This window comes from Coptis chinensis, chromosome 1, assembly GCF_015680905.1.
Source record: "Coptis chinensis isolate HL-2020 chromosome 1, ASM1568090v1, whole genome shotgun sequence".
NCBI classification, from domain to species: domain Eukaryota; kingdom Viridiplantae; phylum Streptophyta; class Magnoliopsida; order Ranunculales; family Ranunculaceae; genus Coptis; species Coptis chinensis.
In genome coordinates this window covers 28,086,165-28,158,253 of record NC_141456.1, presented here as the reverse complement: position 1 = coordinate 28,158,253, position 72,089 = coordinate 28,086,165, and the positions used below count along the sequence as shown (strand labels likewise).

The 72,089-nt window shown below is 37.1% G+C and overlaps 3 protein-coding genes and 1 long non-coding RNA gene across 6 annotated transcripts; 1 reads left to right on the top strand and 3 right to left on the bottom strand.

Annotated features, from left to right (window-relative positions):
• Nucleotides 1-36,385: 36,385 nt before the first annotated feature.
• Nucleotides 36,386-39,119, bottom strand: LOC147523289 (uncharacterized). The gene is made up of 6 exons (XM_086561913.1): nucleotides 38,883-39,119; nucleotides 38,560-38,770; nucleotides 38,320-38,412; nucleotides 38,122-38,229; nucleotides 37,701-38,041; nucleotides 36,386-36,680 (listed from the first exon to the last, which is right to left on the bottom strand). Coding segments are annotated over exons 1-6 (792 nt in total). The 5' UTR covers nucleotides 38,921-39,119; the 3' UTR covers nucleotides 36,386-36,679.
• A 1,174-nt stretch (nucleotides 39,120-40,293) lies between these two features.
• Nucleotides 40,294-44,003, bottom strand: LOC147523288 (uncharacterized). The gene is made up of 3 exons (XM_086570300.1): nucleotides 43,211-44,003; nucleotides 41,880-42,794; nucleotides 40,294-40,550 (listed from the first exon to the last, which is right to left on the bottom strand). Exons 1-3 carry the CDS (start codon nucleotides 44,001-44,003, stop codon nucleotides 40,294-40,296), a joined length of 1,965 nt encoding a protein of 654 aa, XP_086426426.1.
• Nucleotides 44,004-54,340: 10,337 nt separating this feature from the next.
• Nucleotides 54,341-57,447, top strand: LOC147523287 (subtilisin-like protease SBT4.9). The gene is given in 11 exon segments (XM_086570289.1): nucleotides 54,341-54,430; nucleotides 54,562-54,653; nucleotides 54,772-54,863; nucleotides 54,962-54,997; nucleotides 55,000-55,182; nucleotides 55,185-55,203; nucleotides 55,339-55,843; nucleotides 55,995-56,251; nucleotides 56,393-56,504; nucleotides 56,622-56,832; nucleotides 56,915-57,447. Coding segments are annotated over 11 exon segments (2,130 nt in total).
• A 2,952-nt stretch (nucleotides 57,448-60,399) lies between these two features.
• LOC147523286 (uncharacterized) lies at nucleotides 60,400-64,975 on the bottom strand. Of its 3 annotated transcripts, none has more exons than XR_015196251.1 (3): nucleotides 64,946-64,975; nucleotides 61,855-61,926; nucleotides 60,400-60,597 (listed from the first exon to the last, which is right to left on the bottom strand). It is a non-coding gene; the product is annotated as an uncharacterized LOC147523286 (long non-coding RNA). The 3 variants fall into 3 exon arrangements; XR_015196252.1 differs by lacking the exon at nucleotides 64,946-64,975 and adding an exon at nucleotides 60,676-60,727 and having other exon boundaries at nucleotides 61,855-62,464; XR_015196250.1 differs by lacking the exon at nucleotides 64,946-64,975 and having other exon boundaries at nucleotides 61,855-62,464.
• Between the last annotated feature and the right edge of the window lie 7,114 nt (nucleotides 64,976-72,089).

Here is a 72,089-nt window from a genome sequence, read left to right as displayed (position 1 = left end):
GCCAAATCCAACAGTGTTTGTCTGCAACGGCTTCAAGTACCAAAGTTGGTTCCTTCGCACCCTACATCTTTGTCCGACCCATCGGTTGGACAATTCTTCCACACCCAGTGCATACAGTAGATTGATCCAAGCATTCCTGGAAAACCCTATAACACCTCGTTTATTTTCTTTATTTTCCCCTATTTATTAGGATTTAAAAAGTAATAATAATATTAAAAAGAAAAGAAAAGGATAAAAATGAAATAAGATAAAATAAAAACGTGGGAGAGTTAGAGGGGTTTGGTTACAACCGAACTCTCCATCTTTGTTAGTTTTTTTTTGGGTTTTTGAAATACAAGAGAAAAATGGAGAGACGTACAAAAGAGGGAAAAAGAAACAGAGAGAAATAGTTATTGCTTGAGAGTGCTTGAAAGAGAAAGGGGCAGAGGAAAACAACACCTGTTTTCGAGTTCGTCGGATTTTGAGTTTGTTACGTAAACAAACGTTTTCGCTTTTCGATTAATTCCGGTGAGTAGTCGAAACCTTTTCTTTAAATATGTATTTGATTGATAATCATATGATTTTATTAGTTATTTATTTATTTTATTTATTGGAACCTTGTGATGAAAATATTGATTTGGTCAAAAAGATTTAAATGGCATTCTGAGTTGCGAACTCAAGTTTCACTTTGGTTAGGCATAACTATTCGTGGGTATGGTTTCTGTGGTCAAGGATGACCGACATAATAGACCAACGTATTTGATTTTCTAGACCAAAGTATTGTTATAGCAACTGGCGTCAAGCTTCTTTTTATTTTCTGATTTCATGTGACCCTTATACTTGATCACTCCACAGTCTGAGAAACTCCAACGTAAAGTGTTCTCGGATTTGAGCTAGTAAAGCACTATAAGTTTGAGAATGCATAAACTTTTAATATTTATAAACGTAGAGATCACTGATGGTTCTTTTGCCGTTTGAGTTGCCAATACAATTTTCATTAGGAAACATGCATCTACTCCCAGAGGCCACCTTTTATTAACTTTGGTTTAAAAGGGTTACAAATATAATAGTTACTTTAGGCGAAGATGGTTCTCGTAGATATTGAACCCCTTTTTCATTATCATCCATGGGAATAGCCACTAAAAGCCTTGGTCTTAATCTTACAAAAGAGATAACAGATACAACGAACTAGATTAGAATCAATACCTGTTACTAAAAGGTGTCCCAGATACAATGAGAAGTAGACGGTGATATGCACTTTTCTTATTACCTTGAACTGTTATGCACTTAGATTAGATAATTGGGTTCTATTGTTTTTTAATGAGTTTAGCTACTGGCGCAAGTTATCTTTTTGATATATATGTGGATGGGTCGATCTAGATGGTACAGTCGGTATTAAACCCTTATACCAATTGACTTGCAGTACTTTAGATATTCTCTTTTAGATGTTAGAAAATATAAGCTTAGCGCTGGTCTGCTTTTCGAGCTCAATTTTGGTTTAGTTAAAGTTTGAACTAGTTTTGTTTGAAAACACGAAAAAGTAAGGTCTGGAAGTCTGCTTTTCAACCCAATCGACCTCGTCACATTCTGAAGTTTGTGGATATGGTTATAATGTTCAGAAGTTAGCACGTCAGAAATTTCTGACTGCAGAAATCAGGATCTGTGCCTGTTTTCTAACCACATTTTCACATAGTTAGGTTCCGATTCAAACTCTTGCCAAAATATGAAAGAGTGAGTTTTATGAGTCTTCTTTTCAACCCAATTGGACTCGACGCATTCCGAGGCCTGTAGAGACAGCTATGATGTCGAAAAGTTTGGTTGACAGAAAACGGTGCTTCAGAATTCCGTTTCTATGCACTGTGTTCGAGTCCAGTTTTCATATAGTTACAGTGAGAGTTAGTATTTTTGTAAAACATGAAAGAGTAATTTCTGAGAGTCTTCTTTTCAAAGCAAAAAGCCTTGTAGCGTTTGGATACCTGTGGAATAAGTTGTGTCATTTGGGAGATAGTCCGTCAGAAATCTAGTTTGCTGAAATTAGGATTTTTATCGTTTTCAACCTAAATTTTCTCCGAGATAGAATGACATTGGGACTTCGAGTTCTACATGAAAAAATAGGTCTACATATCCTAGTTTCTAAATAATTGAGTTACATGTCTTTTGGATGAATGTAGGAAAAACTATAGTATTAACAAGTTGGCTAGAAAACCTACCGGGTTATCTTTCATGTGCATGAACCTGTTTTGGGAAATATGTCTAGTAACGAACTAAGAGTCTATTAAACTCTTCTTGGGTGTTTTATATAGTATTTGTAGTCTACTTTTAGACTGTTGTTTTATTTGGAACCGACATGGTTCATAAGATCGTTTTTTTTAGAATCAAAAGTAGAAAAATATCCATTTGTGAGTTTTTGGATTTAAAGGTTCATAGTGTATCTCTAGGTATGAAACTTTATGCATATGATTATGGGAGTATTTGAAATTTATTGTATGTAATTCTATATAGTATAAATTGTGGTTTTACTTAAAGGTACATACAAAGATGTTGATATTAATTGGTTAAGGGCTACGTAAAACTTAATTCTAATCTTGAAAGATTGGATACGTATAGTAGGCAGCCTTATATATAGGTGCCTTTACTATATTATATATTAGTTATCAGTTATTGTGATAACTATATGTGAACAATGTTAGTACTTAATTGTGTACGTGATTGTGGTTGTTTAAAATGTATTCACGAGACATTTAACTAATGCGTTATTCCTGATTGAACCATTTGATATCTATGATTTATATAATTGATAATGAGGTGAGTTGATTAGTTATTGTGTTTGGAATATATAGTAATGAATTATTGTTTGAGACGATGTTTGTTTGGTAATGAAAATATTATAATAAATAAAAACTCTCGAGTGTTAAAATCTGGTGTAAAAGTGTTTGATGAAAATTTAATATGTCACCCACATCTTTAGATCTCTCCACGTCTCTTTGATAAAAAAAAAAATGAAATGTTTATGACTAATGATGTCATGTGAAAAGCCGACTTAGAGAGGAACTAAGGCATTTGCCTTGCGGGTTAGCTATATTCCTTGAATGTGGCGGAAATGACCCAAGGTATTCATTGAATGTGCCATGAATAACCTGTTAGTGTTATGATGGGTATTCCTTGAATGTGGTGGGAATGACTCAAGGTATTCATTGAATGTGTCATGAATGACGTGTTAGTGTTATGGTGGGTATTTTTTGAATGTGGCGGGAATGACCCAAGGTATTCATTGAATGTGTTATGAATGACTTGATATTTTGTTATGCCCAAAGGAGGCTTTGTGATTTTGTGTATGGGAAGCCCAGAGATGGCTGTGACTCACAAGTTACAAGTTTACAAGATGAAAATATGTTTCTTGGAGGTGATATTACTGCTTGGGACATATGTCTTGTAGTGGTACTCGGTGTGAGTGAGGCATACGGATATGTGTGATTTGGCAAATGTATGTAGTGCAAATCGTGGAGTAGGAACTAACGGTTGGGATGTGTCTTTTAATAAATGAGTCAACGAGATAATTAATAACCAAAGTAAAATATTGATTTTACGTGTGATGAAATTATTGCATATGATATATATGATATCTTATGATAAATGTTTGTGGTTTGTGTGAGTTGATACTCACGAGGGATGAATGTACTCCCTGGTTGTGACTTTTTCCTCCTTCTCATAAGTAGACGAGTGATATTAAAGTAAAACATTGATTTTACATGTGACTGAGTTATGGCATATGAATATTTATGTATTATGATGCACATGATTTCTTACAAGGAAATGTATACGTGGTTTGTGTGAGTTGATACTCACGAGGGATGAATGTACTCCCTAATTGTGATATATTCCCTCGTTCTCATAAGTAGACGAGTGGTTTTTAAGAAAAATATTGGTTTTCAGTATGAGTGAGTTGTTGGATAATAGTGGTGATATATTATGATAGGATGCATATAATTTCTTACGAAAGAATGTGAATATGGTTAGAGTGATATGATGGATATGGTGGTGTGATATGAATGTTAGTTCATATTGGCGATATATTATGTCAGATTATATATACACATGATGGTTGCAGTGAGAGTGAAATAGATGTATACTATAAATGATTACGTTTGGGAAATCTAACTTTGTTTTGCAGGAGGGTATGACTTATTAACTTTTTATGCAGAAACGTTTTCCTACCCTAAGACGACATGCTGGCTTAAAAGTGAAGTATATCAAACTCATATTTAAATAAATTATCATTTGTGTATGTAATAAGTGGAATGTAAGTGGAAATTATATTGTGAGTTATTTTGGAAAGTGAGAATGATGAATATTGTTATATGAGGGTTTTTTTGGAAATGTATATTGGGGGTTGAAATATTACTTTGGAAGAAATTACATGCCGTGTTGAAAAAACGGAACTAACTTGTCTTCCAAGTTGACATGATTGAATAGTATATTTCTTTATTCGAAAGATATAAATGTATTGTTATTTTATATTTAGTCTTACTCATACCAGCAAATTCAATTTGCTGACCCATGTTTGCTTTGTTTTGCAACGTGGGTGTGTTCTTGGAAATATAGATGGTGGAGTGCAGTGGATGAGAACACGTGATTTGGAATTGCTCTTGGAGTCTTCTGGTTTAAGTTTTTCTGAAGTGTACGGTTTTGTTTTGAAACATATGTAATAGAGTGGTTTAGTAAATTCTTGAATTTGTACATTAAGAGTTGTTCTTTTGGTTTTAATTTGATCTCATATTTTAACATTGTGGTTGATAATGGGTTATTAGGATTTTGTTTCATCCTGGATTTTCAGAAGATGGAATAGGGTGTGGATAATTCCCTATTTTTAATTTTCTAGAAATTTAGGGTGTGACAAACCCCTTGGCATTTTCAGCTAATATCCTAGCCGTGTCTGCCTCAGTTGGTCGTCTCAAGGACTCTTCCTCAAACACCGTGATTATTGCCTTGCACCAACGCTTCATAGATACAGCTGCTGTGGAATCTCCAATTTGAAAATACTGATCCGTTGAATCAGAAGAACAACCAGTTGCTAATTGTTCAACTGAAGTTAGTCCCTTCTGCAACCCAGAAGTTGCTTGCCGACCCAATCCATCCACCTTGTATTTGAAGTAATCGTCGAATGCTGCAACAGTTTTCAACATATACATAAAAAGCTCTCTTTTCATCATGTACCTTCGCCTAAACTTATGAGGAGGCCACCTACAAGGTGTTGTGAAGTAATCCTTCATTATATTTTGTTTACTGAAATCACCACCATCTCTAAACGTGTAATCTCTGCCCATCACAGATCCACCGTATTTGTCTGTATCCACATCTTCAATTTCAATGGCTGCTTGAGTCATTAATGCCCCAGCAGTGGATAATAACTGCAACCTCCTCCTCCTCCTTCGCTTCATCATATCATTATGCTCATCTCTTACTCTTTCCATGTAGTCATCTTCAGCGGAAGTACCAGAAGACGACCTGGTAAAACCAGGAGACGAACTATTACTACTAGATCCTCCCCATAACCTTTGGTTAAATGCAATTCTTTCTTCTCTAGACATTTTTTCTATTTTTAGCTTGGTTGTGGGGAAGAAGATGGATGTTTGTTTGTTTGATCTAAAAGAAAGAAGAGTAAAACAAAATATGAAAGGTAAGGTCACATGTGATAGTTAGATTTTGGTCCACTCTCCAATTGACAACACTAGATCCCCCCCCCCACTAGATGGGAAATTAGGGTCTCCCCCCTAAATACACACAAAAATTTAGGGGAGACCCTAATTTCCCATCTAGTGGGTGGGGAGGGGGGACCCTTTGTTTTATTGACATATTCATATCCAAAACCTACTAATATACTTTGGAAATAATAAATAAGACAAACATCCTGAAAACACCCAAGTCTAACACATAAACTCGGTAAAAAAAACTAACTTATAATTCCTGAAATATTTTTGCCATAACCTCATTTGTTTAATGACATATTCATATCCAAAACTCATCAAAGAAAAACCTGCTAATAAAAAGAAGTCGTTACAAACAACAATCCCAAGCGCCATATTACAAGTAATGGTGCACATTTATTATAAACTAGAAAAAAAATATCTACTGAGACCACCTCCCCCTACGAGAAGGCTCGGTCGAAGAGCTCTCCCCCCTACATCGTTGTCGCCGCTCTGGTTGAGATTGAGCTTGAGGTGTGGCACTTGCAGCATTCTCCAACTCTTGCACACGTCTCTGAAATTGCAAAGTTCGATTTCGCTCTTGTTGTAAGATTTCAAAATTTTGACAAGATGACTCCATGAACGACGCACGCATGGCATAACTAAGAGAGCTGTAGTTAAGGAGCTCCGACCTTACTTCATCATGTTTAACAAAACAAATGCATGTTACATGTTATAGTAAATAATAATAACAAATCATGAATAAATTTAAATCATACTAACCACGGCTAACTGCTCAAACTGTTCTGACAAATCTGTGACCAATGCGGCATTTGCTGGTGGAATAGGTATGCTCATCTCTTGCCCCTGAGAAGTAATCATACTCCAGTGCCAAATGTCTGTGGAGTTCTTTGCGGCATCTCAATATCATGAAACACCTTGAGCTGTGACTGTGGAAACTCCACTCCTTCTGGGAAATGAATGTCATGCCTCAATGCTTCAGAAGTAACCCCTTCAAAATTGGTGCCTCGGTATAACGCACCTAGCAAGAGACCTCAACCAACCCTCTTCCAATACAAGTCATAGTCTCCCGTAAAAATGAAAGTTGATGCGTTTGGCCAATCATTTGGGTTTGCTCTATAGTGTGAAAGAGTTGCAGGAAGAATATCAGAGGCTGTCATATCTATGGGTGGCGGGTAAGGTATAACAATCTCTCCAGATACTTGACGCCAACATCTGTCCCCAAGGTATCATGCAGTTACTGACCCTACAAGTATCATTCGCCGCTGAGAAAGAAACTTTGCTCTATGACACATATAGGATAGTCTACGGTACTCAGTGTTTTCTGGAACATCTGGAATATCCGCATAAGGGGTATGAAATATAAAGGACTCGGCCCAAGGTTGCCACTCAATTCAGGTAGCTCCTAAAAGCTCAATCTGTTGATGAGTGTTATGAATATTATGTGATAGATCCCCATACCCCCTATGCCTACAATGAAGCCCCCATGCTTGAATACATGGAATCAGGTCATGAGTCTCATTCTCTTCCAACCTCTTCAACACAGGATGCATCACACGAAAATGTTCGTACCACCAATACTAAATCAATAGATAAAACACAATATCAATATATATATAAACATGTCAACATTAATAATTAGATAAATAAATGAAATGAAACAATAACTTAATAAATAAGACTTACCGGTATAATCCAAACAAAGCCGCACAAATTGCCTTTAGCAGTTTTTGTCTCAACTTCGAGGTCTAGCCAGCGGTAAAGGCATGCCAAGATGGATTGACCCCAGTCATAATCCCACATCCTCTCTACGTCTAAAACAGCGGCCATCCACCCGATACGTAAAAAACTATCAGCGTATCCAAATAATACCGCACCAACAAAGTAGAAGAGGAAGGCACGTACATATTCTTGGATCGACTCCTCACCAATATGATAGTCTTTCGGCTTCTCCTTTAGCCTATTCAAGTATCTCGAAGTAAACCAACTCATATTTATAGCTCCTCCCTTAAACCGCTTTCACCAATAATCTCAAGAACCCCGTCTTCCTCATCATCTTCTACCAAATCAAAACCCTCAAAGAAACTCATTGCCGAAGTAAAAACCTCCAAATTTTCATCAAAAGGAACGGAATCTCCATAACCAATTGGGATACCCGTGAGCATTGTGAAATCAAGAGGGATAATCCCAAGCTCACCCTATGGGAAATGGAATGTGTGGGTAAATTTCCACCACCGCTCAACTATCCCAAACAACAATGCTTGATCATTTTGTCCCAAATTAGAATTCAAAAAGTTCCCAAATGGTGTGGCGGCTATAATGTTGGTAACCGTGACAAAATTAGGATACGTTTTTTATTTCAAACAATGCCACCACGACACAGCATTTGAAAGTGCACAACGCACTTTCCATAGGTGTACTTCCTACATTCATATTACACGTAATACAACAAACTATTCAATACGATATAATTTCAACTCAAATTTTTTTAACACAATGCAACAAATTCAAACTAATTACACAACAATAAACTTGATATAAACTAACATAAATAATAATAATTAACATAAAAAAAAAATCTGAAACTTACTTGAGACTCCACCACTCGATTTGCTACGTGTTGGACCGATGTTGACACTAATGGTGGGTGTTCCTCGATTTCACAATGCGGCGGAAAATTAAATCAAAGTTCAATTTCGTCCTCCTCACCCACATTTTGCGTTCTTGACGACGATCCTTTTGCCCCTTTTTTTTGGATATTTTAAAACTTCCAAACCATCTACTACGCTCTTCGTGTGGTGAGATTGGTGGAGAATCATCAGTGTAGAGAAATCATTAGGAATCGAAGAAATTGAAAAAAAGTTGGTATTGGTGGTAAGAAAATCGCAATGGAGGCTGGGAAGAAAGTGAAAATGGAGCATGTTTCGCATATGTGATATTGACTCACCAGACGGGATGTTACATTCCGTCTTGTTATCCCAGACGGGATGTTACATTCCGTTTCAATCAAAAAGACTCCAAACGGAATCCAACATCCCGTTCGAGATTTTTTTTTCACCTTTGCATTGCACAACTTCACCTTGCTTTTCACCAATTTGGTGAAAAGAGGGGAAATAAGTGCCTACGTGGAGGTGATAAGGGGGGGATTATTTTGAATTGCATTGGGAATGCTATTACAATGGCCACAGGGAAAGGGAAAGGTAACCCCAACACCATTTCTTTCCTTTTCACAAATTTAGTTATGAACTTTTGAAATTTGTTCTGTTTTATGGAATTAGAAATTAGAAATTATCTTGACTACATTCTCAATATTATCTTGACTGAGATCTTGTGTAAGGATTAACAAATAATACATGCTGCTTAGTGTTTTCTTATGCATGGGCATAGAATTACTTATAATTATATTGTTATTAGTCTTATTGAACTAGTGGAGTTTCTTATTTGTTTTAGATCTAGGTTATTTAGCATGGTTTCCAACTAGAATTAGGAATGTGGTTTGGTTGTTTTTATGAGTTCAAGTGGAGTGTTTGGCTGCTTTTATGAAGCGTGATACCAATAAGATACATCATTTTCAGTTTCAATTTTGCTATCTTTTTAGCTGCTTTTTTACCAATTTAGAATTGAGAAAGCGAAGATAAGTTTTGAACTGTTCACATTTAGAGACTTCCCTCATTTAACTTACATGTTATACTTAACCTATATAATAAGGAAGGGTGGTCTCTAACCATCTGGTGTGGAATCTAAAGGCTCCCATTAGTTTTCCTGCTTCTACCAAATTTAGAGCCATAGATTTAATGAGCTTTTGGGGGGTTATTATTGGATGTTTTCCTGCTTCTACCGAATTAGAGCCTTAAATTTAACGAGGTATTTTTTTTTGCCCGGGTGTGTGTGTGTTAGTATCAGAAGTTTTGGGCAATTGTCCATTTAGTTGAGGTAGTTTAGAGGGTAAATTGATAAAATGATTTACATTTCTGAACCGTCTCTATGAATTTGTGTCTCTTTGAACAAAACACTATTTACAATTTATTCATTTATAAATAACTTTGTGTGTATGTGATTTTGTTCTCATATTTTTTTCCAGCAATAGCATTAGAATATGCACTGAAGTTTCAATCCTGGTGACTGGAGTAGGGGTTGAGCCAATTACCTCGTATGCGGAGGACAGCAACAGTGAGATGTGACGTTACTTGTGTGGTGGATGTAGCGCTTGGTTGAATGGTTGTTCTATGTGGGAAGGAAATAGGGGGCCTTAAACTTTCTCCGCTCTGTCAGGGAAACGGAAGTTCTTGAGGATTTAGAAGTACAGTTTGGAGGGGCAATTCAAAGAGTAGGTTAGACAAGAAATGAATTGGGATAACATCCTCCAGTAGAAGAGGTGGAAAGTGTATAAGGAAGTCCTAAAGGACCTAGAACTGATGTCAACAATATACGAGTATATATGACACTGACATGACTTCCCAATGCCAAAGATGTTTCTGCTAAGAGTTCATTTTGAAAGAAAAGAAGTATAATGGTGAAGCATTACCTACATGACTACATCAATATCCTCTGCAATGGTCTTTTTTCTGGTTAAATTTTCAGAGCAATTTATTGAAGAATAAAATGGTTGCTAAGGAAGTTTTTGATTGCATTACCTCTTTGCGAGTTCAAATCCCTGCTTCAGAAATTTGAAATTGACATTCTTCCATCAACTACATATCGTATAAGGATACCATGTAAGCACACTGACGTTGTAGCCTGCATTCTGGCAAGTCACTTTGGATATCCACCTAAAACTGTTTTTCCTCCGAAGTCAACACAATGAAATGGATTTGTAAGTTTGACTGCAAGTTGGATCCTCTTATTTTCAAGTGTACCAACGAACTGATATTGTAGATAGACGCTACCCTGCTATGGTAATGTAACGAGGTTCATGCGGGTGATATTTACATTTTACGTTGAATGATTCTCGAATCTTTGCTCACTAGCATCAAAGAATGTGTGATCATCTTCAATTGAGTAGATAGAATATGTATCTAGAGAGTGGTCTACATGCAAGTCCAATTGAGTGTATGCTGCAAATAGTTGGGAATTGTCCAAAGAAAAAATCTTCGAAAGGATGCTGTGATAGAATGAGGAATGTGACAGAGAAGCGATGTTTAAGTGGGCATCATGAGGAATACTACTAAACACGTTAAAAGCAAGTGGTAGAACATTTATTTGAACATATGAGAGGGAACCGTTGAAGAAATCATTCGTGTAAGCTTTGTAAACTCTTCAGTTGGGTGAAATCCATATTCAGAATATAGTTTTTTTTCTGGACATTGAGTTGATTCTGGAAGACACAACCCAATGAGACTGAAGTACACAAGATGGAAGTATCCCCTGCATCGAGGGTACCTGTATAACCATACTTGTATATTTAGTTGATGCCTTAAAATTACCCGTTGCTGGGAATTAGTTGATGGTGAATTACCTGTTTTCTAGGAATCACTTTCCCTAAAAATAGAGGTTGATCGTGTTGTCGTGCTAGTAATTAACTAGTCTTACAGCCTGATGCTTAGCACTGATCAGAGCGGGCTCAGGGCGGGTGTAGGCTTGGATATTGTAGTGCCAGCCCAGCCCATTTGATCCCACTCCAGGCCCGATTAGAAATATGGATTTCTATTTCGGGAATTCGGTAAAACATGTTTAATTAGGATAAGGCTTCCCGGTTAGCTCACAACAATCCATAAGAATAAGGAATTACTGAAGGTACGTAAGTTTTACTACTGTGATAGCAATTGTGATTTTTTTATTTTTGGAACAAATATAACATAGGCGAACTTAGGTAGTTTACTAGAGATCGTAGACTCATAGTTGTCAATTCGTCTTACAGGGTAAGATGGACATGGGAAAATTTTATTGTCGCTATGGACAAATATTCGGAAGACTGACAAAACTAAAATTCTATAATGATAGATGGTTATAGAATAACAGAATGCATTGAAGAAATATATTTTGAAGTACTTTTGAACAACACGTAGGAAATATCTTGTTTAATGAGTATTAAAGTGCGAAAGATTCAAGTACTAAACATGGATTAAAGTAATTGAACGGTTGTGCTAACATCGGTAGTGATCCGCATATCCAGGTTTGTTGATGTAAATAGGACTGGACTGTCCAACGAACCAAAATTAGACTCCGTTTATATGAGTATAATAATTCAATGTGCCAACAAAGAGATGTTATGTCTGAATGACAACCTGGAATTATGAGCGAATATTGATTAAGATTTAGAGTATTAGTTTGTTGTGGGGTAGCTAGGAGTGGTTTCTGTTTTTATATATAGTCGTAATAAGTTTACTGGCAGTTGCTCTTATTGTTTGTTCCGATTGGGAAAATATTCTCAAACTTTCCATGAAAAGAATTGTTTTGGACCAATTAGTGTTGGACTAACGGTGTTTAATTTGTTGTTTTAAGTTTAAAGACGTAAATTGGTTGTGATTCTAGTTGTGTGAGGACTTGGAAACATGAATCTTTTTAAACGGACATGTTCTTCGAAAGTTTGTATAGTGTCTGTTAAACAAGTTAATAAGCTATAAATTAAAAAGTTTTGAACAACATTGTCTAATCTTCCAAGACACTATATAAGCTTCTCAAGAACATGTCTCTAAAAAGACTTGCACTTAATAGAAGGCATGGACTTGGAAAATATTTTCAAACTTTAACTTTAAACAAATTTTGTCCCAGAGTTTGTGCTTGAATAAATAGCAAAAGTAAAAAGTGAAATAGTTGTCTTCAATCCTTCATTCTTGCTGCTTCTAATTCCAGTTTTCCCGTTTAGGCGGATGTTCTATGGAGAGGCGACCGAACTCGGTTCCTCCTACTTATGCTCCTTCTCTAGTCATCTCTCATGGAAAATCATATCGCAGTCAGACCTTCTTAACTCTATCTTACGGATGCTATCATGTTAAGAGCATTCCGGAGATGCGTCATATGTGGTGTGTCGCATCATCTTTTGGCTGGTCATTGATGTTGCAACATTCTTATTCTCGCCAATGTTGACTTTTTGATCCCATCTCTTTAACAAAAATTCATCTACCACACTTAGAGGTTTCGTTTAACCAGGGTGTGTTGGGGATTATACCAATACCAATCGGTTCCCCCACTATACAGATAATTTGTATGAACACACTTCAACTCCAGATAAATCTCAAATATCACAAACTACCTATACTAACATGCCCAACTCGCTAAACAACTATTAACAACAGATAATAATGTAAAGCAGTAAAAGCAAAACCACACCACAAGGATTTACCGTGGTTCGCCAATGATGCCTACTTCCACAAGAGCCAGTTCTTAATAAAGTGGGAAGGAAGATTACAATCTCTCCTTTCAGTCTCTCACCTTACTAGATCACTCTTATCTCTTTACAGGGTTGTATCTCTGTAAAGGTTCTCTCTCTTTGTTTTAGTCTGGATTCCAATCCTTCTGACTTGTTTGGTTAGGTTTTCCAAAACCTTGATTTTGGTTTTTATCTCCAAAAACCAAATTTCGCGGGTACTGTAGCAAAGCCCACGAAAATTAGACTGGCCAGGCGCTTCATGTGAGTGAGTCGCTAAGACACTGGAAGATGGCGAATGGTCGCCCTATGAAATGCTGGTCGCCTCTATTCTACTTGGAACTCGGCGTGAGTCGCGGCCCCATCCGAGCGCTGGGCCGCCTCGGCATTTCCAACGCCGAATTCGCCCGTTTACGTCGACTTTTTTTCTCCTCATGTGAGGGATAACTCCAACAATCTCCCCCTCGAACGGTGGGGGCTTCCTCCATGCAATTTCCAAATCAACAGAGGGAGTGTCTTTGCGCCATTCCGAATAGACAACAAACATCAAACTTACCATTCGGTCGGACTTTGGTCATCATATCCGACCCGTTCTTGTCGGTATGGATCTTCTCGATACACAAATGCTTGTCTTCGAAGTACTTCTCTAATCCAATGATAACGCGACGCGTGTATGTGCTTGGATCTAGAATGAAAACTTCGGATTCTTGCTCAAGTGGATGGCGCCCTCGACCGTCACATTAACTACAAACTGTTTTACGCTTTTAGCCCTAGTTCGTCGAAGAACCTCTTCATCCATAGCAACTCTTTTGCAACACTCGTGTGGCGCAATGTACTTTCGCTTCTATAGTGGAGAGGGCAACACACTTTGCAGCTTAGATTGCCAAGAAACCGCTCCCCGCAAAAGTAACCGGATAACCGGAGGTGGACTTCATCGAGTCAACATCACCGCCATATGTCCGCGTCGATGTAGTAGCTTCAAGTAAGGGCTTACTTCCACCAAAGCACAAACATGATTTGGAAGTGCCTTTGAGATATCTCAATATCCACTTAACACCTTCCCAATGTTCTTTACCCGGATTTGGTAAATCTGCTTACAACCCCAACGGCGAAAAGCAATATCGGTCTAGTACACACCATGGCATACATCAAACCGCCTAATCGCGGATGCATAAGGAATCTTTTCCATCCGACCGCTTCATGCTCACCCTTAGGACACATCTCTTTGGTCATGCGGGCCACCCAAGCGGACAACGACCGGCTTCGCTTTGATCCATGTTGAATCTCTTCAACACCTTTCAATGTAGCTTTCTTGAGAAAGCCACAACTTCCCACTCTTTCTCACGTCACGAGTGATCCGTGATCCCAAGTATCGCTTTGTTTGACCCAAATCCTTCATCTCAAAGGACTTACTCAAGTCTTTTTCAGCTTGGATATCTTGTTGATGTTTGGGCCAACTATCAACATATCATCCACATACAGAATAAGACAATGAAATCCCCATCCGGAAATCTCGAACAAACACACAATGATCGGAAGCGGACTTCTTGTATCCTTGCTTCGCCATAAAGGAATCAAACTTTATGTACCATCGTCTCCTTGCTTTCAACCCATACAAGCTCTTTATCGGCTTGCATACTAGGTGCTCCTTGCCTTTGACCTCAAACCCGGGTGGTCCATGTAGACATCTTCTTCAAGGTCTCCATGAAGAAAAGTCGTCTTAACATCTAGCTACTCAACCTCTAGGTTCATACTTGCGGCCATACCCAATACCACCCGGATAGAAGTCATCTTCACTACAGAGAGAAAATCTCATCAAAGTCAATCCCTTTCCTTTGGCCGAATCCCTTCACAACAAAGGCGAAGCTTTGTGCCTTGGGTGAGGATTGTTCTCCTCATGCTTGACTTTGTATATCCACTTATTCTTGAGAACTTTTCTCCCGTGGGTTTCTCAACTAACTTCATAAGTGTGATTCTTATGCAAAGAATCCATCTCGTCATGCATGGCCTTCAACCACTTTTTCTTTGTCCGTACCTTCAAGTGCCTCTTGATAGTACATAAGTTCTCCACCATCCGATAGTAGCACGCACGTATGTGGTGGATACCGTTGAAGCTATTCTCCCTGTCTCGCCGACCTCCTTGCCCCATCTGGCCGGTGCCTCAGAGATTGCACTTCTGCTTGCTCGGTGGTGGTTCATGCATCTCATCTGCATCTTCTATACCAATAGGTTCTATCCCATCATGAGCAATAGGATTCTCATCATGAAGCTTCAAACTCATGGTTTCTCAGATTCTCAATGCCTTTCGCGACGTTCCACGGTAGGAACTTCGGTTCTCAATCAACAAGATCATTGGTGAAAGCCGTAGCTTCTTCACCCTCCTCAAAGTCTGCTATGGTTTGGTCTTCTAAGAACACAACATCTCGACTTCGGATTACCTTCTTGTTAATCGGATCATAGAGTTTGTAACCAAACTTTTCATCTCCATAACCCGGAAAAATGCAATCGCTTGGCTTTGTCATCAAGCTTGGATCTCTCATCCTTCGAATATGCACAAATGCCCCGCACCCAAATACCCTCAAGTATCCATAATCAACATCTCGCCTCGACCATACTCTCTCGGATAATCACTATTCAGAGGATTTTTCGGTGACAGTTGATCACATGCACGGCCAGACGCGATTGCTTCTACCCAAAGAGTTTCTAGGTAGCTTAGAGTGAGATAGCATGCATCTCATCCTCTCTACAATGGTGCGGTTCATTCTCTCTCGCTATTCCATTTGCATTTGCGGTGTCTTGGGAACGGCCCCGCTTCATGATTTAATCCCATGACTCGCAATACTCTTCAAATGGCCCTATGTACTCACCCCCATTATCTGAGCGAATACACTTCAACAACTTCCCAGTCTCTCTTTCCACCATGCTGTGGAATTTCTCAAACACGCCAAGTACTTCATCCTTGGTCTTCAGACTATAGGCCCATATCTTTCTTGACGCATCATCAATGAATGTCAAGAAGTACGAAGCTCCCTGGTGGGACTTCACTCTCATAGGACCACATAAGTCTGTGTGCACTAGTTCAAGCGACGATTGTCCTTTTCGTGAGAGACGGGAATCTTTGGAAAGACACCCTGTGTTGCTTTCCTACCAAACAGTGAGTACATGTATTTAAATGTGTACCTTTAATGTCTGGCATGGCCTTTTGCTTAGCAAGAACTTCCATCCCTTTTATGCCCATGTGACACAGTCTTGTGCCTACCGGTTGGATGAAGCTTCTTCTCACTTCGCGATTCGCTTACGCTTTACACAAACTAGCGTGTTTTGTAAAGAGAGCAAGTTTTCTTTCCTTCCGCCGCTCAATGGATGGAACCGCTTTCGTTTCCATACCCGTTACCAAACGAGTTTACAAAGCCATCGCCATCTAATTTCCCCCAAATTAGGCTTAGCTTAACCGTATGTCGGGGACATGTCTTACATCCTGAGTGTCAAGGTGTAGCCGACATTGGTTTCTATATGGACATCTCCAATGCCTATAATCTTCGAGACTCCATCATGTTACCCATCCTTACTTCACCATATTCACCACGGTAGTAGTAGTGAAGAATCCCTCGTCGCGGTGTGACGTGATAGGATGCTCCTCGTATCTATCACCCACTCGTATCGACATGAGGTACTAAGACAAAGACACACCACAACCGACACAATTCCCACTCAGGTCGCCGACTAGTGCGGTAGTATCTCTGCCTGTGTTTCCGTTCCTCTGCACCATGTCTTCATGTACACAGTTATTCTTCTCATCCCTCTTCAGTGTTCTGCACTCATATCTGAAGTGGCCTTTGGTGGCACAATAGTAACATTGCCGGGCCGCCTTAGGAGTTCTAGCTTCACCCCTAGATTTACTTACGGCCATCACCTCTAGAACGAGATGGTTTTCTGTTTTGACTTCTCCCCCGTTTCTCTGTGAAAAGGACCTCTGAGTGAGAAGAGCTGCTTCTTGCACTCCTTCTAGTCTCTTCATTCAACAGAGACGTGGTAGCCATCTCCATGGTAACAATTCCATCCTTGGCTGCTCCATGTAGAGAAACTGCTAATGTCTCCCAACTTTCGGGTAGAGAGCCTAATAGAAACAAAGCCTCAACTCCGTCTCCCAAATTGATCTTCATCAAATGCATCTGATTGATGATATTCTATACTTCATTAAGATGCTCAGACATTGAAGAACCTTCTTGGTACTTCATGTCTGCAAACTTATTAACGACTAGCACTTTGTTTCCACCCGACTTCCTCTCATAAAGGTCTTCGAGTTTCTTCCATATGATGAAGGTCGTAGTCTCTTATGGGCCACATGGTGAAAGACAACGTCAATCAATCCATTTGTCGAATGTATCCAATCGCTTTTTCGTCAAGCTTTTTCCACTCAAATTTTCATCCTGGCCTTTTTTCTCGGTTTTACTCCCTCATTCTCAATGGGAAGTGCCAAGTCCTTGCAGTATAGCAAGTCTTCCATCTTGGCTTTCCAGATGGTGTAGTTCTTCCTATTCAGACTCATCATACGAGTGTTCACGGAATGGTCCATCTCTACAAGTTATTTAACCTCAAATCTTCTCTCGGGAATTTCACAAACACCTTCCGACCAAGATTTGGATAACACCCAAAGGCTATTCTAACCAAGGCTCGATACCACTTGTTGGGGATTATACCAATACCAATCGGTTCCCCCCACTACGGATAACTTGTATGACCACACTTCAACTCCGGATAAATCTCAAATATCACAAACTACCTATACTAACATGCCCAACTCGCTAAAACAACTATTAACAAATGATAATAATGTAAAGTAAAGAAAAGCAAAACCACAACACAAAGATTTACCGTGGTTCGCCAATGATGCCTACTTCCACAAGAGCCAATTCTTAATAAAGTGGGAAGGAAGATTACAATCTCTCATTTCATCCTCTCACCTTACTAGATCACTCTTTATCTCTTTACTGGGTTGTATCTCGTAGAAGGTTCTCTCTCTTTGTTTTAGTCCGATTCCAATCCTTCGACTTGTTTGGTTAGGTTTTCCAAAACCTTGATTTTGGTTTTTATCTCCAAAACCAAATTTCGGGTATCTTGAAGCAAAGCCCACGAAAATTAGACTGAAGGCTGGCGCCCCATGTGAGCTGAAGTCGCTTAAGACACTGGAAGCCGAAAGCTGGTCGCCCCTCTATGGCTGGTCGCCTCTATTCTATGGAACTCGAAGCGAAGTCGCGCATCATCCGTGCTGGGCATTTCGCATTTCCAATTTCCGCCGCCGCTTTCATTCACGTTTTTCTCTCCTCATGTGAGGGATAACTCCAACAGGGGTGTTCTAATACATTCCCCTCAAGATCCAAACTGTAGACAGGTTGTTCATTAGCAATGTGAAAAGGCCGTGTCTCTTTTGTAACATAGGTGATGAAAAATGGAAGGAACACAAACTGGAAAATATTAACGAGAAAAATCCAATACCCATAGAAGGTTATATTAGACATTTAGACCGGTGAGTTGCCAAGGAATTATACATGTCTTTTTAGGACAAAAAGAATGTCCATCCTTAATGTCCATGATACCTTTTTTTCCTAAAAAATATATATGCGATCGAGGACCCCGTGTCTACTCTACGCGGATGTACTTGTACCTCATCGTATTTAGTGGAGCCTTGTGGAGAAATCTTTAAAGTAATTGAGATTCACTTTTGTAGAATTTAACACCTAATTAAAGAGACAAAACACAATTATTTATAGTGGTTCGATGCCAATGCGGCGACCTACGTCCACGGGAGAAGAAAAGTTTTATATTGCTTGATTGATATTGGTTTTGTGTTACAGAAGTGTTTATATAGCACAACATGAGTGCATATTCGTGTCTATTGTTTCTAAAAGGATTGGAGACTTTCCTTTATATAAAACATACAAATCTGACAAATCTCTGTCAAAACCGACTAGGGCGTGCCCCGCGCTCATATTAGTCTTGCTCGAGGCGCGACCCGTGCTCTTGCCTTGACGAACCTCTAGACAATTGAGCGATCTCGCTTCTTTGCCTCGTCTTCATGGCGAGTTTAGCTTCTTTTCTTTCTTCCCCCACACTTCCCCTCAAGTTGGTGCGAAGATATCCAGCGAACCCAACTTGGAGAGAATATCATGGAACTTGGAAGTTGGAAGTCCCTTGGTAAAAATGTCTGCAAGTTGTTGGTCACTTCGAACAAAGGAGGTAGTGACAATGTTAGACTGTACCTTTTCACGCACAAAATGACAGTCAATTTCGATATGCTTAGTTCTCTCATGAAACACTGGATTTGCAGCAATGTGCATAGCAGCTTGATTATCACAGTAAAGTGTAGTTGGCAGATGCAACCCAAAACACAAATCCTTCAGAAGAGCGCAAAGCCATATTATTTCACTGGTGGTGGAAGCCATAGCCCTGTACTCAGCTTCTGCACTAGAACGAGCTACTACATTCTGTTTCTTGCTCTTCAAAGTGACTAAATTACCTCCCACAAAGGTACAATAACCGGAAGTAGACCTTCGATCAACTGGACATCTTGCCCAATCAACATCTGTGTAAGCAGTAATAGATGTATGCCTATTTTTCCCCATCCAAATACCTTTGCCTGGTGACCCTTTCAGATACTGCAGTATTCTAGAAACTGCATTCATATGTGGAGTCCTTGGAGCATGCATAAAATTACTAACCAAGCTCACTGCATAAGAAATATCTGGTCGAGTAATAGTTAAATATATTAGTTTACCAACTAATCGCTGATACTGACCAATGTCAGTAAGAAGATCAACAGTGTTGTCCAACTTGGCTCCACTGTCAGTTAGAGAATCAGATAGTTTTACCCCCAGCTTTCCCTGCTTCACTCAAAATATCCAACACATACTTTCTTTGATTTAGAAATATACCTTTTTTTGAATAAGCAATTTCAATCCCAAGAAAGTACTTCATAATACCCAGATCCTTGATGGCAAACTTCTTGTGCAGTAACTCCTTGAACTTAGAAATCTCGATAAGGTCATCACCTGTGATAACTATGTCATCAACATAAATAAGAACAATAACCAAGCCTGACCTACTAGATTTAACAAATAATGAAGGATCATCATCACTTTGCATAAGACCGGTCATAGCTAGAACAAAACTGAGTTTGGCATACCACGCTCGTGGAGATTGTTTAAGTCCATAGATAGCCTTTTTAACCTTGCATACTAATCCGACCTTAATCTCCTTCGGATGTCCAGGTGGGATGCTCATATACACTTCTTCTTTAAGATCTCCATATAAGAATGCATTTTTCACATCCATCTGAAATAATTTCCAGTCTTGATTCACAGCTAGAGATACAAGAACTTTAAACGTATTCATCTTTGCAACTGGTGCAAAAGTTTCCTTGTATTCTTGACCATAAGTTTGGGTGGATCCCCTTGCAACAAGTCGAGCTTTAGACCTCTCTAAGGAACCATCACTGTTGAACTTGTTTCTGAACACCCACCGACAATCAACAGTTTTCTTTTCATATGCTAGCATAACAATATCCTAAGTTTTATTCTCGTCTAGAGCACGAAGTTCTTCTTGCATCGTCTATCTCCATACTGGACGAGAGTTAGCTCTCTAAAGTTTTTGGGTTCTTGCACATCATCGACTGTACTTAAGAAAGCATGATGAGATGAAGTGATATTGGCATACGTTATATACTCCTGTAGAGGATATGTAACATCATGCAAAGAATAAAAATTCATGTGAGTCACTGGAGGTTGCCATTCTCTATCAGATTTATAGTAATCCTTGAGAGTTACTAGAGGTCGTCTCTCTCGTTCAGATTCTTTAGAAACTAGAAGAGCTAGAGAAGCACCAGCCGCCCACCCTCGGTTGCTCATCACGAGTGCACCTGTGCCCCATCTACTGGATGTCGTGGATCACTGTGCCCGCCCTCAATATATATATTCGGGGGGGGCGCCCTTTTGTTCGATAGAGCCCAATTCTTGAGTGGCAGGAACTATACCTTCACCAACCATTGGGACAGAAACAATGCCTTCACCAACCATTGGGACAGGAACAATGCCTTCACCAACTGCTGGGAGAGGAGCCACATCAGCCGTAATAACAGCTGGGAGAGGTGCCAAATCTGCCAAACACTCCCCCTGGGACCGATTCCCAGGCACAGCTAAATCATGAAAGAAAGCTTCAAATTCCACAAATCGGATGTCACGAGAACCAGTTTTCCTTTGTCGCAGATTGTAACATATGTAGCCTTTCTGTGTGGTAAAATAACTAACAAACACACATCAAGTAGCCCAAGCATCAAATTTATCTCGATTGATAGCTTGCTGATGCACATAACAGACACACCCAAACACTCGTAGATGAGAGAGCTCCAGCGGCCTAGCTTTGAGCACTTCCAATGGGGATTTAAAACCAAGAACCCAACTGGGAAGACGATTAATCAAATAGGCAGCAGTTAAGATGCCATGAGACCAGTAGTGCTTAGGACCATTCATGCCCAACATAAGAGCACGGTGGTCTCCAAAAGGTGTCTGTTCTTTCTTTCAGCCACGCCATTCTGCTGAGGTGTGCCAACACAGCTCGTTTGATGAATTATCCTCTAGCTACGAAGATACTCAAGTAACATACCTTTACAAAACTCAGTGCCATTGTCAGATCTAAACATCTTGATATTAGCACCAAACTGGTTAGTAATCATAGTATGAAAATCCTTGAATACAGTCACAACCTCAGTTTTTTATTTCAATAAATATAACCATGTAACACGAGACTTATCATCAATGAACAACACAAAATACTTATAGACATCATAAGAATTAACGGGAGCAGGTCCCCATAAATCAGAATGAATTAATTCAAACAACTTATTTGACACAGAATTCGAGTTTGGAAATGATAAACGAGTTTGTTTAGAAAATTGACAAACATCACAAACATCATCAGAGTTTAAAGAAACATGCAAAAGCAAATTTGACAGGACATGATTGGATGGATGCCCAAGTCTTTTATGCAAAATACGACTCTCAAGTAAATCACTAGCTTGACACGCCTTCTTGTGTCACTTCAACAAATAGAGTCCATTGGAATAAATTCCTTCACCAATCGTCCTCTTTAACTTTCGATCCTGAAAGACGACAGAGTTAGGAGAAAAAATGACATCACAATTTAAAGAATTAGTAAGTTTTCCAACAGATAGAAGTTGAACAGGGAATGAAGGAACAACTAGGGCCTCACTTTTGAGACTTTGATCAAAAAAATTCACTTAACCACTACCTAGAATGGGAACGGTGGAACCATCGGCTATGAAAATATTATGATTTTCAGTTTTGGACACAAAATTATAGACAGAGGCAGGGCAATTAGCCGTATGATCAATAGCCACTGAATTAATTATCCATAAGTTACTGTTTTCTGGCATGGTAAAATAGGCATGTAAATTATCTGACACATGAGTTGAGGCAAACTGACTTTTGCTAGAAGACATGGACTTAGTGAGTTGTTGGAGAATTTGACTCAACTGATGACTAATATCTGAGTTCAACATTGATGTCTCGGCAACAGCAGCATGCTCTTTCTTGGACAGTTCCTTTTCCTTCTTAAGATGTGGATATAATTCCCAACAACGATCCTTGGTGTGGCAGTTCTTTCCACAATGATCACAGTGAGACGGTTCCCTTTTTCCCTTACCCTTTTCAAATCCCTGTGACTTCTTTCTAAAATCGTTTTCTACAAGTAATACAGTAGATTCAGAGATTAAGGACTTTACTGTAACACCCCAGAAATCTCTATTCATTAGCCGGCCGGTCTAACTAACAAAAATATCCAGAGTCTCAATAATACAATCCAAAAACGTTCCAAAAGAGAAATAAACCAATAAATAAATCAACATTTAAAACCTCTGAGTTGAAAACTTGTCTCAAAGAAATATATTACATCCATGGTCTCATTAACAAATAATGAAATCTATTAAGTCTTGAATAACACTGGACACCAAAATAAATCTTTCAAACTAAACTAAAGAACTCGAGACCCAGATCTTGCCGAAACTCTAAGAACGCGCTCCATGGGCTAAAACTTGCTCACCTGTAAAATTGGTAAATAGGGGCATAAATCAACGCGCACGCCCAGCAAGTAATCTCTAACAAGAACTATCATCCAAATCTAGTCAAAGAATACTACGACACATACATGTGTCTGAAGTACACACAAAATACCATCTAATATATTTACTACGATTTAATTGTAAGCTCACGATACTAACGTGTCACCTCATTGGTATGTGATTAAATCTTATTCATGACATCTTATTAATTATACTTTGTAGGAAAATAACATCTACGCCCTTCACTGTACATATGGTATGGTAATTGTGGTCATTCCATCAATTCCAAACTCCATATTCCCCTGGTCAAGTAATACGACGGACTTTTCCTTAATTGCCATTTTATGTAATATATATATATATATATATATATATATATATCGGTTAGGCTAGGTGAACAGCCAATTTTCGGACAGCCATCGAACAGCCAATTTTTGACCGTTAGATCGTTAGATCATCTAAACTAATATCAGAAACCAACTTTAAGCCTTAAGCACGATATTCCGATATTTTGATATTTCAAAAAATCACCATTTTCGTTTCCAAAAACAAAACTTACTATACTGATTCAAAACAAAACCCCAAATTATACCATTTCAAAATCAAAATCAAACCCCAAATTATTTAAACAAATTGGATTCAAAATCAAAATCAAACCCCAAATTATTTAAACAAATCGGATTAATCAAAATCAAACCCCTAATTATTCAACCGAAAAATTCAAACAAATCTAACCCCCATTCAAATTTTGGACCAATTTCAAACCCTCATTTTCGATTTAAGGTATGTTTTCTTCGTTATTTAAAAATATATTGTGTTATTAACTACTTGTATGGTAATTTTATTAGGTTGTGTTTATTGGCCGGATGTTAATTTTTATATTTTAATTTCCTGCAGCCGATTTACTGCTAATACACAACCGTTAGATCACCCAAAATTGTGCATGTATGGAGTTAACGGCAGAAAATGTAACAATCAGTATCGACGAAGATGTAGTTGTTGGGTCTTCTTCGAATAAATCCCCGGATAGAGAAACGCATAAACTAGTTGCTTCGTTTGTAGGAATGATTTTTAATAGTGTTGACGATGCAAATCTTCTAGGCATACCAATTGCCGCAGGGGCTCTTTGGTAGTTGGGCATGGTTGCCTTGTGTTTTCAAGTTGATAGTTGGTTTCTGTATAAACTACATTTGGGCTATGGTAGTTGGGCATGGTTGCCTTGTGTTTTCAAGTTGGTTTCTATTGGTCTTTCTATGTACATATTCCGTATGTAATAAAGTTGGTTTCTGTTGGTCTTCATTTATTACTATACTAGGGTATGCCCGTGCCTACGGCCCACGAGACCTCGCCGCGCCTGCGGCGCTACCCGAAAAATGAACAATCATGTTCATATATGTTTTGGGTATGAACATTTATTGTTCATATATGTTTTGGGTAAGAACAATCAATGTTCATGTCTGTTTTGGGTATGAACATTTATTGTTCATATATGTTTTGGGTATGAACAATCAATGTTCATATTTGTTTTGGGTTCATACTTTTTTTGGTATGAACACGGCATTGCTACCATCCGCAAGACGCCTACTGATGATTTCTTAAATTCTGAGAATGATAAAAACGATTATGACTGGTAATGTGGAACTTTATATTTTATTTATAGATTCAATCTCTTTGATCTAGTATTAGCCAAAGATTTTCCTATCTTCATAGATCATGTTCTCAAGTTAGCTACACATGTTTTTACTTCCTGTGAATGAAACCAATGATGCCGATTTGCTCACCCTCCCTATGTTTTCTCAGATCGATCGTGTGTACCCTTTTAGGGAACATTCGCGAATCAAAACACTACTTCTAACGTCCCCATTGTCATAGAAGAAGAGCAAAGATAAAGAAAATTACAGCATCATAGAATAGAAGAAAATAGTCAATGTATACTAACTTTATCTGCTATAGGCGTTCTCATGTCTCTCTCATATTGGTTTTTATTTTAGTTAGACTAGCAATGCATGAACAAATTGATGTTCAGTTTAAAAATTAAAGATTGATATAGATAATTTGTTTAATATATATCAATGTCTCGCATTAACATACCAAAGTGAATTATTACTCGAAATAGCATACCGTTTAAGCCTACTCCAACGTACCGCATCCCACCCCAAATAATGTACCCGTTACCCATATCCGCATTCAGTATCAAAACCGACCCATGAACACTCCTATTTGGTACCATGATCAATGATCTTTGTTTAGCGTTAGGGTGCCCTGTGTGTGTCTACCGCAAATTTGTCCTATCTCATTTTATTATATTTTTTATTTGAAAATGTGACCTCGTGTTATCAAAGAAAAACGTCCACCAATCTTTGAAGTTATGCCCGCGCCTATGGCCCACGAGACCTCGACGCGCCTGCGGCGCTACCCCGAAAAATGAACAATCAATGTTCATATATGTTTTGGGTATGAACATTTATTGTTCATATATGTTTTGGGTATGAACAATCAATGTTTATGTCTGTTTTGGGTTCATGTTTTTTTTGGGTGTGAACATTTATTGTTCATACTTATTGTTCATAGCCTCTAAAGCACGGACGCACCTCCTAATAGGTTGTGTTTGCGTCTGACGCGGACGCAACATGGACGCCCGTCGGACGTGGTCAACATGGTCAGGATGCGGATTTTGACCTAAAAAAATAAAAAATAAATCAAAATAATATTAAAAAACTCAATTTTTTTATTTTTTTTTGTTTTGTTAAGACTTATAACATGTTTTTAAAGTTTGATTAGGAAATATTAAACTTAATTTTGTGGCTATTTATCTTTAATAGTTTTGAATTTATGAATGTTGATACATTTAATTAAGTTTTTAATGTTTAATTTATATAAAATAAGATTATAAATATCAATTAATTTCCGTGTCCTTTGCCGCGTCCGCGTCCTACTTTTTTGAGATATAACCGAGTTACCGCGTCAGTGTCTACGTCTGCGTCAGTGTCCGCGTCCGCGTCCGTGTTCGTGCAACATAGTTCATAGCTAATGTTCATAATTTGGAGTATGAACAGTTATTGTTCATATCTGTTTTAATAAGCAGTTGATGAAGAACAACTATATAGTTGATTGAGAAGCTATATATGTGATAAAATTTATGAAGAAATGGTCACACCCCACCATCCAAGGCAAAAAAATAGACAATTCATTTTTTTATCCAAGTTCAAATCAGACGACATGGCCACACCGTTTGGAGTTAGTCCCAAACGGTGTGGCCAGACCGGTCAAGAGGCAAAAAAACAGATGTTTCGTGTTTTGGCAATTTATCAGTTGAGCTAAATTTTGTTGATGTTGATTGATGATCATATGAGTTGAGGTAAATTTGTTGTTGACAAATGTTGGCATTATACTGGTGGTATAGTATCTGCATCAATGCATCATATTAACTTACGGAACAAAATTGCAAGTGGGTGCACATCAAAATGCTTTATCGGTATTTGGTCGAAAGCAGAATCGGCACGCAAGGGCGCTTATCCCTAAAAAATGAACAATTAATATTCATATATGTTTTGGGTATGAACATTTATTGTTCATATATGTTTTGGGTATGAACAATCAATGTTCATGTCTGTTTATTGTTCATATATGTTTTGGGTATGAACAATCAATGTTCATATCTGTTTTGGGTGTGAACATTTATTGTTCATACCTATTGTTCATAACCATTAAGTTTGTGGTACACATATCAATCTTTGTCTATCCATTGGTTGCCCAGGTGTGTTTACCAGAACTTTGTCATATCTCATTTCTTAATTTTCAATTCCATTATTTTAAAATGTGTCCACCTACTACAAAACGTAAACGCCCACCAAACTTTGCAGTTTATGTTATGGGGAGCTTTTGATTATCTCTTCTTAATCCCAAGCAAAGAAAATATTACTTTGTGAGTATCCTATATATGTTTGGGAGATAGAGTGTGTATGGGTATCTAATTACCAAAACCTAATCGAATTAGAACTGCTTTTATAGCGGTTATGGGTTTAAAAATGTTAATAGCGGAATTAAAACCGAACCGAATTAATTAATATTAATGTATATATGTTCAAATTTAGTGTGTAATATATATTTATATAGATCGTATGTATGTATGTATAGTATAATGTACTCTTGTTCGATTTAAAATGGAAATTAATACATGCATGCACGACAATTTATGAGTTGTACTTAAAGTTTTTCTAAAAAATTCAAAGATTATCGAATTTATGACCATTATAAGTGTTATTGTCGCACTAAAAACTAACTTTTATATCTGTTACGTAATTAAAAACGTAATTTTAGTAATGGTTTTTAGTAATAATAATAATATATAATCCAAGTGTTATTGGGTATGAACATTTATAAGTGTTATTCATATATGTTTTGGGTATGAACATTTATTGTTCATATATGTTTTGGGTATGAACAATCAATGTTCATGTCTGTTTTGGGTATGAACATTTATTGTTCATATATGTTTTGGGTATGAACAATCAATGTTCATACTTGTTTTGGGTTCATGTTTTTTTTTGTATGAACACGGATTGTTCATACCTAAAGAAGGTATGAACAATCAATGTTCATATCTGTTTTGGGTGTGAACATTTATTGTTCATATATGTTTTGTTCATACCTATTGTTCATAGCTAATGTTCATAATTTGGAGTATGAACAGTTATTGTTCATATCTGTTTTAATAAACAGTTGATGAAGAACAACTATATAGTTTATTGAGAAGCTATATATGTGATAAAATATATGAAGAAATGGTCACACCGCAAGCTATATATGTGATAAAAACACCGCAAGATTCAATCCAGACTCCTTATCAAAACCGCAATTACGTCTTATTTTTCTCCGGACAATTTCTCGAGTCATGGTTAGCTATCTTTCCACAGTTTCTACACATTCTTCCTGGATTGTTTAGGGCTATCTCCCTAGGGGATTTCCATCTCTCCACATTCTTCTTCCTCCCTTTTGTTTGAGAAATGTTGGGATTCAAAATCAATATCTGAAATAAATATTTCGAAGTCAAAATCAAATAAATTTTTATATCAAATTAAACATTAAACACTAAACCTATATCAAATTAAACATTAAAATCAATTAACCTGTGAGGTATCAATCGAATGCTCTTCAACTGAAGGCTCTTCATTATCTGCGACTCCTTCGCTGGAAGTTTCATTCAACTTTGAAACTCTAATAGACATTTCACCCATCTTTTCTATAAAATATGAATAAGCCTCAACACTATTCCCTGCATCGTAAGCCACTTGAGAAGCAACTTTGATACAATGAGCCACTCTCAAAGGTTCATGGTTTTCATGGCCGACCACTAATCCAGTATCAAACTCCGCTCTATACGTGTTTGCCTTTTGCATCCACCGATTTAAAAGAAAATGCCTTGGAATCTCTTCGATTTCATAACGCTGAAAAATCTTTAACATGTGACCACAAAGTAACCCCATAAACTGAAAATACTTACATTCACAGTCTCCCTCTAAGGTTCTTCTATTGAAACTCACTTTCCAAACGGACTTCTTCTGCGGGTCTCTGAATTTCACCATGTAGCTTCCGATTCCATTGTCGACAATCTCGTCCCCATCAATTTTGTACTCCATCTTTGCCTTCTCTAATTGCTCCTTAAATTTATTGAATGCATTAATTGTATAGACCGACGCAGCATGCATAAGGAGAAAAGCATCTTTAGCCACAATTCGTGAACTATGCTCGGTGCGGTAATCATAATCTCTTTCATTCCTAGCAATCAAAGCCAAAGACCTCTCATTACCATGTACAAACTCCATTAGCCTAGTTGTCAAATTTACGAATTGGTCATAATGAGAATTCATCGATTCACTTCTCCCAGTTGTATGCATACCAGCAAAAAATGTGTTACTGAGATAACAAGGAACCCATCTCTCCCGTATATTATACATTTCTGTCAACCAAGGATTTTCAGGCAACTCATTATTCTCTATTATTGTACGCCATCTTCTTTCAAAATCACTAATCCTATACGAGAAAGAAATAGTGTTCTTCAAATCAGTTACCAGTGTCTCAATTTTAGTAAATGACAACTTCTCTTGAAATTTTTGCATAATATGCCAAAGACAGTAACGATGACGAGTATTAGGGAACACTTTGGCAATGGCTGCAGTCATCGCCTATATCTGGTCGTTGATGATTGCAGTTATGACGACTCACCACCCATGGCTGCAAGCCAGGCCTTAAACAACCATATGAATGTATCTTCTGTCTCATCAAGTAACAATGCACAACCAAACTGAATTGACTGCATATGATGGTTGACTCCAGTAAAAGGGGCAAAAGGCATAGAGTATGCATTCGTACGATATGTGGTATCAAAAGAGACAACATCACCAAAATACTCATACTGCACTCGAGACCTCCCATCAACCCAGAAAAAGTTTATTGCAGTCCCATTTTCATCTAGATCAATAGCATAATAGAACTGAGGATCCTCGGCACTCTTCTGCATAAAATATCTAAGCACGGCAGTTGCATCACCTTCTTTAGGCATCTTTCTAGTCAAACCATAATGATGGTTCCAGCAATCCTTCTTTGTAAACCCAAGTTCTTCCCCATTAAACACTGCTGCGACCTTTCCGACAGGTAATCCATTTTCACTAAAAATCTCAGTCCAACCTCTTTTGCCGCTTCGGGCATATTTTTCTTCGATCTCATACAATTTCTCTTTCTTTGGACTAACCAAACCGTGGCTATGTTCATTTTCAACGCACTTACAGAGTACATCTCTTCTCGTGTTTTTTTTTCATAATACGATTTTAGCGGGGCAACTACACTTGACAGTGCTCGTATTCTTAGAAACACCCACTTCTCCCACTTCTCTCTTATAGACCCCTTCACGTGCGCAAACCATTAAACAACCCGTAGCAAAATCCATACATTTTTTCCTATCCGTCGACCGAACACGAGTCTCAAATCCCTCTTGTAGACCATACTGTTTGTAGTAAGTCTTTGCGTCGTCAACACTATTAAAAATCATTCCTACAAACGGAGCAACTAGTTTATGCTTTTCTATATCCGGGGATTTATTCGAAGAAGACCCAACAACTACATCTTCGTCGATACTGATTGTTACATTTTCTGCCGTTGACTCCATACATGCACAATTTTGGGTGATCTAACGGTTGTGTATTAGCAGTAAATCGGCTGCAGGAAATTAAAATATAAAAATTAACATCCGGCCAATAAACACAACCTAATAAAATTACCATACAAGTAGTTAATAACACAATATATTTTTAAATAACTAAGAAAACAGACCTTAAATCGAAAAATGAGGGTTTGAAATTGGTCCAAAATTTGAATGGGGGTTTGATTTGTTTGAATTTTGGTTGAATAATTAGGGGTTTGATTTTGATTAATCCGATTTGTTTAAATAATTTGGGGTTTGATTTTGATTTTGAATCCAATTTGTTTAAATAATTTGGGGTTTGATTTTGATTTTGAAATGGTGTAATTTGGGGTTTTGTTTGAATCAGTATCGTAAGTTTTGTTTTGAGATCTAAAATGGTGATTTTTTGAAATATCAAAATATCGGAATATCGTGCTTAAGGCTTAAAGTTGGTTTCTGATATTAGTTTAGATGATCTAACGATCTAACGGTCAAAAATTGGCTGTTCACCTAGCCTAACCGTATATATATATACTTACGCATAAAGTGATAACGTCACTCACACCTTGTGTCAATATTCGTTCAAATCTTATGACGATTAAAAGAAAAGAATTCAGTTTATACAAACATGCCCTCTGACATCTCAAATATCTTATACAGAGCAATACTCAAGCATGATATAAGGCAAATATTTAATAAAGAATGATAATTTTCTATGCAAACAAGGCATTCAGTAACATTAGATCATTCAATTAATGGCATATGAATACCAGCAACTTCCATACTCACGACAACAATTTCGACTTAACGCATTGGACGCTATGAATTTATAATCGCAAAAATACCCAAGTAAGCATAATAAATTAGCAATCAAGCACATGATATTCATTATGATATCTAATAGCATTCTAGGACTAGAGAAAGAGATAGATGCAAGCTAGAGAAACTTGCCTGATCGTCGACAGTCAGAAACTCGTCAGACACTAGAAGCTAAAGCTTGCGTCCCTACTCTTGAGCAACCTCTTGTTCTTTTATTGTTTTGTTTTATCTCTACCCTAAACTCTAGGATTAACATTATCTTATCTCTTGAAGATTAACTTTATCTTATCTCTTAAAGAGTTTTACAAAGTTTGGAGACTAGCAGTTCACCGACTTTGTATTTCCTTTTGGCTCTAAACTATCACTTGGGCCTGGGCCCTAAAAGAATAGTAAAGAGATACAATATTACACAAAAGAAAACAGGTTGTTACATTCTTCCCCTCTAAGAAGAAATTTCGCCCCAAAATTTAACATGCCTCCTTTAGAAAAGATGAGAATATTTTTCACGAACATCCGTCTCAAGCTCCCAAGAAGCTTCCCTCTCGTCATGATGATTCCATTGTACTTTGACCATAAGTATGGTTCTACTGCGAAGAACATGTTTCTTTCTATCCAAAATACGCACATCTTTTTCTTCATAAGTAGCATCTTGTTGTAAATCAAGGCCCTCAACGTCGATCACACTAGCTGCTTCCTCATCTCTTAGGTGTTTCCTTAGCATTGACACATGGAAAACATTGTGTACCCCTGCCAAGCTACTTGGTAACTCCAATCTGTAGGCAACAACTCCAATCTTGTCAAGTACCTTGAAAGGTCTGACATATCTAGGTGCCAACTTACCTTTCTTTCCGAATCGTCTCACTCTCTTCATAGGAGACACTTTTAGTAACACAAGGTCGTCTTTCTGGAACTCTAAGGGTCTTCGTCTCTTATCCGCGTAGCTTTTCTGCCTACTTTGTGCAGTCCGTATCCTGTCCCTATTAACTGCTACCTTTTAAGTGGTGTCACGCACTACATCTGGTCCAAGCAAAGCACTATATCCAACTTCAGCCCAACAAATTGGTGACGGTCTACCGTATAATGCCTCATATGGTGCCATTCCTATACTGGTCTGGTAACTATTATTATAAGCGAACTCAATCAGTGGTAAGTGTTCCTCCCATCCCCCTTTAAAATCAAGAAGGCAAGCCCTTAGCATATCCTCCAATATTTGGTTAACTCTTTCAATCTGTCCATCGGTTTGGGGGTGAAACGCAATGCTGAAATCAAGTTGAGTACCTATAGCCTTCTAAAAACTACCCCAAAATCTAGATGTGAACAGACTGTCTCTATCTGACACTATAGAAACTGGAATTCCATGTAACCTCACTATTTCTTTAATGTATAACTTAGACAAGTCATCCACACTATTTGTCTTCTTCATAGCTAGGAAGTGTTCAGACTTAGTCAATCGATCTACAATGACCAATACAAAATCATTTCCACGAGGTGATCTCGGTAAGCCTTCTATGAAATCCATAGTGATGTGTTCCCACTTCCATTCAGCCACTGGTAATGATTGTAAACTCCCAGCAGGTTTCTGATGTTCCGCCTTGACTTGTTGGCAAGTCAAACACTTTGATACATAGTCTGCGATGTCGTACTTCATTCTTTTCCACCAGAAGTGTCGTTTCAAATCCTTATACATCTTTGTACTCCCCGGATGAACAGTGTACCGGGTGTGATGCACTTCATCAAAGATAGATTACTTCAATGCAATCACATTAGGCACTACCATTCGACCCCTAAGTCTCAAAACACCATTTGGACTAACAGTCCAATCTGTCACACGACGCCTTTTGTCATTTCAACCTTTACGGTCATAACAAAGTCATCGTTTCTTGTGCTTCAAAAAATCCTCGCTAATAAGATTAGGCGAGCAGTCATATGACTAATGAATACCCCTTGTCCCCTACTATCTTGATGTATGTCAAATTCAGACATGATTTCCAAAGATTCTATACTCAAGTAGCCAATAATGCCATCAACCCCTCGAGTTTTCTACTCAAGGCATATGCAACCACATTAGCTTTCCGGGTGGTACTAAAGAGAAAAGTCATAATCCTTTATCAACTCCATCCGCGTCTCTCTGCCTCATATTTAGGTCTCTCTGAGAGAATAAATACTTTAAGCTTTTGTGATCCGAATAGAATTCAAACCTCTCACCATATAAGTAATGCCTCCATATTTTTAATGCAAATACAACTACCGCCAACTCTAAATCATGAATGGGGTAGTTCAGTTCATGCACTCTCAACTATCGCGGAAGCATAAGCAACTACTTTTTCTGTTGCATTAGAACACAACCCAAACCAAGCAACGATGCATCAGTAAATATTACAAACATAACTCCACTCTCTGGCAATATCAAAATTGGCGCAGAAGTTAGCTTAGCTTTCAATTCTCGAAAAACTTGCTCACACTTCTCATCCCATATATAAGGTACACCTTTTCTCGTTAAATTGGTTAACGGAGATACTATATGCGAGAAACCTCTAATAAATCGGCGATAATAACCTGCTAGACCCAAAAAGCTATGAATCTCTGTAACTGAAGTAGGTTGCTCCCAATTGAGCACCGACTCAACCTTAGAGGGATCAACATAAATGCCCTCACTTGTTATCACATGCCCTAAGAAATTAACTTTTCTTAGCCAAAAGTCACACTTTTCAAACTTAGCATATAACTGATGCTCTTGCAAGGTTTACAGTAAGATCCTCAAATGTTCAGCATGCTCTTCTTGACTACTCGAGTATATCTGTATGTCATCAATCAAAACAATAACAAATTGATCCAAGTAATCTCTAAAGACACGGTTCATGAGATCCATGAATGCAGCTAGAGCATTAGTCAGCCCAAATGGCATGACTAAAAACTCATATGAACCATATCTTGTTAGAAAAGTTGTCTTTGTAACATTAGATGCCCTCATTCTAAATTGGTAAAACCCTGACCTCAGATCAATCTTGGCAAACCACTTTGGCCCCCGAAGTTGATCAAACATATCATCATTCCTCGGAAGAGGATATTTATTTCAAACAATTTTCTTGTTCAACTCCCTGTAATCAATACACATACGAAGTGATCCATCCTTTTTCTTTACAAACAAAACTGGTGCACCCCACGGTGATGTACTACACCTGATGAAACCCCGAGCAAGTAGATCCTCAATCTGGGTCTTTAACTCTTGCAACTCTTTTGGTGCCATACGGTATGGAGGTCGGAAAATGGGAGTAGTTCCCGGGACCAAATCAATACAAAACTCAACCTCTCTAACAGGAGGTAAATCAGGAATATCTCTAAAGACATTCATAAACTCAGACACTACATGTATACCGTCAACCAGCGACACATCCCCTCCATTTTCCATAACCTCAACAAATGCGAGGTACGCTTCTGTTAGGAAATTTCCTTTTGCAGTTGCTATGACCACAGAGTCTTGTCCCTCGACCTGAAAGGTCACAATCTTGGAAAAATAGTCCAAAGAAACATGGAATGATGCTAACCAATCCATTCCCAGAAGGACATCAAACCCATACATATCAAACACAATTAGGTCTATTGACAAACGAAGGTCGTCAAAAGAAACAGTCACACGACGACACACCATATCTAGAACCGTAGATCTACCCAATGGTGTCACTATCTTTAAAGGTGGTGTCAAAATATCAGAAGTAAGATCCAATTTTGACAAAAAAGAAGTGGCAATAAAAGAATGACTAGCACCAGAGTCGAAAATTATTCTAGCAGGCTGAGAATGTACTTGAAAAATACCTTCTACCATTGCTCCATTAGAACCCCCATCATGAGGTACTGCAGCATAAACTCGACCATTTGGCTGTGGTGTAGCGTGTCATAATGGCACAGCTGCTGGTACTACAGTTCCCACTTCAGCTTGAACAAGAGCAATCATGTGGCCCCGAGCCTGAAATGGTGCCTGCTGCTGATCATGTCTACCACCATGGCCCCTCTGTTGGCCCTGGTTTTGTCTCTGGTTCTGGTTTTGAAATTCTCTCCTAGGATTCTTACAATCAGAAGCAATGTGCCCTTTATCTCCACATCGATAACAACGCCGCTCTTCATGAGGAATAAATTTGTCTCCTTGTCGTGTCTGTCCATGATTTGCCACCTTATTCTCTGTTTCTTCCATGGCTGAGAATTCTGACCTTGCTGGTTTTGAGCCTTAAATCCTTTACTATAGTTATCATACTTGTCCTTATTTTTTCCTTCTTCAACTGTCTTTACTAGCATCATTTGGGGTCGTCTAGTTCCATAGTGCGCAGCACACTCGACAACATCATTATAAGTCCTAAATTGTCGACCCTTCACTGCCTTTCTAAGTGGACGAACAAGACCATCCTTGAACTTCCTAGCCCTCCTTTCATCTGAAAGATACATATCCGATGCGAATTGAAGGAGTTGTCTGAATTTTATGTCATATTCACTACAAGAAACAGGGTCTTTGGCGACAAAAAAAATTGTCGCTGAAAATCGCATAAACGTCGCTAATACAAATTGGCGACGCTTTTTGGAGTGTCGAGTCAACGTCGCTAATGCTATAGTCGGCAATGATATGCAGCCACGCTATTTTAACGTCGCCAAATAGCCGATATTTATCGACGCGTTTATTACTGTCGCTATTTCTCTAATTTTCGCCGCTAACTCATTTTGGTATTCTCATTGCGTTAACGCCGCAAAAAGATGAAATTTTGGCGACATTTTAAAATCGTCGGTAATAAAGCATTACTAGCAACGCTTTTAACGTCAATAAAAGTCTGAAAATTTTGAAAATTTTAGCATTATTAGTGACGTTTTAATCATCGCTATAAGTCCAAAATTTAAAAACAAATATCTTATTAGCGACGCTTTTATTGTCACTAAAAATATTAGTAATTTGAAACTTTGGTTATATAAGCGACGCGTTGTTATCATCGTTAAAGATCTAAAATATTTGAATTTTGTGTATTTTTTTAGTGGCGTTGTTATCATCGTTAAAGATCTAAAATATTTGAATTTTGTGTATTTTTAGTGACGCGTTTCTATCGTCGAAAAAAGGTAAAACAAATTAAAAAAATTAGTGTTATAAGTGACGTTTTCATCGTAGCTATTGGTTAATTGTAATCATATTCCCACACTACATACGTCACAAAAGACTATTTTGATCACTAATATCGTTTCCGATTGCCCCTCTATTCAACAAATAAACACAACCAGAACATCAATTATCTTAAGCAACAAATTTTCAATAAATAAAAGTGAGTTAATTCACTCCATTAGAAACAAAAGAGAGTTGCATCATCCCTTTCATAATTTTTATTTCTGAACTCATCTTAAGAAAAGTATTAACTTAAACAAAAACATTTCTAAACATCCCTCAAGTAGCTTGAGAATGAACCATCTTCACAAAATAAAAAATGATAATAAATAACATTTAGATTCCTCTAGTGCCTCTTGCAATTCCAAAACGCCATTTCTTCACAAAAACTAATACCAAACCGATCCATTTTGGCATAAGATTATCTGCATACAAAGATATTATCTATTAGACCACAAAAAAAAAATTGAAACAAAAAATATAATAGTTTCATCACGTCAAAATTAAAATCCAGTGAACTATTAACAATTATGTTAAGTTTAAATTGTATCAAAATAATTTATCCATTAGACCTCTACTAGCTAGTATTCATTGAGATAAATCTAAGAACTGAATTATATACAAAACAAGAATTTCATTAATATGAAGAGGCACAAAGGTACAAGGCTAGAGGAGTCTGCAGTACGAAGTTATATACCTCCTTAGCACGGCACTAAGGAAAGCATAGACTCTAAAGACCACGAATATATAAGCCAAAATCCCATTTCCACTTCAAATAAGAATGTCTAATAATTCACAGCTCACATTCTAATGTCCAGCAGCCGCGGTGGCGGCAGCTCATAACAAAAAGGATTACCCACCTATCATGCTAATCAACCACCAACAGGAAACCCCGCCCCAACACAGCTAACGTGAAACAAATCGCCTCAAAATTACATAACATAGTCAAGTAAGGTAGACCTATATATACTGCAAGATACATACTTATAGAATAGAGTTAAATAGAACTAATCAAATCAATACTATGGAAAGTAAATCTAAATTAATTAATTTAAACATAAATAAATAAAGCCACAAACAATAGGGGTGGAAGAATTTAGTGAGGAGCTATGAACTAATAGGTCATCTACTTAAAGTTTATGTCTACCCAAATCTCAAACAATTACATACCTAAGATAAGATATGTGACTTTTATAGTAAAATTTCGACAGAGTCTCCTCTGTATTTTCAACATTTCATAAATACAATAACCTGTCATAACCTAAAAATCACAATAATATATTTCACAAGACGGTGAAAAACCCATATTCCATTTACCAAAACTAAATGGACTATATACAACCTAAAACATGATATGGAGGCTTATTCATTCCGATCAAACAACTATATCCCAATCAAGCAACACCAACACATATCGAAAAAACAGTTAAATTCATAAATCATACCACATTGAAGGAGGACCACCAAGCTTCTCCATGAGATAGTCCAACTGGCGTTGTTGTTGTTGAATTTGAATGCCGGTGTGTTTCTTGTGTCTCTTGAGCGCTTCCTTCCATCCTCGCAACTCTTCTAGTTGAGACTCTGCCTCTTCTGCCCTTGCTCTCAACTGATCCACATCTGGGTGCTCATATCCAGCCACACGTTTACGGGATGGGGGTGCCTCGCCATGTCCAAGACCACGTTTATAACCAGGTCTTACGCCCAAGACTTCATCAAAAATCTCTTCTTCAGTCAAAGGGTTAGAACCTTCTAGTGTAGGTTGATTTTGTAATTCCACCATTCTCTCCTGAAAAGAAAACAAATAGATATAACTATCTCACAAAAGTACGATTTAGCTAAGTTAAAGGGTAAGTACGAGTTAATTACATAATTATTTTCTGCTTCAGGAGAAACCCAGCCCTTTTTCTCACTGAAATGAGTCTTACGATATAGTGCGATCATCCCAGCCTCTTGTTGAGTCTCGGGATCAACCGGCTGTGTCATTTTAAAAGACAGACAAAATTCCAAAGTTAGTACTAAAAAGAAAACTATTTATAATATCTAAAATTAATCAATTAAGTGTACCATGTCAGCACGGATCCGCACAAAAGATTTTGAACCAGCACAATGGTTGACGACAAGGCATGAGCGGCTGTATTGGTTATGCGTACTAACATCCTGGGTTAAAACAAATAAACAATGCATCATAAAAAGAACTATTATAATGTGTATAAGTACAACAACCAACCCTTTAGCACTACCACTTCCCACATTGAATTTGGCCGCCATAACCTCTTCTTTAAAAAGAGGAGTAAACTCACTTACCTTGAACTTATCTGTTTCCCACAGATCGCACCATCTCTCCCACGACTCTTGTGATACACCATCAAATGGGTGTTGACGTTTGTTCACATTATTTGGAATGCTCACGTAGTACTTGTGAAGGGCACACCTATGATCTACGAAACGATCCCTAATATAATTATTAATGATGAGTTTCGACATGTGGTAGATGGATGTCCATGTCAAACTTTTCCTACAAAACAAATAAAATAAAATACGCATGAGATATCATAAAGACGTAATTTTCAGCACGATACTTTAAAGAGTTTAGTAAAAGAAACAATTAATAAACAAACATCAATTACCAAAACAAGCTTGTGAAGACTTTTCCTTTGATCATCATCCACGCTCTTTCCAAGAATGGGCAAAAGGCGGTATTCTAAACCTAGCAATGACGCCAAGCTCGGTGATCCATGTTGGCTCCAATTGCATACAGGCCTATCTTTCCCAATAGCAATCTCTATCCTCGGTTTTCCACCCCTCGTGCTAAGTGGTTCTTAAGAATTAGGTTTTGGGTCTTCTTTCTAGGCTCCCGTTTTTGGCTTTCATAATTATTTAGAAGACAAAATATTTGTTAGTAAGTATTGTACCAACACTAGCGAACCGTAAAAGATTAGTATGAAGAAGAATAGTACAAAATTAAGAAAGAATTATACCAACACTAGAACCATCTTGCTTGCTGGCCGAAAGTGGCCTGAGGCGTGATGTAACGAAAGTAATGCTAGTGGACTCGACCAGTGCCATAGCTACACCAAAGAAAATTAAATAGTAATACTTTTAAACAAAAGCAATAAAAGAAGAATAAAAAGAGTACAATATCAAAAGGCAATAGAAGAAAAGGTTCGAAAGTTTGAAACTGTTTAATATTTACTTCAAGCAAAGAGTAAATCACACCTATAATCAGATCATATTCATGATTCAAAGTTAATATCAAATATTAATGAATCTCTATAGAAAGGATAATCAACATGAACCCTCGAGGGTTTAAGAAGTAACTAGCAACCTACAATGTCTTTGTGAGTAATGAAAACTTCAAGTCACATCTTAACCTTTACATGTGTAAGTAATACCACACATGTTAGCACGATCTAACCTCCAAATACTTGCATTAGGACGGACAAGGTCCTATCCAAATCAAGGCGTGTCTTTGATTGAAAACCATGGGAGGGCATGAAATTGACTCTATTCATCGGGGTCAAGACACTAAAAGGCGACTGTTCCACGGCAAAAGTACTATATAAAGGAAAAAAGGAGAATACTAATAAGAAGAGCTACTAGTAAAAACATCAACGAAGTAAGACAACACATAATGTTAGAACCATTATAGCTTTAACGGACTAGTCCAATTGAAAGACAAAAAAATGACAACTAACATTTAAACACAAAAATGTAGAGATACCATAACAAAGAGAGAAGGCAGGTTATGAACCATCAAATGTGGCCATTAACACATGGTTAAGAACCGACAACTAACACTAAAACACAAAGTGGACACTAGAGAGTACAATACTTTTTAAACAAAAGGCAATAAAAGAAGAGTAAGAAGAGTACAATATCAAAAGGCAATAAAACGAAGCCTACAAGTATGAATGTGTGATATACATTTATAAGTATTTGAGAAATATATATTTTTATAGAAGAAAAATAACAAGCTTTTACATTGATTATGATCAATCAATATCAGTATCATTATCACTCGAAAGAATCTCCTCTTGATCAATATTCTATCAATGTATCATCTTCTTCAATGTCATAGTCATTGGTCATAATTGTATCGTCAGTCTGGTTAGCGTCCACAATATTGTTAAAGACCTCATTTGCATCAACCTCTTCAGCCTCATCTAGGTTCACATCATCTCTATTCATTTGCACAAGCATAACTTCATCACTTAGAATTTCATCAACTATGAGTTGCTCCTCTTGTTGATAATTCTCAAAAGATTCTCGATGTACTCCGATTTCTTCCTCTTTCTCTAGAACATCAAGCGTGTTCCTATGAACTATCTTCGTGCAACTTGCCAATCACCACGCAATTTGGTGTCCGCCACATAGAATACTTGACTTGTTTGTGGCCAACACAAACGGATCATCTTTATACCACTTCCTAGACACATTAACACTAATGAAATATCTATCTACATGGATTCCTGTTTTTTTGTTACTAACATCCCACCAATCACACTTGAAAAGCCAAACTCGTTTCCCAAATATATATTCTAACTCTATAACATCCGCCAGGACACCATAAAAGTCGATATCATTTGATTGATCATCCCTTTAACAACCACACCACTATTTTGAGTCCGTAGAGTTTTCTCCACGATCCTTGGTATGAAACCTAATTCCATTGATAATGCAACCACTATATCGAGTCACACGATGATCGGGACCGCATGATAGTGAATATAAATCATCGGTTGCCTTGGGAGATTTCTCATAGTACAGTTGTTCCATCTATCAAATGGGAAAAAAAAAATTAATAATAATTTAAGATCTTTTGTAATCGAAAGTGAACCTAACTACATGTCAACTTAATTTAACACTTACGCGAGCGGAACCATTCAAAGAAAAATGTTGTTCCTGCCTTTTTCCAAATCACGAGAGCTGTGCTTTTGTAGCTCAACCATATGCTCCTTTTGCAAAAATGAGTATTATTATCTTTCGTGATTGATTTAACACAATCTACATACGACACATCTAATCAGAAAAGACACTTACTCTAAATATGATGATATTTCTTCTGAATTGTTTAACACATAATATCGAGCCTTGTTGAAATCCTTTGAACTCATTGTTATATAATTCGGAGCTCCCAATGGTCTAACATTATGTGAGAAAACATGCAACCCCTTGGTTTGTTTCACTTGACCACCGTCGTAGTTACGATCTTCACGGTTGAACCGCGTTTCAATTCCTTGGAGATACATTGAACAAAAAGTGAGACATTCAGAGTCAATGTACGCTTCTGCAATGGAACCTTCTGGGTGTGCCCTATTACGAACATATTGTTTGAGAGTTTTGAAAAATCTGCGATAAAGTGTTATATAAGTAAAGTTAGATGATGAGGTATCAAAGTATGATAGTATTTTAGCACCAAAATGAGTAGAATATAGTTTATGAACATCACCTCTCAATTGGATACATCCACCGTATTGTACAGTCCACCAACTATTGCCTCACGAGGCAAGTGGATGCCAAGTGGACCATGACATCAAAGAATGCTTTGGTGGAAAAATCAATTCGAGCTTACAAAGTATTCTTGCAATGTCCTTTTCAATTTCTCGAGTAATTCTACTTTTAACGTTTTGCACAAAGCTCTCTAAAGAAGAATCCTAGTTCAATTAGAGCAGAAGATACGTCACTAGCCAAAAAACCACGAAGTGCAACTGGGAGAACTCGTTGTAAAAGTACATGACAATCATGACTCTTCAGTCCATGTACTTTGCAGTCTGTAACATTTACACATCGAGAAATGTTTGATGCATAACCATCTGGAAACTTCACCGTTTTCAACCACTCGCAAAAAATCCTTCTTTCAAAGAAGAGACAATGTATAACATGCGGAGGTACAACAAATTTATTACCCCTTGGAATTAGATGCAACTCTTGTCTAATACCCAATTCGCCAAATCCAACCGAAGCTTTTTTCTTTGAATCTTTTGTCTTCCCATCTAGGTTCAACAATGTCCCTAAAACACTTTCACAAATATTCTTCTCTGTGTGCATAACATCAATGTTGTGGGGTAATTTAAGGGTACGCCAATAGGGTAATCGAAAAAAATATGCTATGCTTTGTCGGTTCAACTCGGTCTCAGTACGCTTCCTCTTCTTGTATTCTGGATGCTTTCCATACCTTTGTTCCTCAACATGTTCTAACTGCTTTAACACATCTTCCCCAGTCAACTTGTTAGGAGGCAACCTACTCCAATTGTTTCCACTGAATAACTGCCTAGCACGCTTTGTCAAAGGATGTCGTGGCTGCAAAAACCTACAATGGTTCATATAACATAACTTCCTGCCATTTTTCAAGTACATAGAACATGTATCCTTGTTGCAAGTTGGACATGCTAGTTTGCCTTTTGTAGACCAACCAGATAAATTAGCAAATGCAGGAAAGTCATTTATAGTCCATAGTAATGCAGCGTGCAACCGAAATGTTTGTTTCGTTACGACATCGTATGTATCCACACCATGTACCCACGACTCTTTCGGTTCCTCTATTAATGGTCAGTAAACACATCAATGTCATTTCGGGAGCTTTAGGCCCAGGGATAAGGAGAGACATGAAAATGAACGGCTCCTTCATACATTTCCAAGGGGGCATATTATATGGCATAAGCAGTACTGGCCACATGCTATAGATACTGCTCATGTCAGAAAAAGGGTTGAACCCGTCACTTGCTAGGCCAAGACGGACATTGCGGGGATCACTAGAAAACCACTCATGTTCCTTGTCAAACTCTTTCCAAGCTTCGAGAATCGCCAGGATGCCAAGTATATTCTCCTCCCCAACTCGCTTCTCCTTGTGCCATCTCATGTCCTCGGCCGGTCATCCTCGACATAAATAACCGTTGAAGTCTTGGCTTAAGTGGAAAATACCGTAATACTTTCACTGGTATTTTTTTAGTCTTACCTTCATTAATTTTATACCTCGATGCATTGCAAACAGGGCAATTTTCAAGATCCTTGTTCTCTGTCCCCCAGAAGAGCACACAATCATATTGGCATGCATGTATTGAGATATAACCTAGGCCCAGATCCCGCAGTAATTGCTTAGCCTCATAGTGAGATTTTGGGAGCCTCTCACCTGCAGGTAGTGCTGACTTAACCAACGCAAGGACCATGTCAAAAGATTTGTTGCTCCAACGATTAATTATCTTCAAATGGAACATCTTCATGAGAAAATCCAACGTGCTATATTTCTCACACCCCGGATAGAGAGGTTGGCGCGCTTCGTTTAAGAGTCTATCAAATGACATTGTATTTCCATCACTCGTATTATGATGGCATAAATGCACCCCGTCGGTTGCATCGGGTATGTAACTACTACTAGCTTCCCCATGTTGGATGCCCGACGCCTGATTGTCTCTATGTGTTGATTGTCTCACATCTTCAAGCATGTCATCCAAACCATCATAGCGTACACCTTCACCACCTAAATCAGTATCATCATCGTCGTCATCACTTGCGACGTCTAAAGGTTCTCCGTGGTATATCCAAGAAGTATAATCTTTATCAAAACCATTATCATACAAATGATCTTTTACTTCTTGGAAGTGTCGGTACATCCTATTATTGCATTTCTTGCATGGACAACGGGCCCTACCTGCACCGTCTAAATGATTGCTAGCAAGAGCAATAAAATCCCTAATACCTTGGGCATATTGAATAGGCCTATGTGGCATATTCAACCAACTCTTATCCATATTTCTTCCTATTAAAAATTCATAAGACAATGATCATTTAACTAATAAATAATAAATAAACAGCAAACACCATGCATTTCACAACATTTTCCACATTAACCATATTTGTCTCCTTATGACTCGAGGATTTAAATGTGTGAGCCTATTTAACATATCACATTCTAAATTAAACGTAAGGTCGTGTTTGTTGGTATTTCTCACCTATTGATTTTCTAGTATGTTACAAGGTTCTAAAAGCAGGGTGTGGGACTAAAAACAAGCTATTTCCCTCTCACTACATGCCAAATATATAGGAAGCAAAAACGAGGCTGCTACGACATGTACTTCAAGGCATTGGATTCAAACTCCATTCTTGAACTCATTTAAGAATAACAAATACTAGGATGCTACCGGACCTCGGATAAACTTGCAATAACTTGTTACTAATCGGACTATTACTTAAACTAATTCTTAGGTGCCTCTGAAGAAAAATGGGTCAATATAATCTTGTTAAGTTATGTAATGTCTTGACAATTCAGATTAACTAAAGAGACTCACAAATCCATTAAGCATATATATCTAACGAATTAATTTATCATACCCAGTAATTAAAAATGAATCCTAGTATATAATCATACATGCAAAAAATCAAAACTACAAGAAATAATTTATCTTTCAACATATAAATTATGTCACAAACATAAAAACATGCTTACCCCTTTCAATAGTAATCATTGAGCAAGACAAACTAAACAAAACTTTGTAAAAATATTTAAGAACAATCAAGAAAGCAATAAAAGGTGAAAGCAAAAATAAGACTTGCAAAAATTTAAGAGAAAAAAAAATCAACTCTATAAAATGTTGGCTTTGACAAGTAACTAGAATGTTCTTTCCAAAATTGAGAACATAAAATTATGAGGGGTATGAAACCATAAAAATCAATTAAATCAAGTAGGAGATGCAACCATCAGACTATGTATCAACCAAGCTAATGAAATCTACTTGATCCAAACCTATTATGTTCTTCTATCCCTAACCAAATCACGTATTTTCACTCTTGTACAGTATGAAGTGGCTATCATATAATATTAAATTCTATTTTATAGTGATAATAAAAAGGAAATATAATAGGTGAAGAAAGTGGGTGCTATTACATGAAAATGAACTTAATTGACAATTAAAGTAGTTGATATACAACCCTTACAAGCAACTTTATAATTTAGAAATATAAACTCTTGAAGTTGTCCAAGTTTATATGCTTTAAATTCTGAAAAGCTATTCGTGACTCATTCGTAGGAACTACATGTGTAACTACTATATGTTAGTATAACAATTATATGATAAAATTTCATTTGCCCTTGGAATGCCTATGGCTGTACTCGATGATTTAGTGTATGGTTGAAATTTTGTTTTATCCATAAGAAAAGGTTGCCTCATCCTTCTTTTGTCAGGGAGTTGAAAGTTTGTGATCTCCAAGAATTACGAGTGAAGTCTGCTTACAAATTTCGTGGGAATGGTTAGTTTTCACTTGTGTATCAAAACTGATCGTGATGCACAGAAAAGGGGCAGTTTGTAGGTTATTCATCAATATTATATTTTTAACAAGCTTATTATGCCTTCCTAAAACAGATTACTTCTGAATTTTTTTTCCAAACATGTAGTGAAGTTTATTTTCTTGGAGAAGTACACAAGCAAGCACTGAGGTTGAGCACTGAGGTTTATTCTATCCTGGGCATGTCCATCTTTTAGGTGAGCTATGCAATTAAAAGGGCAAGCACTGAGGTTGAGCAGAATGAATGAGACAACCCCAAGGTGCGAGGCACTAGAGGTGTGAGCCTAGAGCCTACATGCACTTTTGACTGCATAGTATGATCGCCCTTCAGGAAATTCCTAAATCTGCTTTATTATGCTATAGAAGTTAGCATCACGGTTCACATATTTGTTCACAATAACAGCTCCTTCAGCTCTCTAGTCTCTAGTGCTCTAGTGCTTCATTATCCTAATGTATGATATCAGTAATTAGCCACAATTGATTTTTCCTAATGATTTGGGGCTGTTTATTATTCTCCGAAACCAGTCCATTGTTTAACACTATAATTTTCCTTCTTTTGCTAATCGAGCTGTAATTGTATTAACAAAATAAACGAAAAAAAATGTACAAGCAACACAAAAGATGCGGACCAATGATCATTTTGCATCATTATGTAAGCCCTACTGTCAGAACTATAGCAGCCCCTATGGGAAGGCCTATCATACTCCCCAATAATATGATCAAGTACCTTGAGAATTCAGTCAAACTTTATGGATAGCCTCCCATTTACATAATTATGGGGATTAACTTCATACGTAGAATGCAGACTATATTTGGCAGCTTTGATCTCTGAGATCAAAACTAGCTCCCCTCCAAGTGGAGGAGAGAGTACATTGTGGAACACTTGCGGACCTTTCCTTTGCATTGCTTCTATCGCTTCTTAAGCTCCAAGGCATATTCCCGTCCCAAAGGCTGCTATAGCAGCAACTGATAAATAGCTTCCCTCTGTTTGGCCATTGGATAACACTATAACAGCGATTTCCGACTACTAATCTATACTATTCGAACAATTGGCTATATTTGTCCGAGAAAAAAAATATGTTTTTCATCTATATATTACCCTTCTATCTTAGATAGTTCATCAGTTTTCATAATTCCCCATTTTAGGAAAGGTCGCCGTTTTTTTTTATTGTTATGGCATAATGATAAACGCTTTATAATGATGAGGTATCTAGATGTTGCTCACGAAGTCAAGAAAAAATGCTTAAGCTCATTTACTACACCAGCTTATATGACGAAATAAAATAAGAACAAAAGTTGCAAATACTGCACCAGTTTTCAATGTGATAATATCAAATGACATGCATATATAGGCTACAGCATACCTCAGCGTTATCAGGAAGTTTTAGCAGATCATAAATCAGATGCAACAGCTCCTTATTTGAAGATATAACTTCTAAATAATTATCAAGAGCAGAAAGAGCTTCAATTACTCTAAGAATTGTATCAAGAACAGGATACCTGAAGAGGAGTGAGATAGAGCATAAGAAAAATATAGTCTGCTATAGTAAATGTAAATGAATAAAACCGCTATAACCTGTCAAAAAACTGTAAAAAGAGATCTTTAAGACATAGGCGATCACCAAGGCAGCAAACAGGCAATCCTTAATAGTGCAGTTTGTTGTCAAAATGCTCACAAAGGGGCGGGGCTTTGAAAAACCTAGCACCCCGAAAGGCCGCCGCACGACAACACATAGATGCTAGCCCACTAAAATACAGCTTCCACTTTGTTTAGTGATTTAATTGATTTTGGACCCTCCGAGGTATCAGAACAGACACAAGTCCAATTTAGACGATGTTGCAAGATTAGAATGTATGTGCAAATATCTTTGGATGCTCTATGAGTCCATGACCGGGAAAAAAAGGTTAAACAGCAGCTTTCTATGTGATCCAAATTTATCCAAGTAATTTTGAGTTATCCACAAGTATCCCTTCGAGAAGAGGGAGACAGTGGGTTATGGGATGGCAGCAAGGCTAGCTTCACCCCAAAGTTGTTATGCTCGGTAGACGTAAAGTGGCTGAATTAAACATCAGTTTGGTGAATTGACCTTGGAAATAGGTGTGGCTCTAAAAAGGTTCCCCCCAAGGTCCTTTTCAGATTATTATTTGGACCTCAGTTCTTAGAAGAATACATCAAGGCTTCGGAAACCCAAATGGGGTTATAAATCTCAACATGTGAACCGACTTTAAAATGGGTGACATGGCGTACATGGCTCCTTCGTGCTAGAGAAATAGCCTGTTCTGAGACCATATTAAGGTCTTAGATACCCGATATAGGATTATAATTCTCAACAGTGATATAGGATTATAATTCTCAACAGTAGCCAAAAGAGATTACATTCATACTTGAGTACTTAGCCGTGACTAATTAAACAAAACCAAAACCCCCATAACAAAATATCATAAATTCCTAATACAATCATTCCACCAGGGAAGAGCACCCCAACCCGTCAAACCAAAACAAAATAAAAAGAAGAGAGAAGACATTACAAGATTCACAGAGACCCTCAAAGACCAACCACGTTAACAACACCTATATCCTAGAGCCCCTGCCAACAGTTGATCACCTTTTTGGAGTTCCAAAGGTCAAACTAGTGCTAGGTCCCTCTAATCCCTTCGTATTGTTTTCTCTCACTATCTAGTACGACTTAAGTGGCATTGACACAGTACGTAAGCGTCGATGTGCAACACGAGTATGCTGGACATGGGAGTAAACCTGCATTAATAAACTAGAACTCAAAATAAACTATTTTGAGACCAGATTGCCACCTTACACCCAAATTGTATTATTTTGTTATGAAGACCGACAAACTATAGCCATAATACATCCCAAATGTTACTCGAGCAGGAGTTTATGAAAAGCTGAAAAACGGAAGACTGGGGCATGGTGAAAACCAGGAACGGAATCCATCACAACCAAATGATTTAAATGCAGAGAACATTTTTCTCCTTTGTTTTTCACCCCACGTTTTTCTAAATGTCACTAGTCAAGAGAATAAAATACTCTCTCTCTCTCTTCCACAGGGGCCTTAATTGACAATAACAAATTAAAATCCTTTTGTGCTTCAGGATTTAATAGATAACAGAAGATAGGGAGTTGGAAAAGCTGCTAAGGGACCCACCAACACAGGAATTTAAAGAGGTGTGCAGGAGCGTAAAGCCACTCGACTATCATCTTAGAGCATGGAATGGGGGTTATCCTTTTCGAGGGGAAAAGTCTTCACCTGAACCGACTGGCCCACTTTCCTTCCCTACGTCAACCGTCCCCGTGGGAACGAAGCGGGTGCAGAGCTTCGGTGGGGAGAAGCATTAGCGCCCCCAAGCCCAACGGAAAAAACAAATGGATTCCTAGGCGGGCAATCTGAATTCATTCAACGGCGGGCGACGGGTAAGATTGACCTACCCGAGGATGGGAATGAAAGAAGGGCAGCTTTCTCAGACTCCTCGAGAGGCCACCAGAGACTACGAGATAGACCGGGATCTATCGGCCACTTGTCCAGGCGGATCGGTCAATAAAGAGGAAAAAGGGCGCCCTCATCTTCGACCGCCGGCCGGGAAGACTCGACTTCGAACCTGGCGCTAGCCCCTTTCATTGATTCGGGGACAAGTATAATTCATCAACAACTGGGCTTACCGACTCTACTTCAACCTGCACTTCCGAAGCGGATGGAAGTGCCTTCCAGATGAAGAAGTCCGGTTCCGCCATTCCTTCAGTGGAAAGGTAGTTCGGCTGAAAGGAATCGGAGACAAAAGAGCTCTCGTTCAAAGAGCTTTGAGTTCAATTCTGTCCCGGTTAAAGAGGTAAAGGAGTGGAAAGGGCAACGCCAATGAACCGCATCTAATTGAATGGATTCTTTATAACCCCTCGCCTTTAACCAACCCATCCTACATGAATCAAGCAAGACGGTGGGTAATCGACCATCTTGATGGAGTAGCAAGAAGAATTCCTACTAGGCCAGAAGGGAAGCCTACGCCTAAGAGAATGGGCTCAACAGATTATTAGACCTACACCTAGGAGATACTAACCTTTTGTTTCATAAATCTTTACCATGCCAATTCAATACTCTAGGATCAAAGACTAACATATAATCCCCTCAGGTGAAAAAAGACTTCAAGTTCTTAAAAAAATGTGTTCCTTGAGCGCGACCGCAACTAGTGATCGGCACTTCTTCCAGCGGCAATAAAACAGTGTAGATAGCAATCGAAAATCTGAATATAAAATCCCACCCACACACAGATAATGTTCCATCTCAGAATGTGTTGCCAATCACAGCCCAGCCCAGCGTATTCTCTACCTGAGTACCACCTTTGCCGCCCCATACAAAAAAGCTAGGTTTCTGAGAGTATTGGTATTGGGCTTTTGCTTAGGGGCTAATTAGATATTAGGATTAGATATTAGATATTAGGATCAACAAAAACAAAGAGAGAACATCACAGCATATGAGCGGCAAAGAAAGATAATGCTATTTATCTCAATCTCTAAAACAAGAATATTCTTTCAATTCAAAAGGATCGGATTTGATTCCAACCCATTTGCCATGCCATTTTATTTTTTTCTTTGATAGCGATTAGGACCCAACCCAACCTGTCTTTGATAGAACATCACAAAGATATGAGCGGCAAAAAAGAAAAACAATTTCTATAAAGCATTTTATCAAACAGTAAGGAAAGGATGTCAAACTAACACAACAATACAAAACAAGTCAAGCCTCTCTTCATAAAACAGGTTCATAGGTTAATTTAAGGTTTCTAGAAGATGAACGAGAGTGTAAAGTGTACCAATTGATAATGAAGTTTGATTCGCTGCCAATGTACAGGGGAAGTTAATGCTCTCCACCTTTTGTTAGCAAGGCTAATCGAGAACTCCTATCTTTGTGTAAGAACCCGCTAAACAATGTTTTATCGATAACCAATATTAAGGTAAGGTGGGTTCGGTAGTTGGGATTGAAATAACCTCGATCACCTTTAGCCACCTCAAGCCAAAGGTTGGTGTATTGATTCGTATGGTTGCCGCGATTCAATATTGAGAAAGATGAGTGTGGGAGAAGGGGAGGAAAGTCGGGTTTTAAACTTGGTTATTTTCTATTTTGGAGACTTAGGTTTCCTATTTAATTTTTCTTTGTGTTTTCAGTTTTCTTAAAACAATGGGGGCAATGATAAAAAAATATAGCGGGCTCGACCGAAAAAATATAGCCATATATAAAAAAAAAATTTGTCACTAAACTAATTAGATATAAACTAAATTATAAAGTGAATTAGCGACGTATATTTTGTGAAATCCCATTAGTAGCAATGGTTCGAAAAAACGCCGGTAATGAAATACAATCACCAACGCTAAAAAACGAGCTAAATAGAAAAATCAATTTACGCCGTTGACTTCGGCCAAAAAATTCTATTTTCGTTCTACAAATAATGATTGCCACTTTTGGCTACGCTAAAAACGTCGACAAAAATATTTTTCAAAAGCAAGTTAGAATAGTATGGGCAACGATTAAAAACGTCGCCAAAAGTGACCATTGGCTACGATATACTGTCGTCGCTAAAACTTTTGTCGCCAAAGACCCTGTTTCTTGTAGTGTCTTGACCCCATCAGAGGAACAGAAGTGGATGAAAAGTCTGCTAAAGTCAAAATCAGCTGAAACAGACTCTGTGGACTGGAGAAATTAGGCTTTAGGTTCGATTTTCCGGCTCAAAACATGAGACCTCAACCCATGCACGAAATTGTGGATCTGGTCTCCTTCTTTACATAAAAACAAAACTTAGCTCTTAAAAAAATATAGTTAGATAGGTTAGAATAGAAAGTAGCCATTAAAATAGCTTGTAGATCTAGTTTTTGAATTAAATTAGTTAAATTAATTAGTTTCATTCCTGGTTTTAGATTAATTCTTTGAATCATTGTTCTTCATTGATTAGATAAATAAAATAGTTTATTCTTGTTCATTTCGAATTTATCATTTAAATTTGTAGATCTAATTTCAATTATTGTTGTTATTCATTCTTAGTATTAATTAGATTTGAAGTATTGTTAGTTAAAATTAGTAAAGTTCAAATCTTTATATTATGTCTAGTTTTAATTCAATAGAAAATGATAGTTTGATGAATCAAGGCTAAACCTTCATTAGAGGGGTTTGATGAAGCCTTAATGAAAACTTGATAGTGTAATATAGAATCGTTGTAAGAATCTATTCCACTCTAGAAGGTCGTTGATTCGCCATGAGAATGGGTGGACGACCTCACATGCTAGTTATGAATTGGTAGAAATGTCATGTATAATTAGGGATTAGAACGACCAATTCTTACGGAGAACGTAAGAATTGGTTTACAACAAATCTACGCTAGTTTATTAAGTTGGAGTCAAGGTGGAATCAAATTCCCCTAATTCTCTATATAGATTCAACTCTTAGTAATTTGTCATTTCGTTATTCGTAGCTTGTTATTTTAATTCACATCGTAGTATAAATTCCCTCGTAAATCTCTCATTGACTTTGGATAGACCATCAATTGTAGAAGACTTGAATGCTAAAGGACTAGGAGTGGAACGAATCTTATATTCCAACTCTACGTCAATAGATTCGAAAGTAGAAAACAAATATTTTGATAAGTAACAGTTCAGTTTATAGTTTTACTTTCATTTAGAGTTTCATAGCTTTATTCATTAGTGAAAACTATCTTTTTACGGTTATCAGTTATCTCAAGAATTTCGAGCCACAGATGGCGCCAATGTAAAGGTTCTGATTTGTTAACCTTACAAATGTAGGCAGTTTCTGGAGAGAAAGGGTTTGTAGATTGGAATTGACCGAAGTTCGTGTGGACGCGCCTGCCATATCAAGATCTCTCTCTTTGGGGAGACTTGAATCAGTCGAGGCGTAGTTTCTCATCCTCTTTATATATAGGCAAGATGCTCGCCTCCTACTCTCCCACGCCAGTCGGGGTTTAGGTCTCCTTCTCATTGGCGCACCATGATGGCAAGTTTTGAAGAATCAATGAGATGCGTGCCTGAAGCTTCGGTCTTGAGAGCTATAATAAAGACATACGTTACAAGCTGTTATGAGATGGGATGAGTGAGCTTTATGGAGGTCGTCTTTTTTATGAGTTCCTCTTATCGACTTGAGTCACTTAGATGCGAGCTCTTAGGTCGAATAGTTGAAATCGGTTGATCACTACTTTGATTGACCAGATCATTTTGCCTGAGATAAGTCACTATGAAGCGAGCTCTGAGGACGAGGATACGAGGTCGGTTGGTAATTTCAGATATCTTGGACCGTGAGTAATATTCATTGGATGTGAATATTACTCCCTCACAAGCATATCATGTAATTTTAGTTTTTACTTACCAAGAAAATGAACCAGAAAAACCTGGTGCAGGATTTGGAACATCTCATCTATGGGAACGACATTTGGTCCTCCAGTTTAAATGTATTCACTGCCACCCCCTTAATGGAAAAAGCTTTAGTCAAAATTGAAAAGCATGCACATTAAACACACTACAGCAATTCGAAGATCAGCACAAAAACTTAATGTGCTTAGCCTTCTAAACCTCCAAGGCTTTTAAACACACTACAGCAATTCGAAGAGCCACATTCATGAACAGCAATTTGCACTGCAACAAAAACAGAGCCGCTGGGATCAAATGACAGTGATAAGTGGGAAATTTCCGACTAGATCAGCACAAAATGTACTTTAGATGAAAAAACAAAAAAAAGTTCCATCCGTCCTATACGTGAGTAAATCAGGCAACAACTTGCCTAATCTTCCATATCTTGAACAATGAAAGAACCCCAAGTTTTTTCTTCAAATCTTTGATTCTTCCCTTCAAATACTAAAAGTTCTTCATGAAGTATAAAAAAACAGCATATATGACACTGATAGTATCTTTATCTTGAAAATTTTCCAACAAAAGTGAAATTATTTCACTTGAATTGCATCCCGCATTCAAAGCTGATATACATTGTGTACTGCCTACTCGTGTAGCAACCACTCCCGGTCGCTTCTCGAGCTTTCCCAGTAATGACCTCTGAGGAATTTGCCCTGTATCAGCAACCCCTTTTCTTGTTAGCTGTCCCGTTCGCAGCTTCTAGCATCATAGTTTGCATTTAGAAACAGTCATCTCACCCAGTACAATCTTACATAGAAACTGACCTGATAGTCTCCCTGAGCTTCATCAACAATGCAAGTGATCAAATTCTTTACACGCTCAAGTACTTGGTCTGCTTCGTTAACATTCTGCTTCAAATCCACTGAACCAGTTACTGAGATAGATGCATAAATGAGAAACCATTTATGGTCATTATATCAATTCAAATCAACGTTTAGGAGTTCGAGTGCATGCATAGCTTATATAAATATAGGAATCAAATACATGTATAGCTTATGAAACGAAAATACGGTTCATTTAATTTCCCTTCTATGTGCTTGGAAACACCAAAAGTTACAACATCAAATCCAATAAAATGCTAAAATATCAAAGATTATTTATGATTTGGGGTACTATATTTGATTGAAATGTAACTGGAAAGTTTAAATATAAGAAAAGAAAAATAAAAGAATCACGGAAAATATTTTGTATATCCACCAAAATGTAAGAAGATACATGCCATTTTGACATAGTTGGTATGAAAGGTGTAAAACATGCAATATTTGTCATAATTAAATTCTTATACACTAATCCAAATTAATGATTATTATGGAAATTTTGTAAGCTAGACTATCCTCCCAGTTTTCCGTATAAATTGAGGTATCAGCAGTCTGAGTTTTCTATATTCACAAAATGGCCCAGTTTTTCGCTTCTACTGGTTATTCAGTTCTTATTTTTGCACTAAGCATTGCATTTGCTTGTGTGTTTGCTGATGATAGACAGGTAGAATTGATATTTTCTTTTTCTTTTTTGTACTAACGACTTCTAGATACAATTCAATAAGCCATGATGAACGATATAATATGTGACAGAATTTTCATAAGACAATGACAAATGAAAGATTGCATATACAGGTTTACATTGCTTATATGGGTTCACTCCCTAAGAATAACTATTCACCTTTGGAGCACCAGCAGAGTATCTTGCAGGAAGTTGTTGAAAACAGGTGTGGGAACAGCCGAACAGATTCAAGTTTTTGTACTAATCTTTAATGAGAAGTTATTTTTAGTGGCGATTGAATTATGACTACATTTTGATAATGCTGATGATATGCTTTGTTGCAGCTTACCATCAGAGTTGATAACTCGTAGCTTTAAAAGGAGTTTTAATGGATTTGCAGCCAAACTAAGTGTAAAAGAGAGCCAAAAGCTTGCAAGTTAGTAGCAAATAAATTAGGACTTTTATAATAAAAAATGAAATTTATATTTTTTTTGGATGGATATATATATTAATTTTGTATTACTACACATACAGGCATGGAAGGAGTAGTATCGGTTTTCCCAAGCAAAAATATGAGCTTCACACAACAAGGTCTTGGGATTTCATGGGATTGAAGGAGAATGTGAAGAGAGTTCCTAAGATAGAAAGTGATGTGATTGTGGGCGTCATCGACAGTGGAATCTGGCCAGAAGCAGAGAGCTTTGCTGGTGATGGTTTGGTCCTCCCCAAAGAAATGGAAAGCGCTTGCGTTGGAGGCAAAACTTTACGTGCAACAAGTAACATGTCTTCCTCAATTCATGCTACTTGCATTGTATTTCAGGAATTATATAATAATCAATAACATAAGAAATATCATTATGTGCATTCCTTGCTTCATTAGATCATTTTAAATTATTGTTTAATGTCTACAGCAAGCTTATTGGGGCTCGATTTTACGATTCAAAAGGATTGAACTCGGGCGTTTCGGCGAGGGACACACAGGGACATGGTACACATACTGCGTCGACAGCAGCTGGAAACCAAGTTACTAATGTGAGCTTCTTCGGATTGGCTCAAGGCAATGCAAGAGGGGCAGTTCCCTCGGCAAGGATTGCAGTTTACAAAGTCTGTTGGGAAGAAGGATGTAATGCAGAAGATATTTTGTCTGCTTTTGATGATGCTATTAGTGATGGCGTGGACATACTTTCAGTCTCATTAGGCGGACAGAAGTCAGATGACTATTCGATTGATCCAATCGCCATCGGTGCATTCCATGCCATGCAGAATGGGATCCTCACCTCACAGTCTGCTGGAAATAATGGTCCTGAACCAGGATCAGTTTCAAGCATTGCTCCTTGGATCCTAAGTGTTGCAGCGAGCAACACTGATCGGAAAATCATAGACAAAGTTATCCTCGGTGACAACACTACTTTAGTGGTGAGAATGACTCGTTGCATTTAAGTACACGTAGTTCTGGATTTTTCAATTATTACTATACTGTTTCTTTTTTCTCATTGGTTTTAGTTGTTGACATTTAGCCACCGTTTTATTACAACAACATATATAAGCGGTTTCTGATGGTTTACAGGGAAGCGCTATAAGTCCCTTCGTCGTAAAAAAGAAATTGCCTTTGGTTGATAGTTATTCAACTGCTCTTGATGGGAAGATTATCTTCTACGAAGCTTTCGACTACGGAACAGATGCATTATCCTACAATGCAGGTGGGATGATAATACAAGATGATCGGGACAGATTCCAAGATTTTTGTTGGAATTATCCCCTACCCACATCTCTCCTGACATCTGGTGATGCAGAAAAAGTATCATCCTACATGACCAGTACAGAGTAAGAATCATACTGAATTCAAACTTAATATTGTAATTTCTAATTGGTCGACAGTAGTTTTTTTCAAACCATAAAAATTCCACTTTTAGCTTCTGTATCTGAACTTTTTGTTAGACCCATTTCTGACGTTTTAGTTAACAGAAACCCTGTGGCAACTATCTCAAAGAGTGAGATCTTGAGAGATGCAAACGCTCCCAAGGTTGTTACATTCTCTTCCCGTGGACCTGATACTCATACCCCCGGCATCCTCAAAGTAATTACTTTTATTGTGTGCTGCATTTGCCTACCGTTTCTCAGTTTCCTTGCGTAGTTCTATTATTCTCATATTGCGCATTATTACATAATTTCTCATTTTTGTGATGTTTTGCAGCCAGACATAACAGCCCCAGGAACTGATATATTAGCAGCATGGTCGCCGGTAGCTCCACCAACAGTATCTAATGATGTAAGGTCTGTGAAGTACAACATGATCTCTGGGACATCTATGTCATGTCCCCATGTCACTGGTGCTGCTGCTTACGTAAAGACTTTCCACCCCGATTGGTCGCCTTCAGCAATAAAATCAGCTCTTATGACTACTGGTAAAATCATCTAATGATAGATCCAGTGTTTACCTAAATGTATACTTGAATACTAACAAAATATGTATTTTGATGCGCATAGCTTTCCCCCTCAATGCTACAAGAAACCCAGATGCTGAGTTCAGTTACGGCGCTGGCCATATTGATCCTGTAAAGGCTGTAAATCCTGGCTTAGTGTATGATGCTCTTGAAGGCGAATACATAAAATTCCTATGCAGCATAGGGTATACTTCAGATAAGGTAAAACATGTAGCAGGTGATGGCAGTGGCTGTCCAAAGAATTTCAGTGGTTCGGTGAAGGATCTAAACTACCCTTCAATTATCTCTGTTGCTGCCAAGGCTAATTTTTCAAGGACAGTTACTAATGTTGGTGTTGCCAATTCGACTTACAAAGCAACCGTCACATCTCCTTCCAACCTGAAGATTGTTGTTAGCCCTAGCGTTCTTGCCTTCAAAACCTTAAAAGAGAAGCAGTCTTTTGTTGTATCAGTTTCAGCAACGTCGCAAGATAATGAAATTAACTCTGCATCATTGGTTTGGTCTGATGGAATTCACATAGTAAGAAGCCCCATAGTTGTCTACCTAAACAGCACTGCTACCAATGTGGTTTCTTAGTTAACACAGCTTCATTGGCATGAAAATTATGTATGAAACTTCTTTAAAACGGAAGTGTCTCTAGTAGTTCAACCAAACTGTCATATTTCTTACCTTGTGTGCAAAAAAAAAAGTTAGATTTCTTTTTAATAGATTGAGCATGGTATTAATTTTTTTTCCCATATATATGTGTTGACGTCTTCACACATTGTGAACCATAACTCGTAAAAAGACCAATTAAAAGCAGAGATTCCTGGATATATTATCCCTAATGAATTCGAAGAATGTGTTGAACTCTTTTGGTTACATCAACAAGCTATTAAATCTTTAATTCACATCATGATTCGAAGTCTATTAGGGGCTGGTTTGCCCAGACTGGAGTTGGTGCCTAGCATCGAATCGTGGGTGTCACTGACAGGGGATTCTGGCCAGAGAAGCTATACTAATGAAGGTTTTGGCGGTTTGGCCCTTCCCCCAAGTAATGGAAAGGGAATTCTGTTGGAGGCAATTACCTTTTGCATGAAATTTTTTTTATTTCTCAAAGTAAGTTAATCATTAATTACCAACCACCAATGACCCATACTCTTGAGCTAATGTGACCAAAAATCTGCTAATTGTGTATAGCAACTTCATTGGGGCTCGAATTTACGCTTCAAATGGGTTGCGCAGCCTCTGAACCCGCAATGGGGCGCAGTTGGACATGGGATACTTACGGCATCAACAACAGAATGGTATAGGTTTTCTCTGTGGGCTGGTCTAACTCTAAAAGCACATCTGGAAAATCATGTATGGTATTAATTAGAGTATCATTTGCTGTGATGTTCTTAGGCTCTTAGCTTATGTCCATTTAGCTTTAAACTGAACTGGCATGGTGTATGATACTATGACGTGTTCACACAACTTCTGTAATTTTTTGTAAATTTCTCTTCCCAATTAAGCAAAAAGAAAATGGAAGATATAAGAGTGTCACAATCGGAAACCTCCATAGTAACGTTTGGCTTGTGGGAACTTGAGTCTCTTTTTTAAATTGGAACACTAGATTTTGGACCCTGGCATACCCGGCCCTTTCAGTTATTTTGCATGATAGGATGAATATTTTTTAATCGAATTTCATTTCAAATTTTTGCAGTTTATAGTCTACTAGTAAATGGGCACGCGCGTTGCGCCTGCCTGCAATGGCTAGAATGGTCTGAAAGATGTAGATGTGGTAGCTAGCCGGTTTTTAGAAGGGGAAAAAGATAAGTACATAGTTTTGCAATACGTAAATCATGCAGAGACTTAATTGTACATAGTATTCATTGCAAGCTACCACCATGAATGGGCAACCAATAAGCACTTTTTCCTAACATGCTAAGGTATCCCACAATTGATTCTAAAAAAAAATTCTTGAAAAAAAGCTAAGGTATCCCACAACTGTAAAATCAATTAGATATATACCAATGCATAGACATTGCAAAAACACAGATTTGAATTCCCATAGTGTATATGAACTACAACAATTATATATGGAAGGAAACTTGAAATAAAATATAATGTTATCATTTCCAAAAAAACATTTCTGAAACATATTTAAAGGCATACAAAATAAGCATGAGTCATGCAGACTACACACAATGAAGATGTGCAGGCTATTCTGATCATGAGAAGTTGATATATGTTGTTCATGTGCATTAGCCAGCTAAATGTTTGGTGATATGTGCAGTCTTCATATCTAATACCTTCCTTCTTAGGTCTTCAGATGCCGTCTTCTGCTAGGTTTCAAGCACCGTATCGTTTGATGGTTCCATAACATTTTACCTTCGAAACCAAGAGATCTAAAGCATAAACCTGTTAGTTGCCAGTGGATAATGGCTAGCCTTGCAGATAGTAGCATACTCTCTGATTAGTCATTGCAAGGGAGAAGACAATTGAAACATTGAAATTTGAAGTGTAGTTTTAAAAACTTACCATCATATCGTTTTTTTGGGAACCTACGTAAATTCACTGTTTTAGGGATGCACGTTCTTAAAGTTGCATGTGATTTATTATATCTACGTAGGACAGGGAATCGGGTCTGGTAGACCTGAATCCGACCCGACCTGATTACCGAATATATCGGATTCGGGTGCAATTTCATATCGTTTATTTATTCGGTTCGGGTTTGGGTTCGGATTCGGATATAATTTTTTTGCTCTTTTTTGAATTTTTAGTGTTATCCGATCGGGTCGGTCGGGTTTGAGTCGGGTTCGTATATTAAATTTCGGTTTTAATCGGGTTCGGGTTCGAATATTGTGAAACTATTCGCATTCGGATATAGCCATATCCGACCCGAACTCGGGTCGGTCGGATTTGAATCGGGTTCGGATATTAAATTTCGGTTTTAATCGGATTCGGATATTGTGAAACTATTCGGATTCGGATATAGCCATATCTGACCCGAACTTGACCCGATCCCTGCCCTATATCTACGTACCTAAGTCAAAGTATCAACGGATTGTTTATCAGGAAAAAAAAAACAAAGATATGAGGTAAAAAGATTTGTTGGGCCGCATTTATCATCTTTATGGTATTTTCTTACAATGGAAAAAGAGAAAGAAAGAAGAAATATTAATGTGCGATGTTAGATAAATGGTCAAAGTATAGTGTCTTGTATATGAGTTAAATGTAAGCAATATGTTAGTGCATGTTCTTTAATTTCTACATCATTATTCGTACAAAATTAGATATCATATTTAGCATGGAAAACTCGTAAACCATATGAGTCGAGCACTAAACATAAAAAAGAACTCAAGATGCACATTAAAGTCCGACGGTGCAAACATTGAAAAAGATTTTTTTGATATTGCCCATCATAGACACAATGTCATAGATTGTCATAAAGATACATACAAAGATGCACTATAATACATGAACATTCAAAATTTGTACATATGATGAGCTGTTTATCGATACATACATGTTTAATACTTGGTTCTGCAGGTGAAGAATATCAAGTATTGTTATGCGTTTTAGTAAATAGAATATAAGAAAGTGAGAATGTAGTTGTCCATCATCATAGATTGAGTTCAAAACTTCCAAAATGTAATACAATTCCTTCTTGTTTAAATAAGAAAGATCAAGTAATTATTTCGTCTATATACATCAGTGAAGGAAAATATAACTAAAAGTTTCTACAATAGTGCATCGAATGACCTGCAACACATACAAAAGTTCGATTAGAAAGCAAACTTTTTTGTGGGAATTGTTAAACTTAACCAAAATGAGACATACAACAATCTGAGTCTAGTTAGGAGGATGGCCTTCGTAGTTCAATTTTGAGTAACTGGATAAAGAAAACAAAATTAATACATAATGAGCTCCAACTGTAACAGTCAGTGAAGGAAAATATAACTAAAAGTTTCTACAATAGTGCATCGAATGACTCGAACACATACAAAAGTTCGATTAGAAAGCAAACTTTTTTGTGGGAATTGTTAAACTTAACCAAAATGAGACATACAACAATCTGAGTCTAGTTAGGAGGATGGCCTTTGTAGTTCAATTTTGGGTAACTGGATAAAGAAAACAAAATTAATACATAATGAGCTCCAACTGTAACAGCTATGGTACCTAATAAAACTTTTTTGTGGGAATTGTTAAACTTAACCAAAATGAGACAAACAACAATCTGAGTCTAGTTAGGAGGATGGCCTTCGTAGTTCAATTTTGAGTAATTGGATAAAGAAAACAAAATTAATACATAATGAGCTCCAACTGTAACAGCTATGGTACCTAATAAAACCAACCAACAGTTGTATAGTTCCGGTAATTAACACACCAAGTCAACTACAGTAGCTTGCAGTACAAACTTAACATAATCAGCATATCATTTGCAAGCTACATACCAAGCTAAATGGTCTTAGTTCACACGCAAGTTAATTTCAAATTGTAAAATACTTCATAGAAGTCAGAACCAATTAATGCTAAATAGTAACTAAGTTTTGCCCTAACACACACCAAATTATACCATAAGTGTCGTCAAGTCTTGCTTGGTTTGCTGCTATAAAATTAAAACAGAAGATTAATTAATTTTATAGCCAATCAGAAAGCCGTAAAGACAGAGTAACATAGTTGTGATTCGGAAGGACATTAATCAAAGGCTCATGGGCGTAGGATACTAAATGGATTTCATCTCTTAAGTCTTACAATCATATGTGTCTTAGGGAGCTTTTACTGTAACCGATATACTACTTTCTAATACAACAAATTGATCTTCTTATAATTTACTTACATCTCAAAAAAAAGGTCTCACTAATCAATTAACTATTAAAGGCCCTCTATCCAACTGCTTTCTACATTGTGATTGATACTATCCATAAATAAATAGTGATTTGTATTGAGACATTAAAGTGTTATATATTTCGAGTAAGACTTGCAAAGAATAAATAATTATAGATAGAATCTTCTAACCTGTATCATATCTTGATGGGCATTTCTGGTTTCGAAGCCTCTGCTCTTGTTAAGTGATTGTTGTCACTGGAACTAAAGAGGAATAGAAGCAATTAAAATATTTACTTGACCCCATTTATTACTAATATATAAGGTTCATATAATCTAAACATACAGTTAAGAATATAGAAAAAAGTTAAAGAACTTCTACTTTGATAAGTCAGATATGAATGACGCCATTTTTTTGTCAAGTAAAACACTAATACCAATAAAAATAAGAGGGGAACTCACTAAAAGAGTAAGGTCAACAAACTCGGGCAAATCAATTACAGAGTAAGAGGAGATTCTGAGGTAGCATAGTGCGTGAGAGCTCGATATTAAACCAGTAAATTCTTCAAAAAAATGTAGTTAGAGAATTTGACAAAAAGGACCAAGAAGAAGAAAACAAATCTATGTACAAAAGATAAGGACTTCATACCATAACCAATAAAATAATTGGAACCTCAAAAGAAGATCAACTAAACACTTATGCAAACCAACACTTGTAGCAAACAACACCTTGTTGCACAACGAATTGTATGTTATCCACCTTAGTGAGAGAAATTTCCCTCCAAATAACATTGAAGGAAAATAGGGTCCACATGCGGTTCCTAGCTCTGTGATTAATGAACCTCCGAAAGCAGATTCTACAACCACCCAACCACCGACCGCCCCTCTCGAAAAGGAGGCACACCAGTTTTGATGCACTGGCTTTCACATGGCGCATGTGGGATTTGGAATGGGCACACTCAAGGCATTTTCTACATGCCTTGCATCGCGCAGGAGTTCGACCACTGGTTTCTCTCCTTATTTCTTGAGTGATTCCTAATTAGCGGTTTCTTCTTGAATTGGAACATTTGAAGGTTTTTCGCAAATAATTTTGAATGGAAGTGATCAAGGCAGTTTGAGTGTTGTGTCACACATGAATGGAGTGTAGCGCCCTTCCCCGTAACATAAAATGAAACCAAGTTATGCAGATGCTTCATGCACACAAAGTACAATGAATACATGAAAAACTAAATACATGAGAATCTTTAGCGGTTCAACTACACAAAAAATGCATGGAAAACAGGGACAACATTACAGAAGAAAACCCACCCAATTGCTTCATTGTATTGACTTGATAGAGATGACTCATTGAGTTGAATTTAATCCAACTGGATCATTTGAGCACAACAAATTCTAGTGCAATTTCTTAATCATCTAATTCAGAGTCAGATTTAGCATGTCAAGCTTGGAGTGAGGCTAATGTACTCTGAAATAAAAACTAAAACATACCCATTAACCAACCATGAAGTAAAGAAACACCCATAGAGTGGCCAACACTTGAACTGAATAAACCTACCCATCTAGAACTGAAAATATTCAGTGTTTAACTTAAAAATCCATAACAAAGCCAATTGAAAAAATTCTAGTCCCCGCTTTTGACACACACATACTTGAATTGTCTCCGCCAGAATTGAAAATTTTATTTCACTATCTTCGCTTTTATGACCATTACTTGATGAAGCTCAACAATAGGGCAAAAAAATCTTTTCTACTCTAGCCTTATTTCATTAGAGAAATAGTGAAAGGACTACTCAATCATATGGTGTTCAAAATTTGGAAGTTGTATTAGAGCATCTTGACATACCCACATAACAATTTGTACAAAATCCAAAAATCTAAACAAATTAAGTAAACATGCCCCAAATCTTAAAACCATTTACATAAGCGTTCCACACCCATTTCATCACATATCTTGATAGCAAATTAAATAAAGCACCCAAGTTGTGATGTGTAACCTTGTTTCTTCTTCTTCTTCAAAGAAAACCAAGAAAGAGTCAAACAAAAAAAAAACTCTACTTAGCTATAGTTCAGCTAGATGTAGAGTCAAAAAAAAAAAAACAATTGGCGATCAATACATGGGCAATGGAGAGATTACAGAGTTGGAAGAGTGGGGGAGATTTTGGGTTTAGCGAGAAGAGAAGAATAGTTGGATTTTTTAGGTTTAGTGAGAAGAGATGTTTCCTTCCTAGCTAACAATGGAAAGCAAACAATGAAAAGCAGAAGATAAGAACGGCATTTAAAGGCAAACTTCGAGGCTTCAATAAACAGAAGAAAAAGCGTGTTGCATTCGGTAGGATAAGAAGCCTGGATTCCGGTAGGATAAAAAGCATGGATGTTAAAACTTGAAGAAAACTAATTAGGCTAGTATCAATATATGTTCAAATCTAATTAGTTTAACCCCTGCTCGCATGGCTTAAGCTAAGCATTCACGACTTTTTAGTTTCCTTCAAATGCCTCATTCCACATTTTCCAGACAAAATTTTACTACAATGCTACATGTTTTGATCTCATTGTACAACTAACTTTAGTTTGAACAAATTGCAAATGCTAATTAAATACAATTCTTTGTTCAACATTAAACAAACAGTTGGTTTCTATAATGCCAGCCGCAACAACTAAGATTAATTATAATTTTTTGAAAAGAACGCATATATGACATATATCGATAGTCTTAGTGTGCATTAGCTTTATTTTCGGTTCACTAACATTACTAATTCGTAATTTTACTTTGAAATAACTCAGTAATAAAGCATTAATTACTAAAGGAATTCGTGAAGCAAGAAAAAAAAACTCTAAAAGAGCTTACTCTTATATCTAATTTAATTTAATGAAGCTGATACTATCTCTCTCAATACCCACTTTCACAATTAAGAAATGCACTATTCAACTAAATTGAAATATAAATCAAATAAGAAAAGAATTGGTCTCACCTCTAAACTAATTAGATGAAAAATCGAATTTTGCTTTGACGCAAAGAAAATAGTTGAAGAGCCACCCCAAAGAACCAATTATAAAGAAAAAATTGAAAGATCAAAAGGCAGAGAAACGATCTTCTAAATCTATATAAATCCTATAACTACTTGAGTGCCCTAATGTGAAACCATAGTTTTGAGGGTTCATGTTCACCCCATTTAAAGTAACATCATACAACCCCATATAAGCAGTCAAAACTCTAATTCAATTGCAAAATCAGACCTAGCACTCCAAAAATTTTAATGTAACTGCAAAATGAAAAAATACTAACCATTTTGACCAATACACCGCTTCAAGTTTCAAGGCTTTCACAGCTCCTCTCCTTTCCCTTTCTTCAAAACTGGAAGGAAGCAAGAGAAAAGCAATAAGCAATAAAAAGATTTTCATTTTTTCCAATAGAGATTAGAAACGTACCTTTGAAATTTAAACAATAAGAACTAAACGAAAACCCTGCATATGCATTTTAAAATTGGTTGCATTAAGTTTCGATTGGAAATAAGATAGAAAAAGAAACCATTACCACTATTGGAAAAAAATCCACTGTAGAATGAGAACATAAGGAATTTTGATTTTAATGTTAAGGAATTTGATGTTAAGGAATTTTGATTTTAATGTTAATTTGGGAATGGGAGTGTGGGGTATTGGTTAGGAACGAAGATGACTAACGGTTTTCTTTTTCTTAATTGGAAACCGAAAACGGTGTCTCTGTCTTATTTTTTTGAAGCCGTTGAGTTTTATAGTCTTGGGAAATGATTTACATTACCGATTTATCCTTGAATGTGAAGTGTAGAAAATTTCGTTGGTGAAACTTTTGGGTACCCTTTTGGACCAAAAGATTATGTTAAAACGAAAAATATGGGAACTAATAAACGGGCAGGTTTTCCCCATTATATATAAGATAAGTGATCTATTATTTGTATATATCTCTACTAGTAGTATCTTCTATAATCAACCTAGCCCTTTAAATTCATCCGGATATTTTTCTTACTCATAATACTCCTAAATGAATAATATATTTAAATTAAAACACCCATATACTATTTAGAATTTAGAAGGATTACTTTGTCTTTTTAAGCCTTTGTAAATTCTCGGTTCCCATATTGCTCTCAAATTGAATCATTCGCTAACACTTTAAATAGGAGTAATTGGTATTTTTATGTGTTAGTGAATTAAAATGCCAAAGACTCGCAGCAATTTTAATTGTACGCCACCATAAATGGCTGACGGTTCAGAAAAATGAAAAGACAAGAGAGAGAGTACGAAGGGAACTCTCCATTACTGAAAAGTCCCGAAATTAACCAACAAAAGTTTCTTTCCATCTTTATCTTATCGTTGCAATCATCAGTTCTTTTATTTTTTTCACAACATCTTAATAATGCTTCAACACCAACAACAACTATTCCTCCTCCTACTGGCGTTCATGAATTCTTTGGAGTGTTACCTTTTTTGTACCAATTCTATGTACCCTCCTATTCATCAAGTTAGTGTTAATGACTTTTGAATTTTGTTGGAATTTGGTTTTGCATGTTTTGGTCAAGTGGGTGTTCTTCATTCTTCGAGTTTGGCTACTTTTTCACAAATTTCCTCCGATTTGATGCATGGGATGGAGGTACAAGGTCGCAGATCTCTCCATTCCAAAGTCGGATGATAGTCAATTGAATGAAGATGAAGACTTTGCCATGTCGACTTAGTTAGTTAGAGTAATAATATCTGCTGTCTAGATATTACCGTCAAAACTCGAAAGGTCCATAATGGATATTACAAATGGGTTAGAGTTGGAGATAGTTTTCAAGTCGGGTGGGTCAATTTTTCCTGATTTTTCATTTTATCGGCTTTTGTTACTACCTAAGTAGTTGCTATTGAAGTTAGTCAAGTTGTCCGAATTCCACTAGGCGGAGTGAATTAGCCTCTTTGGCTTTATTTCTTCTGCCGAGGAGTCTACAATAAGTTAATGAAAGTGATTCCCAGGTATTCTCAAATCTATCATTGTGTTAGATTTTGCTGAATTTCTTGATATCCAAAAGTTGGTTCATTGGTTATGTGTGCATTAATCGTATGATAGAGAAAAGAATGCATGATCAAGTGTGCATCATGATAGTATTATATTCTTTGCTTTATGTATAAATCCTGAGCATAGTGGATTAGTTGTGCTCATTGCATTTGAATTACGCATCTCTTTGTTATATAGGAGGTAGTACAAACATCAAAACCAATGCTTAAAAAATACTACGGTTCGAACAAAACCTACCCAACATATCTAGAGGATATACAATGTGACTTTAGGACTCTATGAATTGGGAATGAGTTTATAGTGTTGGCTTGAAAAGTCACATTATCAAGGAAAAAAAATTTCAAACAAGCATTATAAACCCTTGCATAGTTACTGCACCACTAACTTTAAGATTTTTTTTTCTTTTTTCTAGCAAAACCTTTAGATTGTTGGGTATGCTCTTAATTCATGCTGATTGAATATGGTGTGTTCTTGATTTAGCTCATGGTTTCATCGATTCTGTTTTTGGTTCTGACCGTAGCATCACACGCCATATGGTATAGAAAAGTCTAATAGGTAAAGTCACATGATTTCAAATGTTTGTGTCGCTGTAAGGATCAAGCCCATACATTTTTGTTTGTTGGATTATCTCTAGGACTTTCTATCATATGCAATGCATCTGGATCTATAGTTAGATCATGGTATTAAGCACATGTATAAAAACCTGTATCTGCATCTGTATGTAATCATGAATTGATGAAAAAATATTTGTTAATGGTGGGTGCATGATTAATCAGGTGGGGATTGTTAGAAAAATGATTTGCTCAAATCCATTTAAATATGAATGAGTAGTTTGTCTCCCAAGTTACCCCACTTAAGATGAAATGGGTTTTTTCTTGAAACAGTACGTAATGTGAGAAAAACCTTTTCAACATGATGCATTTGTTTGAAAGCGATTGCATTATGCGAAAAGGTGCGACTTTTCGAAAAATGCACTTGGTTTGAAACAAGTGCATCATCTTCGAAAAGGTGCAACCTTCGAAATAGGGGCACCGGGTTGAAAACGATGTTATATTAGAAATGGTGTGTCTTTTGAAACATGTGACTTTTCAAAGAGTTGCTTACTTTTTTCCCAAGAGTCCTTTGTGTTCTTTAGAAGAGGCACCACTCACCTATAAATAGTGGATGAATTTGGAGAGAAAACACACCGGATCACACGAGTTCCGATCTTTCTCTTCTCCTATGTTCTTAGTCAAATACTATGTTGTGTTTATTTGAGTCTATAGAATTGAAGTGCTAGCTTTCTATAGAAGGAAATCCGTTCTATCTTGGGAGATAGTTTCCCATCAACCTTCAAGCACCGTGAGGGGAAAATCTGTCTTAAGGACATAGTGTATCTACACTAGGCTCGGATTTAATTAAAATTACAAGACACTTACAAGACAAAAGGTTTGTATAGTTTGGTAATTGGTAAAGAGTAAGTACAATTAAGTTGTATATTCCTAACAGGGATGCCCTCCAAGCAAATTTCCATGGACCTACTCTGCCAAGTAGACATGTTATTTGTTGAAGGGTAAGGTGAAGGTGTATCCTGATGGACATAATGAGTTCGTTGAGTTTGGGGCTGGTGACTTGGTCGAGTTTCCTAAAGGTATGAGCTACACTTGGGATGTATCTGAGACTGGACAAGCACTACAAATTCGAGTAGAGCAATACCAGAAATCCTTGTACTCTCTCAACTCATAATAATGTAAATATTGCCTTCATGTCTTACGACTCATGTCTATTACCGAGAATGTGTAATGGTAACTAATTAGATCCTCTGTTAAGTCCGCTTCACCTTTGTACTATAATGATGAACATTTAGAAACGGGGGTTAACAAAACTCAAACTTCTATACCAGTTGTTTTTACGCTTTTGTTATTGAAGTTCTTCAAACAAGAGAGTCTATCAATTTCTCGAGATGTCACGAGGGACAAAGAGGCTGCTGCGTTTTCTCGGTGTGAAATTTGAGTTTTAAACAGGCAACACTTCCGGCAATAACATAGACTTGATAGATCGATGCGTAGACAGACATGGATAAGAAGAAATAAGGTTCATTTAGTTTAATGGAAAAGGTTATTTGCTTCTATGCGTTGTACTCTCCTGTCCAATTATGTAATTGCTAAATGTATTACTGTGGGAGGTGCGGAGATCTTACAATTAAAATTAAAAGGACATAATAAATGTCCCTTTACCCCAAAATTAATGTCCATTTTAGGGGCATTTTAGTTTCCATTGGAGATAATAACATAATGGAAAAAAAAATTGTTGACGTATACAAAAATGTCCCTCCATTAATACTTTTCCATTTTTCTTGTATAGCAAATTATGTTTTGGAGTGACAATTAATCAGTTAATGTATAGCACTTTGTCAACTCAAAAGAACCATTTTTTATATTTTTTTCCTCATACTTCATGTCATAGTTTACATTATGCTCAATCTCATTCATTTCTTTGATCCGAAACGTGTTATATCACTTCATTTTTCAGCCGGGTCAAAGGGACTTTTGGGTGCATAGTTGCACACTTACGAATGGTGAGTTGGTGACTATTTCTTGCTAGATTACTCTGACTTATTCGTTATCCTAGGGTTATATATATCAAATGATTTTTATTTTTTTTCGATAATCGGTTATATGAAATCCTTGATAGCCCCCATATATAATGGTTCTAACATGACGCTACCTGTATTTGTGATGCCTAATTTTTCATTAGTGAGAGGACTATGCACATTGTTGTTACAATTTTCATACTTTCATATATAGAATATTGATACATCAATTCACGAAACAGGTTTGGAGTATTTTAATGGAGGGATAACAACAGTCAATTCAACACTTAGAATGACGAAGATGGTGCTGATTAGAATATTTAGGAGTGGCTAATAGCACGTGAAGGCAAGTAGCAATTATGGGTGCTTCAAATAGAAAGCGAGGTCATTCACATTTTGAACCCTTTTCTCTTGAGATATAAAAGCGTTAGGGCTTAGAGATAAGAATACATACTTCGGTATAGTTTATAACAATATTATGTGGAAACTTAATAGAAAATTGGGATCCATGTTGCAGGCTATATAGAGGACCTCTTACGCCTTTTTCTTCATTATATCTCCCTTGGAATCATCAATTTTGGGAAGTCCAATTCATGAATTTGATTTTTCAGGTTATCTTTGATCCAAGTGAGTTTGAGGATGATTAATGTTTTGTTGATTCTTATTAGGCTTTTTGATATAATTAGGAGTATGTTTTGTCTTTTGAATAAGAAAGTTCTTATTACTAAGCTTATGCGAGGGCTTAAATTAGCACTAGTACTATTACTTCATTGGTTACGAAACAATACTAGCATCATCACTTTATTGGTAATATATGTTGAGTTAAGTATTGTGATCAAAATATTTCTAAAGGTTGTCCATCTCTTTGTGATTACTGCTATGCTAATTGTCTTGTTGAATCACTACACAATGTTTCGCTTATTGTTTCGCCCTTTTTTAGTTGGTATAGAACTCAGTTCTTTAGTTTTATTTTATTTTGCAGAATGTATGCTCCTATTTATCCTATAAGCTTGGGGCTGCACTTAATTTCTCGATGTTATATTTAAAATTCTGAACTCTCTTGATCGCTCCGCGGTCGCAAAACAGGCATTGTAAATTGATGTGTTTGACAACCATGCTTACACTCGTGATGTTGTTTGCTTCTTTTGCGTATTTAATGGTTGTGGAAACTCAATGATTTTTTAAAGTTTGTAATCAAAATCATAAAGGTTAATATCGGCGCTTGAACACAAGTGTACTCCTTCAAAATATTGAAGTGATTGCTTTTTTTTTTAATGCCGTGTTTTATACTTTCATATATCATTACCACTTTGCATATACCAGCATTATTTGCAGATTTTAAACATGTTTTCTTTGTAGTTCTATTGGTGGTGTTTCACTTCTATCTCTTAGGACATCAAGGTCACTGGAATGCCCTTACTAGGACGAGTATTTGCTCAAGGCACCAAAATGGAGTCCATTTTGATGATCGTGTGACAAACACTTAGGATAAGGCCAGCTTAATTTTAGCACAATAAATTCAGCCATGATAGTGGAAGAAAGATCTACAAGTTTATTTCATGTTTTTTTTACAGGTAATGTATAAAGATGTCACAATTTGAAGGATTGCAAATTGTCGGGGTTGAAGTGTCTAATGTGCTCAATGAACTTGCCACAAAAACTCTTGTAAATTGAAGTTCCCATCTTTGTCTGTCCCTCGTGAATTCCTTTGTCCAATCACACTGGATATAATGAATGCACCCTGTTATCGTTTCTTCCAGACAGGTAAACCTTTGGCCATTATGTTTTATCCTTTGTAATAAGGGCATCCCAACGCTTAAAAGAATTTCTATGTTACTTTTTAAGTTCATTTGTCTCTGTTCAGTACCTATAGGACACATGCTAATGGGGAGGGTCTTTATTTCTGCATATATTTTTTTTGCTCTTGAACCGTACGTTAAACTTAATTGCCAATGCGATTTTAAAAAATTAGTATATGTGAAACCCCATTTTAATTTTGTTTGTATGTGTATTTAATATAATGATTAGAGTAATAATTAATTTCATTTTCTTTTGTTAATCTGTTTTGATATGTGGGCTACCCATGACCCATGTAAAGACTAACCCGACCCATAAGTGAAATAGAATTAAAACTTAGAATTCTTCTTCTGTTCGAGAGAGTTCTTTTCTCTTCTTTTACCGAATTTAGTACCAACCACTTAAAGAAAACAAAAGCTTGTAGCTATCATGAGTTGGTTTTGGGAGCTATTAGAGATGGATTTCTCACTATTTTAAGTCATCCATATCTATCTTTGCTTAAGGTAAGTGATTTCTTACTTACAATTCTTACTTTAGATAGATGGATGCTTAATAGAGGTATACCAAACCAATTAATTTATTTGGATGTAGTAAGGGATGGTGTTAGGTATTTCAATTACTCTTTATGATAATTTAATTGATATCTATTCTACATGCTTATTGATTTTGGTTAGTTCACTAACCTTGTTACCTATTATTCTTATATAAATGGTTGATGGATGTTTCCCTTGTGTATGATATGACGGAAGGTTGATCATGCATCAAAAGTGATATTTGGGTATTGATATATCTTAGTGTGATGTTACGTGTAGTGAAAAAAATTATGGCAGATGATTTAATGGATGGAATTGGTTTCTTATCCCGGATATATTGGCTATATGAATATATATGATAAGGTTATATAGTAAAATGTGATTATGGTATATATGGTTTAGTGGGAGGCGTGTGTAAAAAGCTGCGAGGCATTTACCTCTCAACTTTCGTGGGGGAAAGATGACCGCCAGAGGCCATAGGGCGTAAGTGACCCTGAAAGCG

Bases quoted from the DNA above. Each gene is read 5' to 3' on its own strand.
- LOC147523288 (XM_086570300.1), bottom strand. From the start codon at position 44,003: ATGGATAAGAGTTGGTTGAATATGCCACATAGGCCTATTCAATATGCC. The intron at 42,795-43,210 runs GTAAGACTAAAA...GACCATTAATAG, and splicing joins GAGGTATAAAATTAATGAAG to AGGAACCGAAAGAGTCGTGG. The intron at 40,551-41,879 runs GTTAAAAGTAGA...TTGATGTTCTAG, and splicing joins TAGAGAGCTTTGTGCAAAAC to AGAAAGAGGAAGAAATCGGA.
- LOC147523289 (XM_086561913.1), bottom strand. From the start codon at position 38,920: ATGATGATCAAAGGAAAAGTCTTCACAAGCTTGTTTTG. The intron at 38,771-38,882 runs GTAATTGATGTT...TTTGTTTTGTAG, and splicing joins GTCTTCACAAGCTTGTTTTG to GAAAAGTTTGACATGGACAT. The intron at 38,230-38,319 runs GTACACTTAATT...AAAATGACACAG, and splicing joins TGCGGATCCGTGCTGACATG to CCGGTTGATCCCGAGACTCA.